The sequence below is a fragment of the Castanea sativa genome, chromosome 2 (genome assembly GCF_040712315.1).
Source record: "Castanea sativa cultivar Marrone di Chiusa Pesio chromosome 2, ASM4071231v1".
In the NCBI taxonomy this organism is placed as follows: Eukaryota; Viridiplantae; Streptophyta; class Magnoliopsida; order Fagales; family Fagaceae; genus Castanea; species Castanea sativa.
The window spans coordinates 9,063,950-9,136,038 of record NC_134014.1 but is presented as its reverse complement, the minus strand read 5'-3'; the positions used below and the strand labels follow the sequence as shown (position 1 = coordinate 9,136,038).

General features: G+C 34.8%; 4 protein-coding genes across 20 annotated transcripts; 2 read left to right on the top strand and 2 right to left on the bottom strand.

Annotated features, from left to right (window-relative positions):
- The first annotated feature begins 15,034 nt into the window (after positions 1–15,034).
- On the top strand, positions 15,035–24,359 carry LOC142624306 (cullin-1-like). Of its 2 annotated transcripts, none has more exons than XM_075797835.1 (20): positions 15,035–15,179; positions 16,348–16,527; positions 16,671–16,770; positions 18,483–18,668; positions 19,009–19,056; positions 19,141–19,344; positions 19,432–19,509; positions 19,715–19,804; positions 19,923–20,042; positions 20,161–20,223; positions 21,678–21,713; positions 21,796–21,870; positions 21,955–22,101; positions 22,184–22,239; positions 22,396–22,516; positions 22,678–22,839; positions 22,934–23,077; positions 23,200–23,418; positions 23,517–23,684; positions 23,779–24,359. In XM_075797835.1, exons 1-20 carry the CDS (start codon positions 15,157–15,159, stop codon positions 23,878–23,880), a joined length of 2,322 nt encoding a protein of 773 aa, XP_075653950.1. In that variant the 5' UTR covers positions 15,035–15,156; the 3' UTR covers positions 23,881–24,359. The 2 variants fall into 2 exon arrangements, with proteins under 2 accessions (XP_075653950.1, XP_075653952.1); XM_075797837.1 differs by lacking the exon at positions 15,035–15,179 and adding an exon at positions 15,613–15,732.
- A 4,951-nt stretch (positions 24,360–29,310) lies between these two features.
- On the bottom strand, positions 29,311–30,973 carry LOC142623597 (protein LATERAL BRANCHING OXIDOREDUCTASE 1). Its single transcript, XM_075797037.1, has 4 exons — positions 30,618–30,973; positions 30,289–30,536; positions 29,881–30,208; positions 29,311–29,795 (listed from the first exon to the last, which is right to left on the bottom strand). Exons 1-4 carry the CDS (start codon positions 30,873–30,875, stop codon positions 29,541–29,543), a joined length of 1,089 nt encoding a protein of 362 aa, XP_075653152.1. The 5' UTR covers positions 30,876–30,973; the 3' UTR covers positions 29,311–29,540.
- A 10,523-nt stretch (positions 30,974–41,496) lies between these two features.
- LOC142625968 (pentatricopeptide repeat-containing protein At4g15720) lies at positions 41,497–43,596 on the top strand. The gene has a single exon (XM_075799727.1). The coding sequence runs from the start codon at positions 41,746–41,748 to the stop codon at positions 43,570–43,572; it is 1,827 nt and encodes a 608-aa protein (XP_075655842.1). The 5' UTR covers positions 41,497–41,745; the 3' UTR covers positions 43,573–43,596.
- A 2,382-nt stretch (positions 43,597–45,978) lies between these two features.
- LOC142623322 (cysteine-tryptophan domain-containing zinc finger protein 7-like) lies at positions 45,979–58,104 on the bottom strand. Of its 16 annotated transcripts, none has more exons than XR_012842110.1 (13): positions 57,487–58,104; positions 56,385–56,457; positions 56,164–56,291; positions 55,649–56,038; positions 54,179–55,542; positions 53,502–53,950; positions 51,415–53,393; positions 51,156–51,313; positions 50,044–50,204; positions 49,543–49,700; positions 47,943–48,040; positions 47,756–47,856; positions 46,632–47,092 (listed from the first exon to the last, which is right to left on the bottom strand). XR_012842110.1 is itself a non-coding variant. In XM_075796720.1 (12 exons), the coding sequence occupies exons 1-11, from the start codon at positions 57,583–57,585 to the stop codon at positions 47,984–47,986; spliced, it is 5,016 nt and encodes a 1,671-aa protein (XP_075652835.1). In that variant the 5' UTR covers positions 57,586–58,103; the 3' UTR covers positions 46,632–47,856; positions 47,943–47,983. The 16 variants fall into 16 exon arrangements, 4 of the variants coding, with proteins under 4 accessions (XP_075652835.1, XP_075652836.1, XP_075652837.1 ...); XR_012842109.1 differs by having other exon boundaries at positions 46,632–47,628; positions 47,749–47,856; positions 47,965–48,040; XR_012842111.1 differs by having other exon boundaries at positions 46,632–46,921; positions 47,965–48,040.
- Positions 58,105–72,089: the final 13,985 nt, after the last annotated feature.

The window sequence follows — 72,089 nt, the reverse complement described above, 5'->3', positions numbered from 1 at the left end:
TTACCCACCGTGGAATAGAAGTTGACCCTAATCAGATTAGAGTGATTAACAACTTGCAGCCTCCTCAAAATCCCAAGGAGGTCCAGAGGTTAACGGGAATGACTACCGCCTTGAACCGATTCATTTCCCAAATAGCCGACACGTGCAAGCTCTTCTTCCAGCCCTTCCATAAGTGGAAGGGGTTTGAGTGGATAGAGGAGTGCTCATCGGCCTTCTGGCAGTTGAAGGAATATCTTTCTCGACCACCTATTATGTCCAAGCCCGAGGAGGAGGAGATTCTGTTTGCCTACATTGTTGAAGCTGCGCATGCAATAAGCCTGGTACTGATATGGGTTGATGACGAGGTGCAAAAACCAGTCTATTATGTGAGCAAATCACTACACGAGGCAGAGGTCCGCTATCTGCCGTTGGAGAAGGCCATCCTGGCAATAGTACATGCTACACGAAAGCTCTCACATTACTTCCAGGCTCACACTATTGTGATTCTAACCCAACTCTCCCTTCGATCACTACTTTGAAAGGTTGATTACACGGGGAGGGTTGCAAAGTGGGGGACGATCCTAGGGGCTTTTAATATTAAATACATGCCTCATACTTCTATAAAGGGCCAAGTCCTCGTGAATCTGGTGGCCGAGTTTGCCGAGCCTTCACTAGAAGAAAATGTTCAGAGGCCAAACATGGATGGAAAATCAATTGGCATAATCTCCCTGAAGGAACCTCTATCGTAGAAGGTGTATGTTGATGGCATGGCAAATCAAAGAGGATCAGGAGTGGGTCTGGTCGTGGTATCTCTTGAAGGGATCACCATTAAGAAATCCTTAAGACTAGACTTCTTGGCCATGAACAATGAGGCCGAGTACGAGGCATTGTTTGTTGGAATGACTATGGTTCACAAAATGGGAAGGAGAACGGTGGAGATATTTTTGGATTCAAGGTTGGTTGTAGGCCAAGTAAAGGGAGAACTGGAAGCCCGGGACATGAGAATGCAAGACTACTTGAATCAAGTTAAGCACTTGCAATCAGGGTTGGAAGCCTTCTCCCTACAACACATCCCGAGGAGTAGAAATACGCATGATGACTCTCTGGCCACGCTGGCAACCTCCTCAGCCCAGATTTTACCTCGAATCATCCTGGTTGAAGATTTGTGTAAACTTGCCGAGGTAAAGAGGGACGCAATGCGGGTTCATCAAGTTAGAGTGTGACCTAGTTGGATGGATCCCATTGTTTTGTTCCTCAAGGATGATATCTTACCTGAGGAGAAAGGTGAGGCCAATAAAGTATGAAGAAAAGCTCCTCGTTTTTAGTTGTCTGAGGACCAAAAGTTGTACAAGCACTCTTTCTCTAGGCCGTACCTACTGTGTGCTCATCCCAAGGTGGTAGAACCCTTCCTAGAAAAGCTACATGAAGGGATTTGTGGTAGCCATACAGGTGGCAAATCTCTATTTCACCGGGCGCTCACTCAAAGGTACTGGTGGCCAGGTATGCAAAGAGAAGCATAGGTGTATGCGAAGAAGTGTGATCAATGTCAAAGATTTACCCCAAACATCCATCAACCTAGGGGCATTCTTAATCCTCTTTCTAGTCCTTGGCCCTTTGCTCAGTGGGGCTTGGACATTGTGGGACCCTTCCCTAAAGTAGCAAGAAACAGAAGATGGCTTTTGGTTGGCACAGACTACTTCACCAAATGGGTGGAAGCTGAGCTACTAGCGAATATCAGAGATGTGGATGCCAAGAGATTTGTGTGGAAAAACATTGTCACTGGGTTTGGGATCCCTCACACCCTCATCTTGAATAATGGGCTTCAGTTTAATAGCAAAGCATTTAGGAGGTATTGTTGTGAAATGGGTATTAAGAACAAATATTCAACCCCATCTTATCCCCAGGGAAATGGGTAGGCAGAGATGGTGAATAAAGTCATTGTTAACGGACTCAAAAAGAGGTTAGATGATGCCAACGGCAAATGGGTGGAAGAGCTGCCTCATGTCCTTTGGACATACAAAACTACCCCTCATAGGTCCACGGGCAAGACTTTTTTCTCTTTGACCTATAAGGCCAAGGCAATAATTCCTCTGGAAACCTAGTTCCCAATGCTAAGAACAAGCTTGTTTACTTTGGACAGCAATGACAGATTATTGGAAAAGAGCTTGGACTTAATTGAAGAATGGAGGGAAAACGTCATGGTTCAATTAGCCTATTATTAGCAAAAGCTCAAATAGGGGTATGACTCAAGCATGAAGTTAAGGAAATTAGCCCCAAGGGACTTGGTATTGAGAAAGGTTGTAGGCATTACAAAAAACCCAACGTGGGGAAAATTAGGACCCAATTAGGAAAGGCCATACTGTATCACCTCAGTAGCTGGGATAGGGGCATATTTCCTAGAGGACTTGGATGAAAAAGTTGTACCATGCCCCTGAAATGTAAATAACCTGAGAAAGTATTACTATTAATAAAAGGAATTTCAGTCATCTTTGACTCATAGTGTTGTTCGTTGCATTAATTGTCTGTCTAAGTGTTAAACAGAACCTTGGTCATGCCTGACTCATCGGACCATATACCTTGGGTAAATTAATACTCCCCACTATTTCACTAAGTGTTAAACAGAACATTGGTCATACTTGGCTCCTCGGACCACATACCTTGGATAAATTAATACTTCTCACTATTTCACTAAGTGTTAAACAGAACATTGGTCATGCCTGACTCCTCGAACCACATACCTTGGGTAAATTAATACTCCCCACTATTTCACTAAGTGTTTAACAGAACTTTGGTCATGCCTAGTTCCTCAAACCACATACCTTGGGTAAATTAATATTTCATACTATTTCACTAAGTGTTAAACAGAATCTTGGTCATACCTGGCTCCTCGAACCACATACCTTAGGTAAATTAATACTCCCCACTATTTCACTAAGTGTTAAACAAAATCTTGGTCATGGCTAGTTCCTCGAACCACATACCTTGGGAAAATTAATACTTCATACTATTTCACTAAGTGTTAAACAGAACCTTGGTCATGCTTAGTTCCTCGGACCACAAACCTTGGGTAAATTAATAATTCCTACTATTTCACTAAGTGTTAAATAGAACCTTGGTCATGCCTGGTTCCTTGGACCACATACCTTGGGTAAATTAATACCTTCTACTATTTCACTAAGTGTTAAACAGAATTTTGGTCATGCCTGGCTCCTCGAACCACATACCTTGGGTAAATTAATACTCCCTACGATTTAACTAAGCATTGAATAGAAAACTTTGAAACCTTGTCAAGAATGGGGCCTCGGCGTATGCATCACCAGGAGAGGCCTGGGGCTTTGGTCAGAAGGCCCTGAAGGCACACTTACAAGGAACTCCCAAAATGAGAGGCCTCAAGCGTTCACTTTTTTTTTTTTACTACTACTAAGTGTTTTTCTTGTTCCTGGGAACTTAAATATTCCTGTTGAATAACCAATTTTTAGTACCAATCCATAGTTATTCTCCTTACTATTTATATGGGTTTGATTGACTTCAATTGGCAACAACGCATTACTGACTAGACTTTTGCCAAGACATTGATTGTTACCCTAAGAAGTCTCATTATAACTACTCGAACGAATATATATATATATATAAAGCTGAAGAAGGACAGAACATCACTTGTAAAAGAACAAAAATCCTTATCTTTTCATTAAGAGAGAGAGGATATACATCTCAGACAAAATCAGGTTACATGTAAAAAAAAAAATACAAAGAGAAGGAAATCCTAAACTAAGCCTTGGCCTTAGGAGGAGGGTCTTCCTTGCTGCCAGGAGGAGGGTCAGTAGCCTTGGGATCAACTTCTTTGGGTTTGGCCTCAGCCTCCTTTGCCTTAGAAGCAGGATCCTTGGCCTTGGGAGCAGCATCCTTGGTCTCAGCCTCTTTCGCCTTGGTCCCTGACAGGGGCTTGACCTCCTAGCCCTTGCCCTTGTCCTTAGCCATCTCAACCCCATGGCCTTGGTCACCAGCTTAGCCAGGCCCCTTGGAGGCCTCGGGAGGAGGAAGAGAGGCCTGGGTGGTAGGGGGCTGCTCGGAGAGAGTTGGCACAAGAGCAGCAGGAGGAGGGAGTGCAACTGGAGCCTCACGAATATCTGAAGGGTAGTAAACATTCTCAGCCTTCCTCCACTCCGAGGTACCACGGACTCCTGCCAGGTTGAGGTCTTCTATCCACGTCACCTGGCAATATTCCCTACAGACCTCGGCCAACTCCTTTGCCAGGCAGACCTCGGTCTCTTGTACTCCGAGGTCATAGGATGCCTGCTTCATGGCCTCCGCGGCTTCCTCAACCACTTGAGCAGTTGCCTTTGCTTGCTCCAACTCTGTTTTTAGCTCTAGGACTTGCTGCTTCGGTGTTGCCAACTCTATCTCGGTGTGATAAAGCTTCTTGCGTTGGTCCTTAGCCTAGTCCTGGGCGTTCTTCAAACCAACCTCAGCACTCTTTCATGCTCTCTCCTCGGTGGTCAACTTGGTGGTGAGGTCTTGGTTCTTCTGCTCAACTACGCCCAAGGCTTTGCTGGTCTCAGCACAGAGGTTGGCCTTTAGCCTAATTTCTAGCATCATTGACCCACTCCTCAGCTACGAAAACCTCCTGGATAGTGTGCACAAAAACAACAGGTGAAAACGCTAAAAAAATGGGAGAGAAAAGACAGAACACCCTTAGTGAGTCATGGCTAGAAACTTACCAGAGCAAAGTCCCTCTTTAGGGATAGAAAGAGGTTTGGCTGCCTCACGTACTTTAGAGCATCCATGTCCCTTGGCAGTAGGAGGGGCTGCTCCAAGGCTTCGGCCAGATAGTGGGCATGCCCTTTCTGAAACTCCCTACTACTGGAGTTCCACAGAATGGCAGACCCATCTAGCTCCACCCTAGGGTCCCACGCCTAGTTTTGAAGGCACACCTCGGCCACTATTTGGTCTTCCCTACTGTTTATCGAGGAGGCCCTCACTTTGCCCTTGGTCACCTTCTGTTGCTTGGAAGAAGGAACCCTGTCTTTTGGAAGGACCAACTCCCCCTTCTCGATCCCCTCCTTATCTTTCTTTCTCTTCTTCAGGAAGACTGGGGCAAATACATTGATGAGAGGAGGAGGAGGGAGGAAGAGTATGAAAGGGCTGGGACCCTGAGGCATCCTTGGGGCCGGACCCCCTAGCCTTGAGGAGGTCACGCAGTCCTTTCTTTTTGTTGTCTAGCGACATCCCGTCCTCCTCCACGGAGCTGCTGTCCGTGCACACGACAATGAGCTTTGGTGAGCAAAAGACGGAAGACCTGTCTAGCTCATCTTCCGAGTCCGATACCTGGACTATAAGCCCTCCCTGTTGCTCTGCGTTCCTCAAAGAAAAATTGGTCTATCTCTGCCTCAAGCGACAAGTGAGAAGACGTTGTTTCCTCTCTCGGAACCACGACCTCACAGTGGGAGGGCAGTTCCACATGGGCGATGTCCTCTCAGACTAAGAAATCGGGTACGAGACGTCTATCCGAGCTAGCCGAGGATCGCCTGCCCTGATCATGTGGTCCATGTCTAGGAAATTTTCGGATAAGAGCTCAAAGTCTAGGATGAGATGGACGGCTCTTAACTATTTGTCCTTACTCACAAATACCTCGGACCTTAGTACTCTGTTGAGGTCTGCGATGTTAATGAGGCTAAGGTTGGCTACTACGCGCCTTTTATCTGCAAAAAAATCTGGGAAGCAAAATCACAGTAAAAAACAATAAAACCCACCTGGGTTAGGCAACAAAAGGAAAGAAAATGGCAGCAAAACTAAGGAACTAGTACCCGCGTTAAAAGACCTAAACCTAAGGTACCCCACCTGGCATTCCCTCTTGGGTTAGGCAGTGAAGATCGTCGTGCCATTCACCAAAGGCGATTAGGTAGTCGACCTTCATGCCCTTGTTGTATTTGGGGAGACACAAGACGAGCCTAACCACCGAAGACCTAGACTTAAGGTACTAGCCCGAGTCTGCCAGCCGATGGCACTCGCACATCCAAACGACATCGTGACAGGTGAGGTTCAAACCCATTTGCATATTAAGGGCGTTTACACTACCCAGAATCCTAAATAGGTTGGGCACACATTGGTGGGGGCACAACCTATGGGTGATTAAGTAGTCCCTAGTTACACTACCCATGGGGAGTGTCATCCCCCCTTCTATAAATGCAATCATATGAATGACAACCTTTCCCTCATTCTTGTGGGTAAGCCACTGCCTCGGAGCCCAATACTGTAGAGATACCCCTGGGGAATGTGATATTTAACCCTAAATCCCTCCATACCGGCGGGAGAATCTACAAGGTGAGCAAATCTACCCATCTAAACAAGCTAAAGAGAGGTGAAGGAAATACTTGTGAAGGAGAAGTATAAAGTAGAAGTCCAAGGAGACTAGCCGAGGAGAGAAGTGACCTAAAAGTGAAAAACTTACGAAAATAAGGGCAGGGGACGCCTCAGGAGCTTCTCGAAGGTTGGAAGATTTGGGAAGTCTTGGTAGCTTAAGAGTATGGGGAGGCTTGAAAGTTTGCAGATTTGTAAAGAAAAAAAAATGAACCCCCCAGGCACCTTTTATATGAGGTAGAATTAGGTGGGAGTTATCCCGCCCAAAATTTGAGGAAAAATGTCAGCCATAGGATCTCCATCTCACAGTAGGACATGGGGAACAGAGCGCCACTGAGAGCATTTAACGCAACGTTACGGGCTCCAAAACGTCAAAAATAATTACAGAACATGCAAAGCGATGTTCTTACATGGGAAGAACAGGGAAGCATATGGAACCAATTATTTAAAATCAAAACCCTACTTTTCCTCCTCAGACAAGAGGGAAAAATCGGGATTTTGAGGGGCTATTATGGGGTGAAGAAATTCATTAAAGAGATCATGCCATGTGTTATAACATAAGCCGAGGAGGCCGCTATAGCTCCGAGGAGATCACGTCCTCAGACGGTAGGACCGTTTCAGTGGCACGATATCAGAGGAAGTCACATTGAGGGAAAGGAACTTCGGGGAAGGTGCCAGCCCTAACTGAAGGGATGGAGGATGCCACCACATTTAATGCCCCCCACCAAACCTCCTAGCCGCATTTATGTGGAGAAGACCTCTAAACAGTGCTGCCTTTGTTGCGACGACTCAGAAAGGGCTGGAGAAGGTGTTTGATGGGACAGACACTCAAGTAGTGACTTGGACGATCAACAAATGTAGGACCAAGATCATCTAGGGGGAGCTATATAATGAAAGGGACCCTCAGGGGAGAAGGAGGGGTGCAAAGAAAAACACTGTAGTAGTAAGGACTATAATAAGACCTGAGTTTAAAAGAAATATAGGCCAGAATCATTCTCCTCAGACGTTGCCAAGGAAGATTCCTCTTGTTTAAAAGCTCGTTCTCCTTACTTTCCTGCTATCTTTCATTCACTGTGTGTACTTGAATCCCTTGAAGCCTAGCTTTTAAGCTCACTCTTAACAAATTCATTGTATTGAGCTCTTTGGACCTTAATCCATTCACCCCTTGGGCTTGAGAACCAAAACCCGCTCTTACAAACCATATAAGCTAAATTATAATCCCAAATACAAAGAAAAGAGGAACACCATACAATCCATACCTATCGATCATAATATTTTGTTTCCTCTTCCAAGTTATCCTAACAACTAAGAAGTTAGAAATTAGCATAGATTTAGATGAGATTAAAAAGAACATTAGCAAGAATTTATGTAGTATTTAATTTAAAAATTACAAAGCCATTTAGAAAATAAAATAAACAAATGGGAGGCAAATGATCATGTACTAAATCAATAAAACGCGCTCTAATTATTTAGACACAAACAATTTTGATGGGTAAAACGCAATTATGTAAAGAAAAAATGTAAACATGAATACAAAAAAATAGACTATCAATTGAAAAAAAAATTATAAAAAAAAAAAAAACATTGTATTTACAACCCTGGAAAAGAAAATCCAGTACAAACCTTTACATCGTAATTTTTCAAAAAAAAAAAATGAAAATAACCATATAAAGCTAAGTTATAATCCTAGATACAAAGAAAAAGAGGATCATATAGTCCATACCTATCAATCATAATATTTTTTTTCCTCTTCCAAGTTATCCTAAGAAGTTAAAAATTAGCATAAATTTAGATGAGATTAAAAGAAAATTAGCAAGAATTTATGTAGTATTTAATTAAAAAAAATTACAAAGCCATTCAAAAAATAAAATAAACAAATGGGAGGAAAATGGTCATGTACTCAAACAAAAAAATGCATTCCAATTCTTTAGATACAAAAAAATTTAATGGGTAAAACGCGATTATTAAAGAAAAATTGTGAACATGAATACAAAGGAATAGATTATCAATTGAAAATTGAAAAAGAGAAAAAAGAAACATGATATTTGCAACCCCGAAATAGAAAATCCAACACAAACTGCAAACCATAAAAATTGCAACAGAAAAGCAAAGAAGTTGAAGGGAAGAAAAAGAGAAACTAACCTCAAATAGACTTTCCAATCTAATTGTAATTTGGTGACTTATGGGGTGGAAAGAAAGCTATACAAACTACAAACCATAAAAATTGCAGCAAAAAAGCAAAGAAGTTCAAGGGAAAAAAAAAAAAAAAAACTAACCTCAAATAAACTTTTCAATTCTAGTTGTAATTTGGTGACTTCAAATAGACTTTCAAAATCTATATATAAAAAAATTGAATCAGTGGGTTTAAATCCACAGGGAGGCAATTGAATGTTTTAATGGGGAGAAAAGCCGTTTTTTTTTATAAGGAGATGATAAGTCGGAGAGAGAGAGAGAGAGAGAGAGAGAGAGAAGGATTGATTGCTGAAATGAAAGCAATTTGGATTCAATGGGAAAGTCAAAAATAGAATAAACATTAGCCGTTTGTTTGATGGGAATATGATGAGTTGAGAGAGAGAAAATGGGATTAATTAAAGAAAACGTATGAAGTAGAAACCCAAAAAAAAAGGAAAAAAAAAAACTTTGTGACATGGTGATGATGTGACTCAACTAGAGCGTAGCAACAATAAATGTTATACTTCAGCTTTTAGATATATATAGATATAGACTGGTTGTAAACCTACGCGATGCATGAGAATAAATAATTATTTTATATTATAATATCATGTATACTTTTTTCTCTAAAATTTGTTGAAAATAATTTGTTCTCCCTAAAACTTAAACTATTTCTATTTAGTCTCATTCGGTCCAATGTGGTCCAATTAGGTCTACGTCGGTCTAATTTGGTCCACTCGGTTATTTTCGGTCCCTTCTGTCCATTTTAGACTAATTGGGTCTTAAATTGATTCTTTTTATAGGTTGCATTTTCAAGTTTAGCTCAAAAATTCATTTTTTTTCTTAATTTTTGGGTTGAAAAGTATGAAATTTTATTATATTTGGGCTAAACTATTTAGTTTTGAATTAAAAAAAATATAGAGAAAATAGACATTAGAAATTAGAAATATGAGCCCTAAAAATGATAAATATTCAGAAGTCTTATTCGGTCCAAATTGGTTCTATTTAGTCAATTTTGTCATCTTCAGTCCAATTTGGTCATATAAGGTCCATTCGGTCCTATTTATAACATTCTGTCCACATCACTTCTATTTAGTCCACTTCAATCCATTCTGTCCATACTAGTCCTATTCCGTCCACTCTGGTCCTCTTCTGTCCGCATTAGTCCTATTCAGTCTACGTTGGTTCAATTTGGTCTACTTTAGTCCTATTCAGTCCATTCTATATACTTTGGTTTCATTTGGTCCACTTTGATCCTATTCGGTCCATTTTGTTCACTTTGGTTCTATTCGGTCCACATTGGTTTAATTTGATCCATTATGTCCACTTCGGTCTTATTCAGTCAACATTGGTCCTATTACGGCCACTTTGATTCAGTCTATCCACTTCAGTCCAATTTGGTTTTTTTCGGTCCATTTTGTCCACTTTGGTCCTAATTTGTCCATTTGTTCTTATTCGGTCCCCTTCAATTCTATTCAGTTTACTTTGGTCATATTTGGTCCATTGGGTCTACCTTGTTTCTTTCGGTCCTATTATGTCCATTTGGTCCACTTTGTTTCATTCAGACCACTTCAATCCATTTTGGTCCACTTCGATCTATTTATGTGTACTTACATAATGGGAAAAAAATGTTTAGGTTAAAAGCACCTATTCTAAATCCAAATTTTTTATAAAAAATATAGATCTCAAACTCATAATATTTAAAATCTTAAGCATAGTATTTATTGTTATTACATTTTGTTGAGCCTCATTAACGTAGCATTTTAGTCCACTTCGAAATGATTAAATTTAAGTGAAAGTCTTTCTAAACATAAGGTTATGAATATACAAATGTAATCTTTAGGGAAGTTGTTCATTTATTTTAGCATCATTACTTTAAAATGAATTGCACGAGGTTGATTATACATTTAAGCAATATATATATATATATATATATATATATATATATATATATATATATATGTATGTATGTATGTATGTATGTATATGTATCTATAGTTTTTATTTAAATAAATTATTCAAATTATTCATTCTCTTAAAAGATATTATCATGATAATCAAAACTCATATCACACTTGTAAGTGCACAATTGCACCTGGACCCAAGAACAGTTATGGGCTCAGGCCCAATGAGCCTTAAACAATACGATTTGTAGAGTGTGGGCTTGAACCTAGGTTAGAAATGGGTGGGACTTAAATGACAAACCAAAGACTGCCAGTACTTGGAAACAACAAGGAATATTGTAAATAGGCTTCCTCGGACGTAAGCCGAGAGCTGTTCTTATATTATATCTCTCTCTTTGTCTTTTTTCTTTTTAGGTTACAAAAAGTTCTGTTCCCTTTTCTGTCTTAAATTGCTCTTTAAATACTACTCTTTCGAATGCTCTGTCCACGTGTTGCCTCACCTCCCCCTTAAACTAGATATTTCTTTTCTCAGTGCCTTTGAATAGTGACCAGAAGTTTCTCTTCCACTGTTCAGGTGTCACTTCCCCATAAATGCGGCCAAGGTGGTAGATGCAGGGTCTTTGATGTGGAGGTAGCAGCCTTTATCTTTGACTTTTCTTCAACACCGGTGCTTCTGGGGCGTTCTAGGGTTCACCCCTTTTTAACCATTGGTCTTGACCGTGTCATTCCCCAACCTTTACTATGAAATCCCGAGTTCTTCAACATTTATCCGAGGATAAGGTCACCCTCGGCTGGATCTTCGGATCCTCGGTGCATGGGCCGACCCATAGTACTAACAATTTCTAAACCCAGGATCAGGTCGGCCTTCCTTAACACGGCCCACAAGGCCCACGTTCCCATCAGGATCCTTTTGCCCCCCACAACACTTATACTAAATATGTATAATTTATTCTCTAAATTTTATTGTAGAGAGAGAGAGAGAGAGAGAGAGACTACTTGTTATGGAGAACTAAAAAATATAACATCAAAACGTACGAACACAAAATAGAGTTTTAAAAATCACAATGATTCATCAATATAAATTAGAGTTGGAAGAAAAAATAAAAAATCAAGAGAAAGAGAATAACCAATTTTTCAAGAGAGGATGTGAGAGAAAATAATAAGAAATTTATAGAAAATAATATAAGAAGAAAAAAAAAGTAAAAATGAAAAAATATAGTAATAAACACCAAATTATCTCAGTCATTTTATGTAATAAAATAACATTATATTTTTATATACTATCTTTATAATGAAATATGATAACATCTATTAAATCAAAGAGAATAAAAATATAACAACCTAAAAATACAAAACTCAATTGCATCAACCCAAAGTAGAGTTCCAAATAATACAAAAATTTATCAACCGTAAGTAGAGATGCAAGAAAAATATTTTTAAAAAATCCACCAAAAATGAAAAATAAAAAATTTGAGAGAGAGAAAGAGAGAGAAATAACATTTTGTGTGGGAAAACTATGTATAGAATGAGAAAGAGAATTGTAAATTTATAGTAAGAAGAGGGGAATAAAAAAAAAGCAAAAAATAAATGAAGATAAAAAGATAGATGAAAAATGATATTAAGGTAGATACTAGTGGGGAGATGAAAAGGTGAAGGGAAAATTACAACTTTTCACCTGTGATTTGGCTAAAATTTAAGTTGTCTACCTGTGACTTGAAATTTGATACTTTACCCACCTGAGGTTAGCTTAATTAAAATTATGTAAACTACTTCTGTTAAAAACATGGCTAAATATGTAATTTTACTCCATTTTTATATATATTTTCTCCAAAAACACAAAAAACATGAAAATACAAGATCAAATAAGATAATAAAAGAAGTCAGCGGAACACTTGCATCATAGGATTTCAAACCACAGGTAGGCAACTTAAATTTCAGTCAAATTACAGGTGGATAAGTTGTAATTTTTTTACCCAAAGGAAAAATGAAGAGAAAAAGTTAGAGAAAGTATAACAATAAGTTGGGAAATTAAATATAAAAAAAAAAAAAGAGTTTAAAACAAGACAAAATGATGAAATGGGTAGATGATGTGGCTCACCATGAGTATAGCAACGATAAGTGATATGCTTCGTCTTTTAAATATATACTAGTCGCAAACTCACGTGATGGGTGAGAATATATAATTATTTTGTAATATGGTATAATGTATAATTTATTCTATAAAAATTATTGAAAATAATTTGTTCTCTTTAAAAATTGAACTATTTTTAGAAGTATTATCTAGTTCAATGATCCTAAACCCTACAAGAACCAAATTCCATATTTAGCATTATCAAAATCAGATAAAAATTAAACCCCCAATCATGTTTTGAGATTTTCTATTTCCTCATAACGGAACTTTTGAGATAGACTTTTTATTGTCTATTAGACTGCAAGATCAAATTATTATGTGCTGCACATAATAAGGAAAAGTGTACTAAACATAATTGTAAGAGCACAAAATCTGGCAACCCAAGCCCACTTAGAATAGTAAAATTAGTATTATCTGACAAGGCCCAAACCAATAGATATTTGTAAAGAGAGTGGGATAAAACAAGTTGGGTTTCGCCTGAGGATACAGATAAAGAAGGAATAATCGAAAGTCAAAGACTAACCATATTGATAGTTCTTTACAAGCTTGCTTAAGGATAATACTCTTGTGCAAATGTATACACTGCTCTCCCTCTTTTCTTTCAGTCATTATTCTAGCTCTAATATTTTTCCCTTGCATCCTAGCCCTCCACCTACAATCCTCTAAACTCTCATTAAAACACTTATCCCATTAGACTTCTAGTAAAGGCGGTAGAAGGAGCTGATTAGCTGTGGATCTGTCGTTCAAGTCACTTCCTCATCAATGCAGCTGATAAAGCTGTTGCCAGTCATTTAATGCAGAGGTGGCAGGTGAAACTTTATAGGGGACTTTCCAAAAATATCTTGTTTCTCCCCTGAGATGCCACTCTCACCTCTTATACTTCCAAAAGACGTTATGTCTCTTCCCATCTTCTCTACAGGTAACCTCATTCCTCGAGTTATAAATGCTTTTTTATGAGGAACGAATGAAGGCTATAGTTGTGCTATTGCCCTAGGGTTCCCACAATAATATTTGTCAAAGCCAAACAAAAATTGAGAAAGGTCCCACAAAAAAAAAAATCATTGAGTCAAAAAATATGAAAGCAGTTTTTGGAGTATAATTATAGTGTATGCTCTAATATTGTTTCGAAACTATCGGAGGTAAATATATTAAACTTTGGTTTTCTTTTCTTCTTATTTTTTACTTAGAGTTAAACAAATGTCAAATGTAAGAAAACTAAAATATCAAAGATAAACAAATTGAACGAGTAAAACACAAATATAAAATAAAATTTGTAAAACATGAATATGAAGTATGAAGTTGTTGTAGAGATTTCTAATTCTTGAAAACCCTTCTCATAACTGACAAACCAATCCTAGCCACCCATAGCCCCAAAGTAATCACATTGTCGGCAACCCACAAAAAAGCATATCATCCACAAACTTTAGAAATCCAATGGAGAAATTGAAGTTGGGGGAAAAGAAAAAATAAAAAGGGAAAGAACATACCTTAAAGGGACTTTCCAAATCTAATGCCACTTTGGCAACTTTTGCGGATGTAGAGAGAGCAACTGGAAATTTATAATGTTAAAAAAAACTTAGTTCACAAGAGTAGCAATTGAAGGGGGAAATGAAGAGTTGAGAATTGGAAGAAGCCCAAATAAATGTGAGTTGGATTTCATGAGTTAAAAGAATGTGTAAGGTTGTTCATAGTGAGTTGGATTTAATGAGTTAAAGAATGTGTAAAGTTGCACTATTTATTTATATATTAATATTGTTTAAAAAATGAAGGGAAAATAAAAAAGGTAACATGAATCATGATCAATGATGTAGCTCAACTGGAGCGTAGTAACAATTAAATCTTAGCTTTAGTTTTTAGATATAAATAAATAGATATAGATATCCAGTCTCATGACTTGGTTTATGCTTGTCTGTTAATTGTCTATTAGATGGATGGTACATCACTCCATCTTCATATGCAAACCTTTATTGCTCTGTTGTTTTGTGCATTAGTCTGTACTTATATAATTTCATTTTCTTAATGTAATTCCCAAGTCACTGAGCTCACGTCGTAAGATGCTTATGCTTTTATTAAAAGGCTTGGAAGAGACACGAGTTGGATTTACAACTGTAAAATGAGTTTCATATTTTCTCATGGTTTTTGAAATCAGTCTGTGTATTCAAATGCTATCTGGATTAATTTCACACTTTATGGGATTTAAAATAACTCCTAATCTCCTTTAAACAGATCATGAGATTTATATGTATGACTTGATTGAAATTACCTGTTCAATCATGCCTCCAATTTTGACATATTCTTTTCATCCCTTATGTGTCTTTTTAAGTCATGAAAGTGTGAGATTGCCGCCTTCAACAATGTATTATAATTAAACATTATAAGCATAACTCAAAATATAACACAAACTTACCAAAAGTCTTAGGGTCTCTATCATAGCCTTAAAATCCTGCAAGAAATTGATGCCTTTGGTCGAAACTCTAGGGATCACTTAGTATTGCATCAACTAGATCTTTTTCTAGAGCATCTTCTTGCTCGCTAAGCTCCATCATGACAACAGCAAAGACAAAGATTCGGGTCCAATTTGAAGGTTTATGGCAGACTTGATTTTGCTCGATTATGGTTATGGGTTATGATACTAGGTTTGCTCGATTTTTACCTCAACTAAATAATTTGCAAGATGCTTGATTTTTGTTGCTGAATTTGTTTATTTGTTTCTGTTTTGGGCATAATTTTTTTTTTTGTTTAAATCTTTTTTTTTAAATTTTAATTAACAATTTTAAAAATTCAAAGAAAACCAAAATTATGTCATTTTCAAAGGCACTAACACCACATTTTTGACAGAGAGGGATGACTCAAATAAAGTTAAAATTTATAGGACTGAATTAAGTAAGGTTTTAAAAATTAAATAATTAAATTGAGTAAAAATAAAGTTAGAGGACTAGATTGAATTTTGTGCAAACTTAAAACGTACAAAAATTGTAATTTAGCAAAACAAAGAAGGAGCCAAATGAAAAATTGAGAGTATATATAACGGCTCCTCCAACTCCAACTTGTAGTTAAAACCCAATTTCACATTGTCTTCCCGCGGGAAAAAAAAAAACAGAAAAAGGAATTTCTTTTTTCGTTCTCAAAAACACAGAGAGGAAGAGAAGAGAAAGAGAAGGATCAAGAAAGCAACACACAGTAGTCAACGTACTCTTTTCTTTTTCCTAGTCTTAGCCATTTCAAGCAAAGAAAGAATTGCCAAACAAAAACTCCTTTTTCTTTTTTTGGGTTCTACAAAGTTACCAACTTGCACTGAACTTTTGGTTGAATTCTTGTGCATTTTTCTTGTTGCATTCTTGATTCTTGTTACTTTCTTTTGATGGGTTTCTCATATAACAGCTTTTTGTGTTCTTTGAGAGAGAGAACACAACTCTTTTGGAGAGGAAGAAGGAAAAAAAAATGTTTGAAATTTCCTCTGTAATCTTCATCCTTTTTTTTGCAAAAATTAACATTTTGATTCGTTTTATGCTATGTTTTTGTATGGAAAGGTGTTTTTTTTTTTTTTCTAGCAAAGATTATCCCAATTTGTATTTTGAGCTCTTTCAGTTGTACTTTAATGCTTCCTCTTCCTCAGCTGAGAAAACAGAGAGCATTAGGGTTTTTGGACTGAGGATTGAGGAAATTTTGTTTAGCTTTCAATTTATGCATCTGGGAAATTCAATTTGGGGGTTTCTTTCTTGTTCAACAAGTTTTGTGTGAAATTTTGTAATTGAAATAATGGGATGTGAGTGAAAGTTTGATATTGGGTGTTTTGTTTGGCAGGTTTTTGTTTTGGGGGTTAAGGAATTATGGCTATAGCAGTATGACAAGGGGTGAGCGAGAGATCATTCTCTTCGAACAAGGATGGGAGCTTATGCAGAAGGCGATCACAAAGCTGAAGAACATTTTAGAAGGGTTGCCTGAGCCGCAGTTCAGCGGCGAGGACTACATGATGCTCTACACGTATTGATTTCTTTGCCATTTTGCTTTATTTGCTTTGTTTTATAATTATTATTATTTTTAATGAATTGTGTGTGTTTTAAAGTTTTAGAGTTTGATGGAAATGATTGTGATATTGTCTGTTATGCTTGATGTTATATACACAGAACCATCTTTAACATGTGTACACAGAGGCCTCCTCATGATTATTCCCAACAGATCTACTATAAGTACAGGGAAACATTTGAAGAGTACATAACTTCAACGGTGAGGAATATTACATGTTTTATTGCGAATTTTTTTTGAAGTGGCTTGAAGAAATGTGTGTGATAAAACTGCTTGCTGTAGATATCATGCTGGGAGGTATAGGATTGAATGGTTATGGAACAGGAAATGCAGTGTGAGTTGTATAAAATCAGGGAAGACGTCAGGCTTCCTTTCATCTTTGGAAGGCAACAAATATTTTTAGTTGAATCTTATTCTTGTGTGACATTGGAGAATTGGAGTTCTCCTTACTAGGTTTTATCCTTTATGTTTTTGGGTTGGTTCAGTTGTGGGTTGCGAAGACAATGGTTTATTGCTCTAATTGAAATCTTGCTAGTCCACAAGGGAAGGTTATTACATAGTGAGGTATTGACAGATCTCTGCTTAGAGATGTTTAGTATGCTATTACTGGATATATTATTTTGAATATGAAGAATTAAACTGAGGTCTCTTGATACCATAGTTAGTGAGGAGTTCTTTTTTATTATTATTAACCTTTGCTTTAGTAAAGAGTTAAACGTATCAGGCTAAACCTTTATTTTACTGTCAGCAGAATTGGCAGTTATTTCTTTTACTTTGAAACACATTTTCTGTTTATAATAAGGGAAGCATTTCTTTAGGGTGTTAGCATTCAACTCTCAAAAACCTAAAATCCATATGCGCTATATGAGCCAATGGGTTGATGATTGAGTAAAGGCACTTTAATGGAAAGCATTGGATTGTTGTGACACATGACACCTAAATTATTACGAAAAAGAATTCCATTTGAAAGGGAGGTTAGTCAGAGTGTTGCTTGATGTGGTGTGATGGAAAGCTTAAATGTTAAGGAGAGATTTGATAGAATAATTACATTTGATACTAACACTATTATCAGAGTAAATATTATCACCTGGTCACCACCAACAGATCGAACCATCAAAATGAGACTTCTTAAGGTGTTATATTTACCCTCACAGATCCAAGATCCCTACATATGGCCTCTCTGTCAAGACAATTGAGCATCCTTCCCATCTCTGAAGTGGCTGTTCTATTTCTTTGACATACCTCATTCTCGGATTGGAGAACAATTTTGTTAATTTTCAGTAGGTTTCACATTTACTTGTTGATCATTTGATGGCCTCTGCTGCATGTTGATTAGATTTTAAGTTCATGCTTTGTTGTCCATTTTTTGCATGCAAAAATGAGATTAAGGAAACATTAAAAGGTAATATTACACATCCACTGTAATTTAATATTGTTACTGCTTGTTATACCATTCTCAGAAGCTTTCTGCCTTTCAAGTTCTCAATGGTTTGTGAGTATGTTGAAAGATGAAGAAAGCATTCTTATTCTTTTCTTTGGAAAAGAAGTATTACCGGTTATTGTTTAGACTTTAGTTATCTATGAGGAGTGAGGAAAACTGTCTGGAAAGTAATTAACAAGATAAGGACATTTGCTGGATCAGTATCTCACTTCTAGCTAAAGCAATGTCATGAATCTTAGCTCCAATTTATTGTTTGTGTGCATGTGTGTGTGTATATATATATATATATATATATATATATATATTTGTGTATGTATTTATAATTCTCTTATGGCACTTCCTTCTCCAATAATAATGGGATTGAGGGTGAGTTTGTGGGTTCAAAACCCACTGGGTGTGTAACTTACCAATAAATAAAATGTATTTATAGTTCTCTTGCAATCAACTTCTAACAGTTTCTTCTTCTGTACAGGTATTACCATCTTTAAAAGAGAAGAATGATGAATTTATGTTGAGAGAGCTTGTGAAAAGGTGGGCAATCTACAGAGTTCTGGGGAGATGGCTTTCTCATTTCTTCAGTTATCTTGATCGATATTTTATTGCTCAGTGGAACCTTCCGCGCCTTAATGAAGTTGGACTTACTTGCTTCCGTGATCTGGTATGTCATGTCTGAATCCCTATTTGATGGTTCCATCTTGATTAATGTTGTAGAGGCCATTCTTATTTTTATTGCCTCTTGATAATGGATTAGTTCACATTCCAAATTAAGGCTTGAAAGTCTTGCATCCAATTTTATGTTCACTTTCCTCCAAATGAAATATAAATCGTGATACAGAATTACCAGATTTGTTAGATAGCTGTGCTTTTCATGCATCCTAGTTTTTTGTTTTGTTTCTAATCATGCTGCCTGTGTGCTTTGGCTTTTTCATTGTACCTTTTCATTGTTTTTGGAATGAAGTATTATTTACCTATCAAAAAAATTTTAATTCTGATTTCAGGTATACGAGGAGTTCAATGGAAAAGTTAGGGATTTTGTAATTTCTCTTGTATGTTTGTACTTTTGCCTGCTTTATATACTGCACTTGTATAGCCCTGAAATAAGTCTACTTAAAACAATTCTTTTCAATCAGATCAATAAAGAACGTGAAGGAGAGCAGGTTGATCGAGCTTTACTGAGGAATGTTTTAGATATATTTGTCGCAATTGGAATGGGGCAAATGGATCAGTATGAAAATGATTTTGAGGCAGCGTTTCTTAAAGATACTGTTGCTTACTATTCACAGAAAGCTTCCAGCTGGATTCTAGAAGATTCTTGTCCAGATTATATGCTGAAAGTAAACTTTATATGCCCTTGTTATTTGATAAAAAGTGATTTCTTATAAATGTAGAATTATTCTCCTAATGTGTGTTGGGAATTCCAGGCTGAGAAGTGTTTAAGACGAGAGAAAGATGGGGTTTCTCTTTACCTGCATTCTAGTACTGAGGCAAAGCTACTGGAGGTTTGTACTTTTTTATATATATATTTTTTAATAATCTAGCTTTTCTGGTGTAGTAGTCCTGTGAATGATGTTTTATTAGGTTGATGAAATATTAAAAAAATTTAGTGATGCTTATTGATTCTTGCAATGCCTTTCAATGTTTTACTACTAAATCTGTAAATCTGGTTGTTACTTTGTTATATGACTTCTTTATTATTCTGTGTAGAAAATTCAACATGAGTTTTTGTCTGTATATGTGACCCAACTGCTTGAAAAAGATAACTCTCAATGCCATGCATTGGTTAGAGATGACAAGGTACTTGGTGATTATATTATTTTTGAAATAGTTTTGCTGAGATTATTTAAAAATTGGCCAATTATTGCTGCTTTCTTATCTTTTTTTTTATTTTTTATTGTGTTTAATGATGTCTAAGGTGGAAGATTTGTCAAGAATGTCCGAGCTTCTTTTTTATTTATCAAAAAATAAAGAAAGGTTCAGGCTTCTTTTTAGAATACCTCGAGGCATAGAACCTGTTTCCAGCTTATTTAAGCAGGTTAGTAGCCTACAGCTTATGCTTTATTCATTTGTCTTCAATTTAAAAGGGATCTTAAGCATGGCACATCTTCCTTCTTTCTCATTAAAGCTGTTTTTTCCACTGTTCTGTAATGCAGTATGTCACTGCTGAAGTAACAGCCTTGGTCAAGCAAGCAGAAGATGCAGCAAGCAACAAGAAGGTCTGTGCCTTGATTTCTCTTCAATGCTTTACCACAGTAGGAATCAAATAAGAAAATACTTTCTTTTCATACCCTTGAGGTGGCATCCATAATACTTCTTCACATAAGTGTTTTATTGTTCTTATATTCACGGAGCCATTCTAAAATCTTGGTGACAACATGCAACACTTTGAATTATTTCAGACATGTTACATTTCCCTATACAAAATGTAAGATTAGATACATTTGGTTTACTTGAATTTTGTGTTTTGTGTGTGAATATGTGTCATCTATGTGGCAATTAATTGTTGCCCTATTGCTGAGTAAACTTTTAGAATGTCTGAAGTATCCAATGGGATCTCTGGCAGAAATTTCAGTAGCCTGAGGCCATAAGCTACATTCTAATTTGTTCCTTTTGAGGGTGAGTTCTAGTTAGCCAATTTGAATATGTTTCAGAGATGTGATAGAAACATATTGAAATATAAAACAAAACTTAGAACAGTATAAAAATAAGCGTGGAAAGATCACTTGTTACAACAAAGTGGAATAATGGAATTAAAAGAGTGAGGCATGAAGACACAGAAAATGTTATATAAAAAAATAATTACATGCAAACGGATTAATTTTAATTTATACAGTCATTATAAGTTCATTATGAATACAGCCGTTATAAGAATGAGTCCATAAAGTGTATGGTCACCATAACCTACATGGGTGAATTGGCTTAGGTGTATGATCTTTCAAAATTAAAATTATTTCTAGGTTCTGAATGACTCATTTTTAATGACCCAATGCTAATCATTTAAGAAAATGTAATGACTAAATAAAAACCCAATTGGATTGATAAATGAAAAGATGCTTCAGCCAATTATTACTGAATTTGTCATCCTACATTTTTTTTTTTAGAATAAGGGTCTATTTGAGATTTGCTTATTTTGCTAAAACTGAAAACTTTTTACTAAAAGTACTATAAATAAAGGTAAAAGTTAGTTGCAATAGTATAATGAGACTCATGAATAGTATCAAAAAGTGCAGTGAGACCTATGAATAATAGCAAAAATAAGCTGAATAGTAAAATAAGTTGGTAAAATTAATCATACCAAACGGACACTAAGTGAGAAATCCTTCAATTTTTTTAATCCAATAGAAAATCAAACCTTGTATGTTCACCTGCAATCTATAAGGCGAGTTCCAATAGGCTTACGATTTGAGTTGCATTTTGAATACCTTCACATCACATATCATCTTAAGGTTAGTGATATATAATATTAGCATTAGTGACTTAGTATAGACTAATGCAACGAAAATGATCATTAGAATGTTAGGTTCAGTGACTTATTCCAGACCATTGTATCTTGACCATTGTGTACTGATCTTTTTTCTTTTTTATTTGATCTTTTTATATGTGCCAGTATTTGAACAGTTCATTGTGCTCATAATTCTCACTATTGTTTTTTCTTATATTATTTTCACAGGCCGAGAAAAAGGACATGGTTGGTTTGCAGGAACAGGTAATTGTATGAAGATTGTACTTGTAGAATTTGTCTGGACTGTTTAATTTTTGGAAACTGTTATAGATTTTGTGCTCTTCAGGTTTTTGTCAGAAAAGTGATTGAGCTACATGAAAAATACCAAGCATATGTGAATGATTATCACACTTTTCATAAGGTTTGTGTTAGAAAATGCCTTCAGGGTTTTCATGATCACACACATATGTTCCTCTACATCTAAATATTCTGTGTTTCATTTTAGGCGCTCAAGGAGGCTTTTGAGGTCTTCAACAAGGGGGTTGCTGGAAGTTCAAGTGCAGAATTGCTTGCTACCTTTTGTGATAACATTCTTAAAAAAGGCAGTAGTTGGAAACTGAGTGATGAAGACATTGAAGAAACACTTGAAAAGGTCTCCTTCACTCCTGATGAGTTATTCTATTTAGCTTCTAATAGAAAATATTTTAGAACATAATTTTCTAATCAACCTGCAGGTAGTAAAGTTGCTTGACTATATCAGCGAAAAGGACCTGTTTGCCGAATTCTATAGGTAAATAGTCATATTTTCAAATAATTGTTGTCTTCAATCGATTCTTTTTAAAATTGAAATTGCATTGATTATAAAATTGCATTGATTATTTCTTTATGCTTACTTTAAGAACAAGAAGTTGTAAATGATTAATTTATGTTGCATAATTTATGGCAGGAAGAAGCTTGCCCGACGGCTTCTTTTTGACAAGAGTGCAAATGATGACCATGAGAGGAGTATTTTGACGAAGATTAAGCGGAAATGTGGTGGTCAGTTCACCTCAAAGATGGAGAGAATGGTTAGTTACCTTAAAATTGTTCAGGAACTAAATTTTAAATGTTAATGAAGTACATTTTTTTGTACTGATGGATCCCAATATATTATCACTATTCAGTATCCAAAATAGTACTCTAGTGGAGACTTATTCCATTGAATTTTTTTTTTTTTTCCTTCTTGTAGGTTACCGACTTAACATTGACCAGGGAAAACCAGACCAGCTTTGAGGAGTATCTGAGTAATAATTCACATGCAAATCCAGGGATTGACTTGACTGTTACTGTTCTGACTACTGGCTTTTGGCCACGTTACAAGTCTTTTGACCTCAACCTTCCACCAGAGTTGGTAATTTGGAATTCTTTTGTTGATAATATAAATTTACAATGTTAATTATTGTGGAAGTCACTAACTTCCTTCTCTTTTACTGCTATTGCTTTAGGTCAAGTGTGTCAAAGTTTTCCGGGAATTCTATCAAACAAAAACAAAGCACAGAAAACTTACATGGATATACTCTTTGGGTACTTGTAATATCAGTGGGAAATTTGAACCCAAAACTATGGAACTGATTATGACCACTTATCAGGTGATATGTTCACAAAGTTTTATTTCTATCATGCAAATGCTTTTATGTAAATGTGAGTGCCCCGTTCGAATGGTTTTATGTCTTGCTAATATAGAGGGATAATTCTTCTTCTTGTGGGACAGGCCTCAGCCCTGTTGCTTTTCAATTCCTCGGATAGATTGAGTTACTCGGACATCATGACAGAATTAAACTTGACCGATAATGACATTGTTAGACTTCTCCACTCCTTGTCATGTGCGAAGTACAAGATTCTGAACAAGGAGCCTAACACGAAAACAATATCTCCTACTGATTACTTTGAGTTCAACTCTAAGTTTACTGACAAAATGAGGAGGATCAAGGTACTGAGTTATTTTCTGAATGTCTTGTTCCAGTTTGCCATTTCAATTTGCTGATTTTTGCTAGGGATGTTTAATCTATTGCTTGGTATGATGTGCAGATTCTTCTCCCTCCAGTGGATGAGAAGAAGAAAGTAATTGAAGATGTTGACAAAGACAGACTGTATGCCATTGATGCCTCAATTGTGCGCGTCATGAAGAGCCGTAAAGTTTTAGGCCACCAGCAGCTGGTCATGGAGTGTGTTGAGCAGTTGGGTCACATGTTCAAGGTTTATGGCACCTCTTTTCCTCATATATAATTTATGTCCTGTTCCTTTTAATCAGCTGTATCTCACTGCTGTTGCTTGAAATGTGATTTTGCAGCCTAATTTGAAGGCAATAAAGAAGCGCATTGATGATCTGATCACTCGAGATTATTTGGAAAGAGACAAGGATAACCCTAATTTGTTCAGATACTTGGCATGAGGTGTCGTAGTTGAATATCACCAAATGAATTGGTGGCTATTAATGCTGCAAATAACAAAGAAAGAGTGTCAGTTCACGGTGGAGAGAGAAAAAAAAAAGGCTTGTACATAAATGCCACTAAGTGAGTGCCTCTTTTGTTGATTGATTAGAAGCTGTAAGCAGAGAATGCTTGTACATTTTGCCTTGAAAGCCAGGTATGGAGAACAACTGTAGATGTAGCACCCAGGTTGGTGAAATTGTAATTGATTCTATAAAGTGGTCCAGTGCACCAGTTGGATCCCGCCCTGTATCTTAATGTTGCAATTTTTTGCAATGTCCGTCTCATGACTTAGTTTCTGCTTGTTTGTTAATTGTTTATCTCCACACCCCCACCCCCACCCCCACCCCCACCCCCGACCCTGCAGAAAATGAAAAGTGTATCTTGATGTTACTTGTCATTGCTTGCAAGCCTTTATTGCTCTGTTGTTTTGTGCATTAGTCTGGACTTTCTATAATTTTATTTGCTTATAAATTTCGAGTCCCTGAACCGGAGTCGTAAGATGCTTATACTTTTATTGCAAGGCTTGGGACGCATGTTGGATTTACAACAGTAAAATGAGTTTCATATTCTCTCATGGTTTTAGAAATCAGTCTGTCTATACAAATGTGATCAGGATGAATTTTACACTTAATGGGATTGAAAATAACCCTTAGCCATTAGCCCCAAGGATTATTGCCAATCAATTGTCAGTCATGGATTGTGATGTCATGTGGGAGCCATTATTCCAGTCAATTGGTGATTAGGTATTGTGATGTATGATTATATAGTATCCAGAAACCACCATATGCAAAGACCCTAATAAATCTGTGGGGAGAGAACTAGTCATTGTTATTTATGTACAGTTTTGTTGAGATCTAAACTCATTTGCATTAATTTTTTAAAGAGTGAATGAGGGGTTCTAACACAGACACCGCAAACTCCACTCATTTGCATGTCTGTGATGTCATTGTATCAAAATGATTTTTTAGACACAAACAAACATAGTAGCTGAGTACTTGCTGTAATTGTTCACTGCCTCTTAATTATGTTGTTTGGTCCTGTCTGATTTTGTCGATGCCCCACTCAGCTGCTACATAGAATCTCTTTACTGTCAGACTGCCCGCTGGCAGATTTAGATGTATCCTAACTTCTTTTCTGTAATGAATGTAACAATTATAAAACATCAATTTTTCATTTCAATCCTAGAGGTGTTGGGGTTCTGATAACAGATAGGAAGGTCATAAAGAGTTTTAAGGCTTTGAATCTTTTAATTTTTCTGTTGTGAGAATAATTTCAAGGCCTTAGTTATGATTAAAAAAACAATCCAAATTGATATTTGTGCAAAGATGGAGGTAGCTCTCAGATTTGCAATTTTGGTCATGATAATGAAATGCATGAGTGGTAATGTGATATTTTAACCAACTTGACACGGCATCAACTCCATAGGCAGGTTGTATTTTCACCCATGTAAACAGCTCGTGAGTAGTCAAATGTGCGAGACAAACTTATTGCAACCCATTTGAGGCCAACTTAAAGACCAATAATGAGAAGAAAATCGTTAAAAAAAATTGCCTCATAGTGCTGGTCTAGGCCTAACTAGGTTCTACTTAGCTTTATGATAGGAAATTCACAACAATTGAGTTTTGTTGGCAAGCTTTTACTGGTCCTTGTTTGAATTCACAATTGACATCACTTTTTTACTTACCACTAACAATCTGTCGCGTCAACCGGGTGTGAAATTTAGAGGCGAAAGTAATTTTCTTTTCTTTTTTTAAATAAAGTTTTTTTGTAAAACTTGTCTGAAACTATTTTTAGGATAATAATCACAAGTTGTCCTGTCCTGCACAATTTGTTTTTCTTGCGCAAGCAAACACCAAAAGAAAATTGCAGAGTTTTCTCCATATTCTAGTGTGAACAATATGAGTGATTTATTTATAATATACCAGGTGCGGCTGCACTTATAATTCAGGGGTACCCCCTGACTTGAAAAAATATAAATATTTATATATAAAAAATACTTTTTTATTAATTTAATTACCCTCAAAAATATTTTTGCACAATTTGACTTAAATCTTGCACACCATAATCACAAATCAATGCCCAAAATCAAACAACATAGATCAGCTCATCCCAAAACTAATTAACAACACAAATCACTCTCCCTTTCTCTCATAAACCTTATCTCATCTTTGTTCTCTATCTGACTTTCTATGTATCTCCGACTCTAAGAGTAGAATGTGAGTGTTTTTGAGTTCTGAATGCCTCTCTTTATTGTAAATTTATATTATATATATGTGAGAGAGCATGCGTGTATGATACTAATTGTGTGCATTATTGTTATTTTTTTATATAATGTTATTTGTGTGAATTGTAAAGCGTGTGGATGTGTACATACATGGTATAAATATAATATAACTTTATATAATTTAATAACCAAGGAATATAGAGGATTTGTTACATGTGTATATTGTTATGATGTTATAATAACTTTCTGTTATAAAATGTGATTCAAAGAAAAAATAATAATAAAGTTAGTGATTGTTACATGTATTATTTATGTATGGATGAGTGTGGTTATGTGGGTCAATAATTAATATAAGGTCAATAATTTATAAAAAACAATAACAAATAAATAATGACAATTACATAAAAATTAAAATAAAAATGTTATACAAACTTAACAAAATAAAATGGTCACATCTACATTGACAATAGATAGTCACAATTGATAATGAACTATCACATGACGATTTCAAAATATGAAAACTCGTAAAAAGAAATTGTAAATTTTTTTTTTGTCAATAACACATTATATTCAAGTTCTTTTTTTATTAAAATTTGCTTTTAATTTAAGTTTTTTAACGACCCTCTCAATAAATTTCCTGGAGGCTCCACTGTAATATTCTATAGACTTCAAACTTCAAAGTTGGACAATACATGCATAAAAGGAAGGGCTGCAATGAGGTTCAATGGACATGAACAAACAAACAATCAAACGTGCCGAATTCACAATTTGCTTATGTAAAACGAAAGCAAAATTAACGGTCCTCTTCACATTCCCCACTCATGAAAAAAGTGACCAAGAAATAAAGAATAACTCCCATGAACAGACACAATCTACTACTAGTACTAACACGCTTGTCTTTTTCTATCTTCCAATGGTTACACTTTTTGGTTTGCTTTTGTCTTCAACAAATTATTTGTTTAATCATGTTAGGCAATCGCAATTTAAGCTTGTGAATTGAACCCATTTGCTGAGATCACCCTCAAACTCTAACCCCAAAGACAAACACAGAGTTATTATTGGAAAAAGATAGTTTGGAGGAAAGGGAGGTGAAGTTTTCTTTCTTCCAACAACTTGAGGTAATGGCATTGACAAGTAGGTACAGCAAGCAAAGCACACCTTTGCGTGAGCACTAGGTTTCTTCTAGTGGGTTGTCATTTCCAAAAGTCATGAAATGGGTCCAGCCCTTGTTTTGTTTTGTATCTCAAACATGGCTACTGGCCTCTCTGCACTCAACCTTCCAAAGTCAAGACTCAAGCAAGGTGTTGATTTGTGATTTGATGAATTTTTTTTTTTTTAATGTTCTATTTCTTGGGATGTGAATTCCTAAAATACCAGTTCAACATTTTGACTTGTAGTTGAAAAAAAAAAAAAAAAACTTGGTCCATGTTTCCATGCCCAAAAAGATTGTTATAGTTACTCTTGTTTTTTTTTTTTTATATTGACATAGGGCTGTTTAATATTCTTGTAATTTCGTCATGTCACTAAGGTGAGAGACTAAATTGATTAAGCCCTCTCTCTCTCTCTCTCTCTCTCTCTCTCTCTCTCTCTTTACTCTTCTTTCCTCTCCTTTAACCCTAGTCTCTCACGTTTTACCACTAAACTTGGTATAAGAGCCAAGTTCCTATCGTAGGACTTTAAATACAAAACATTGACTGAATATCAAATAAATCTTGACTTTAAAGTTTACACACTCTTGAACAATTGATCTTGCTTTTTGAAAAGTGGTAGGCCAAAAAGCAGGATTTGGAATTTCTGCTTAGGAGCTCCATTGCTCAAACACCAAAAATTACCTTTGCTGGACCAAAAAGCACAATTTGAAAATTTTACCAAACACACCCAAAAAAAAATCACCTTTTGAAAATACAATCATTATTTTGACCAAAAATTGCGCTAACCAAACGAGCACTTAATTGACCTTATAAGTACCCAAGTCTTTAATCAGTTTCTCTTCCCTGTTTTTTTTTTTTTTTTAATTCATTTTTGGATAGATCTTTCATGTAAAATCTGTAAAAATCTTTAAACAACTAATTTACTCAAAGGGTCTGATCTTACTTATTACATAATATCTTCAATTACTATTTCAATGACACTGATTTCTCTTTCAAACCCGTCTTCCTTGCCACCACACCCCTACATCAAAGTGAAAAAAGTTTATTTTGATGTTGCAGTATGATTCAATTTTCTTTTTAAGAAAGGTTCTTTTTTTTTTTTTTTTTTTTACGAATATATACTGGAGAAAAAATAATTTAAATTTCCAAGTTTGTGTGTAAAATATCTGAGATTGCAAAGGGTAAGAAGTTTGTTATAATAAAACAAAATAACTCAGTCTACTTGGAAGATGAACTGCATGACTTGGTCATAATACATGCATGTGTATGCCCCTATTATGCATTACAAACATATTCCCATTTTTACACATTACAATCTATCACTGTGTTACCAAAAAATTCCCATAATATTCTACCTTGATACCATAAAATACAAATATTTGTGATACATGTTCCTATGGGTTGGAGTAATGGGGGTAGAGGTAATCATTTAGAGTCATATCACCTTCCTCTGCCTTTAAACCATGTCATCTTTTTTACCACAAGAGTGATTGCATCATCATTTACTTTGCTAATTATGCTTCTTGACTTGGTTCAACCCAAGACATCATTCTAGTTGCATAGGTCATCGTTGACTGTGCTTGGGTCATTTTTTAACCCATATTTCACAAAGCTCATTGCTTCATCAATTACTTTTGCTCATAAATGTTGTAGATCTGCGTTGTGCTCTACTTGTTAGCACTCAAACGTCATTTCAGCTCTTAGTGCTTCCCTCCCTCATACCAATAATATGAATAAACAAACATGCAAATATGTGATTTGTGGGCCTCTCCTCTTTCCCACCACTAAGCAAAAGGTCTCTCCCCTTAACCAATGGAATGCCCCATGAGATTCTTAAATTTCGGTTTGATTCTTTCAAAATATTGGGTGGAGGTATTGTTCATGATTTAATGCTTCTTTCCTTATTAGGAATCTGATAGAGAAAACAGTAAGAATGAAATCTGCTTCTGTTTGATCCTTGTTTTCTTCTCTGCTTACAGCTGCTAATTCATGAAAGTCCCCACAACAAACACAACTTGAAAAGAAAAGATTCCATTAATTGACGGCCAATACAAAGAAGAGATACACATGAACAGTGGAATCCAATGATCCACACTGATTTTGATATAGAATACCACTAACTAATATTTTGGTCTATATTTTTCTACCGGATATAGGGAACTGAAACTTAATCATATTTTACCCTTTATACAAAGTTTAAGAATGGGTATCCCAAGTTAGGGGGGCTAAGTGGGCCTTCCTAGTTCTAGATCTTTGTGTGAATCTTGGCAAAATCCAGGGCTTTTTTACCTTGCAACTTGCTTGTTACATAGTGCTTACTGTACTCTCCATGATTGTACCTTCTATACTTGCATGGGTTGCTTTCATCAACAAATTCTGGCATTGGACCAAGCTCTATTTCATAGCTAGGAGCATAAAATGTGACAAGTGAGAGTCTGTCTTTCTCCTTATGAGTCACTGCTCTGTGCTCCACACTCTTGTATTTACCATTTGAAAGAACCTGAAATTTTTTTAAATTTAGAAAGACCCCAGTTGAGATATTGATTTTGACACAGAAGATACACATAAGATTTCAGATCTCTTACTTCTAGTGTGTCACCAATGTTGATTACTAGAGCATTTGGGATGGGCTGAACAGGCACCCATGTGTTATCTTTAAGGATTTGCAGTCCTACTGAGCTGCCCTTTCCTTGCTGCAGCACTGTGAGGGCACTTCCATCTGAATGTGGGCTTAGACCTAAAACAAGGTCAGGCCTTGAACATGCTGGGTAGTAGTTCATCCTTATGGCCTGCACAGCCACCCCAAACATCTCTTCAAAGGCTTGTTGTCTCAATCCTAGGCTCATGGCTATATATTTCAACAGATTATTGCAGAGTGCCCTCACTTCTTTTGAGTAAAGCTCTACAGTTTCACTGCAGACGCAAAATATGAGTTTCAGTAATTTACCAAAAATATTGGAAATTATTGGAAAAAGGTATAGAACAACTTTTACCTGAACTTGGCTGGCTTTGTTGGCCATAATTTGGGGTTCCTTATGTAGTGGGGCTCAACCCCAAGAGCAAACATGTTGCACCAATCCAGCTTTTGGTCCTCTGAGAACACAAATGCCTGCCCATATCCTTGAAGAGTCCCTGGTATCATTGGGTATTTTTGTTTCTCTTCCAGAGGTAGCATGAAGAATTCCTTGGCCAGCTTCTCTATGCTCTCAAGCAAACTAAGCTCAATGTCATGGTTGATTACCTTAACAAAATAACAAAGTATTAGCTTACACTGTAAAATGACCATTTTTAGCACTAACATTAAGATATGCAATTTGTGTACCTGAAAGAATCCCCACTCCTCACAAGCTATTCCAAGCTTCAAAATTTCACTATGGACTTCATCTTTGTCTCCTTTTATAAGCTTGGAGAAATCAATAACTGGAATGTCACTAGTTGATGATAGAGCTGTGGCTAGTGTTGGCCTCTCTGTCATGTCCCTTACAAATCTTTCTGGAATTGTAGTTGGCTTAGCGTTTCTTAGTTCTTGGACATCATCAATGTGCCCAACCTTGACTGGAGAAAGGGGTACTGGGGCCATAGGAATAGAACTTAAAGGTAAGTGAATGCAAAGAGATTTTACTTGGTAACTCTACTCTTGCACAAATCTCTATTTATAGAGGGAGGAAAATACAGATCTAAGCACATTGTTGAGCATTTTTTTTTAATATAAAATTTGTATCTAATTCTTTGGGGACCCACATTATGCATTTTATAAAATTGAGGTAAATATTTTAAAATCTCATTTTTGCTCGTAACACTAATTGAGTCATACATGTAACCCCTTACATATACCGACTAGATGTCTGGTTGCAATTGGAGAACAAACAAGGCCACTAAATCAACCAAATGATACACATAAGGTACCTCTTGGCTCTTACTGCATCACTCGTGGGGGGAGGAGGGGGTGTCCCTTTATGTATTGATATCATCATTTGTATGAAAACATTATACATACTTACATACATACATACATATATATATGTGTGTGTGTGTGCGCGTTTAAGATCTTGGAATCCAATAGTCCTGGTACTGATTGTCCCTTGTGGCAGACTTATGCGAGTGGTTGTAACTTGGGGCCATTCTCAAATTGTGCAAGTAGTAGATGTCTCCATTTCTGCAGACCAAATCTAGTGTCGTTGTTCCCTTTGTCCATACTAGCTCTTACTTGAGGCTCTATGCTTTCTAAGCCCCTCTATTATGTGTGGTCCAAGATCCTTTTTGGAAAGCATGAAATAAGAAAAGCACCCGTTCAATCTTAAGTGCTAGCAGAGACCCCTACTTAGTCATGCTTTGGGAAGATTGTGTCACCCCCAAGAAAACGTTATTGAGTTCTCAAAACATTTTGGTTTAGTAAATATGAGTTACATCTTAAAGCTTAATAGCTTTTCCCAGTTAGGTACAAGTTTTGGAACACTTAAATGGCTGAATCAGTGAGGAAAATGTTGAGACACAAATCAAGCAATAATTGATTCCAAAAGAGGTTTTAGATATTAACCCAGAAACTTATGTGGTGGAAATGAAATCATCTTTTGGTTCATGTACCATGTGGCTTCTCCCATAAAGTTAATTGCTTTGTGCTGAGAAGGATAGAATAAAAATTTTGTCCCCAAAAAAGAAGTAGAAAAATCGTACTTGAGAATCTTAGAAAGCAAAAGATCATATTCTTTTTAGAAAAGTGAATTGCAACAATGAAAAATGTGTTAGTGAGATTCCAAGGCAACTAAATTTTGTGCAGCACTAGGCAGTGCAGTTTTGTACTGTCTAATATTCACCATGCTCAACCTGTGAGCTACCTAGCATTGCATATAGTCGTATAAACTAAACAATTTATGTGCACATATGTATATATGATCCAAAAAGATCATTCCCACACAAATGATCTAGTGTCAATTAATATTAAGGAGGAAAAAATTTTGAAGTCCCAAAAGTCTGTCACCATTGGACCAATACATTATTTGTAGTTCTAACTTCTAAATAGCAAAAAGAAAGTACAGGGGTTGATACATAGTCCCCCCAAAGCCTTCAAAATTGTAATGACAAGTGTCTTGACCAAAAAAAGGGGAATGGGCTTGAATGAAGGTGGACCACTCAACCTTTTCTCTCTCTCAGTAGTCTTTTACACCTTTATCAGTTTGTTGGGCTTTTTTGCCTAGACCAAGGATATAAAGCATGCTATCAGAAAACACCAATAATTGGACTACCCAACAAGAACAAATTGTTTATGAATAGCACCCACCGTTTGAAGCCATAAAAATCTATGTAGGAAATACTTGGATAATTGCTTCCCCCACCAAAATCTGCAGCAACAAATGATGGAGTTACTAATTTTGAACTAAATATTTGAACAAAAAAATTACACAAATCAATACAGTAGGTGACCAGCTAAAATAAAATAGAAAGTGTAAAGGGACCAGATAAGACCAAACAAAACACCAAATAATAGCAAATCTACATGTACACCTTTATTTTTTCCAGATGAAGTCCCCCCCCCCCCCCACCACATTTTAAGGATAAAATTGCCAACCAAACAAGATAGGAGCTCATCAAAAAGTGAAGTGCTAGCTCTCAACAAAGAATAGAAATCTAATGAAATTTTATAAAACACTTTCACACAATATGAATTGATCAAAATTTGATCATATTCAATAACAATTTGCAACACTATGAAAAAACAAATCCAAAATAAGGAACTCTAAGCCAGTGGCAGAGCCAAGATTTTTGGTTGGGGGGGGGATCAAAAGAGAATAAAATTAATCCGAAAAAGTATTAATTGATATTAATAACAAAATAAATGGACAACTATATGCAAATGTAATTGTCATACACATTTAAAATTTGGGTTTGTAAAAAAACCTTGGGTTTGAGACTGAAAAATGCTAGTGAGGAAAGAAAAAATTGTTGTACGTAACAGAGGTGCTATGAGTAATTATAGACCGTACATTATTTCACAACTTTTTTACCAAAATTCTAACATAACATACTATGAGTGATTAACAAATACTAACGCATAAACTCACAATTTTTTTGTTCAACAATCACACTCTACCACGCACCAATTGTGATAAAAAGTTGTGAAAAATTTTACAGTCGTCAACTTTTTTAAGGTGCTATAATGCCTAGTGAGTGAAAGTGGGTTTTTTTTTTCATAATTCTATTAGGCAAAATAGTGGTAGAGAAGTTGGTTGTACAAGTCGTTTTATTTTATTATAATATTATTATAAGATGAGACCCATTATTTTTAAAAAAAAGAGTTGCAGTGGTCTCGAATGTGAAATGGTTTTCCTATGATGAACTAATACACAGTACAAGTACAATATTTATATAAAAAAGCTGATTGTCCTTGTGTATGCAAATTAAGACTTTGTATTACATTATTACATACAGTAATATTACTTGAGAATTTTCGGGGCATTGGGGGGGGGATCCCCCCCCCCCCCCCCCTCGCTCTAAGAATAAGGTATCCCCTATATATTGTTATCCCAAACCTACCCCACCAAACATACAACTTGAAGATGGACCTGCTTATCAACTAAGTCAGTTCTCTGTAAGAAATATATATATAAGTGGAAAATTGATGGAAAATCTCTATTAAAAATTGTTGGCCGTTGTGCTCTAAAAACCATTACTAAACCCAGGAAATAATAAATCAAAAGCAATATTTAAGAAAATGAACATATAAAAATGGATATAAAAAGCATATTAACAAATGTGGGAAATCAACTTTGTGTTCAAAAGCAAACAATGATAAAAGCAAATTAACTTTGTATTCAAAGTAACAAATATGGGAAATTAATTAAATTAAAATAATAAAAAATAAAGAGTGATTAGAGTATTAGTGCTGGTGGTGCTAAAAAATTACAAAATTGGGGTTACATTGGGTTAAATTGCTATTTTTGGCACCACAAACTACAAAATTATGGTTACTGTGGGGGGCAAAAAGATCCTGATGAGAATGTGGGCCTTTTGGGTCGTGTTAAGGAAGGCCGACCTGCTACTGGGTTTAGAATTTGTTGGTACTATGGGTCGGCCCATACGCCGAGGGTCCGAGGATCCAGCCGAGGGTGAACTTATCCTCGGACGGACACCGGAGAACTCGGGGTTTCGCAATAAAGATTAGGGGATGACACGGTTAAGACCAATGGTTGAAAGGGGTAAACCCTAGAATGCCCCAGAAGCACTGGTGTTGAAGAAATGTCAAAGATAAAGGCTGCTACCTCCACATTAAAGACCCTGCACCTACCACCCTGGCCGCATTGATGGGGAAGTGACACCTGAACAGTGGAAGAGAAACTTCTGGTTACTATTCAAAGGCACTGGGAAAAGAAATATCTAGGTTAAAGGGGAGGTAAAGCAACACGTGTAAAAGGTATTCAAGAGAGTAGTATTTAAGGAGGAATATAAGACAGAAAGGGGGATCTCCCTCTTGGTAACTTAAAAGAAAGAGAAAAAGAAGGAAAGAGAAAGTATATAAGAACAGTTCTCGGCTTACGTCCGAGCAGATTGATTCATAGCATTCTTTGTTGTTTTTAAGTGTTTATCATCTTTAGCTTGCTATTTAATCCTCAAACACTTCTAACCTGGGTTTCAAGCCCACACTCTACAAATTACATTGTTTAAGGCTCGTTGGGCCTGAGCCCGTAACTGTTCTTGGGGTCAGGTGCAATTGTGCACTTACAGTTACATTGATGGAGCTAAAGTGATAATTTTTTGCATTGTAGCTCAATGCACAACTATCTTTATTTATGCATTGTAGCTCAAATGTAAAAAGCAAAAAAAAAACAAAAACAAAAACAAAAAACAAAATTATTTGTGTACACACTGGGACAGATTATCGTGAGTTTGTATTTTTGCTGGCTTTTTAGTTTTTATTCCCATTGGAGTTTCACACTTGTGGTGGTGGTGGTGGTGGTGGTGGTGGTGTCGTGAGTGCTTGAAGATAGTGCTTGAAAAAGTTTCACACTTGTGGTAGTGGTGGCGGCTACGTGAATGGTTGTGGATTGAAAAGATGAAAAAAGAGAGATAGAAAAGAACAAGAAAAATAATAAATAAATATATTATTTATTGTATTAAATATATTATTTTATTTTATTATTATAATATTTTATTATGATGAAAATTAAAATAAAAAATCACAAATATTGGATGTTTTGTGAAAGGAGATAATAAAATAAATAGAGTAGTTTTTGGTTGATACCAAATTGTTAAATTTATGACTCTCTGAACGTGGATGATCAAAATATCCTGTGCTTGAAGGTTTTGACACTTGAAATATAAATATTTGGATTAATAATTTTGGAAAGTATTGAAAATGATGAAGTTCGTAGGAGATAAGATAAAAGGAAAAAGTAAAGGGATTACAACGAGACATGATTACAAATGAGAGCAAGAGTGGAATGTCTTTTTGTGACTCTAAGCTCTAAAGTCTAAAGGCGTGTCCCTGAAAGTCTTTTTATAGTCAATTCTTGGAGGGATAAGCATGTGAGCTTGTAGCCACGTACAAATGAGTGCAAATGGAGTCTGTAGAGTACTTGGACACTTCGACTGTAAACTGACATCTCCATTTTGCCACTGCTTGCATGTAAATGGAGTTTGTAGAGTTTGGTTAATATTTTGCAACTTAATTTTTAAAACTGTACCATTTTACGCATTAACATTCTAATATATATTTTTAAATTAATGCTATAATAAATTATTTTATAACATTTTTATAAACTATTATTGAAGGCAATTTTTTATTGGTTTTCATCCGGGCCCATAACTAACAATATTTTTTTATTTACCAATAATCACTTGTCACATCAATAATTTGTAAAAATGTTGTAAAATATTTTGTGTCTCTAGCATTACTTATATTTTTATTGAGTTCAAATATTATTCTATATATATTTAACCCTAAATTAGAATCACTACAACAAAAAATGTCTATTACATCAAGTGTTAATACAACAAAATATGTATATAGTAGTTTTAGACAACATATCGCATCTACAAGTTAAAATTGTTGCAATAGTAACTTAAAAGTGTTAAATTATTGCATCAACAATAATAAGTTGCAATAACTTATAATTTTCAGCAGCAATAGAAGCTTTAATATATTAGGAAAAATTGTTGCAATAACTTAAAATGAAAGAATCGTTGCAATAAATTGATACCAATTGTTTTTGCAGTCTATTGCAACAAAAATTTCTAATTAATAGTTTATTGCATCGAAGTTACCATTGCAATAATTGGATATTAATTCTTTTACAATCTATTGCAATGACAAACACGTAACTGCAATGAATATATCATTGCAATAACTTGGTATCAATTATTTCATAGTCAATCGCAGTGACAAAATGAATTAATTATCTATTACAATGAAGATATCATTGCAGTAATTTAATCCAATTTATCTTGTTCAATTATTTGCAATGTATTACAACAAGTTTCGTGAAGTAATAGCATATACTTACAAGATATTCAAAATAATAAATTTTTTATTGCAACAATATATATATATATATATATATATATATATATATATATATATATATATATATATATATATATATATCATTGCATCAAAGTTATTATTAAAATATTTGGAGTTTATTGCAACAACAAAATTTGTTGCATAGACCTATTACCTCAAATTTTATTGCAACATCTTATATCAACTATTGCAATGACCCTAATGTTATTGCAATGGTTTTTTTCGTTGCAATAAACATTTTTTCTTGTAGTGAATCTAACCACTTTTTTTTTTTTAAATGATATTCTATCTATCCCAAAATGTTAGTTATTTATTCCATTTTGAGATATCTTAAAACAAAGTCATTTTTTAAAAGTCAATAAATAAATTTCTCAACATACCTTTCACTTAAAAAATAATAATAATAATTAAAAATATTTTATATCTATAATATTTTCACAATACTTTCACAAAAAATCTTGTGTAACAAGTTGTTACTAGTGGGTAAGAAAGTAATTTCAATGGTGGATTCAAATTAAAAACCTATAACAACCTGACAACTAGGATTTATTGTGAAAATGTTGTAAACTTTAAATTTTGAGAGTAATTTTAAGGAAATTGTACATTTTTGTGTAAAAGACAATGTATTAAATGATGTTCCCTAAAAAAGTAGAATTTTCTAACCTAACAGAAGGGATCAATAAATAAATTTCTCAACATACCTTTCACTTAAAAAAATAATAATAATAATTAAAAATATTTTATATCTATAATATTTTCACAACACTTTCACAACAAATCTTGTGTAACAAGTTGTTACTAGTGGGTAAGAAAGTAATTTCAATGGTGGATTCAAATTAAAAACCTATAACAACCTGACAACTAGGATTTATTGTGAAAATGTTGTAAACTTTAAATTTTGAGAGTAATTTTAAGGAAATTGTACATTTTTGTGTAAAAGACAATGTATTAAATGATGTTCCCTAAAAAATTAGAATTTTCTAACCTAACAGAAGTCAATAAATAAATTTCTCAACATACCTTTCACTTAAAAAAAACAATAATAATAATTAAAAATATTTTATATCTATAATATTTTCACAACACTTTCACAACAAATCTTATGTAACAAGTTGTTACTAGTGGGTAAGAAAGTAATTTCAATGGTGAATTCAAATTAAAAACCTATAACAACCTACTAACTAGGATTTATTGTGAAAATGTTGTAAACTTTAAATTTTGAGAGTAATTTTAAGGAAATTGTACATTTTTGTGTAAAAGACAATGTATTAAATGATGTTCCCTAAAAAAGTAGAATTTTCTAACCTAACAGAAGGGATGGAATAAATAAAATAGATAGTTTCATATACAAACACAATCGAATCAACCAACCAACAAATCTATAGCCCATGTGATCCATAACATCAACTGCGCAAGAATGAGGCTCAAGTTGCCCATGTGACCCGTAACATCAACTGCAGAAGAATAAGGCTCAAGTTGATGAATAGGAGAAGGCTGCAATACATCTCCATCACCATTCTCCCTCGGGGGTGATAAATTAGGTTAAGGAAAAAATGAGGTGACCTCATTAAAGAGAACATTCAAGGATACATTGAATCTCTTGGATTTCACGTCATAGCATCTATATCTGGACCGAGCATATCCAAGTCATAATAAATGTCTTTTAATAATTATCATAATTATATACTATTTTAATGATAAATAATATGTCCATAATATTTTCACAACATTTTTTACAACAAATCTTATGTGACAAGTTGTTATTAGTAGGGAAGAAAAGTAATTTAAGTGGTAAAAATATTGTGGACATATCATTTCTCTATATATTTTTTTAATCTTAAAATTTTGTTTAATTTAAATCATATGACACAATACAACTTAATTTGAAACCACCTTTAAAATATATTATTAAAATGTAATTTATTAAAAAATATATAAAGTAGACTCACAATATGTTGTTGAACTTCATAGGCCTACTATAATGTGCATTTGGAGAAGAAGATATGGCTGGTTAAATCTGATGGGTTTTTCTACCAATGTCTAGAAGTTTGTCTTCTTTTTTTTTTAGAAAGTTTCAACTTATAGCGTCCACTCTTGATAACAGTTCTTATTATCAAATCAAGACACCAATCGATTTTTAAAGTAAGTGAAAATTGAATTTCAGATCTCTTATTCAACTATCAGAAACTTTACCAATCTATATATATAATAATAGGTAAAACTGAGAGAAAATCCAATTAGATTTCAAATTGAAATTCAATTAGAATCTAATTTTGTCCCACGTGTCAAATCTAATCTATGTTTTTAAATTTTTGTGTCAAGTGAGCTAATCAATCAATATATATATAAAAGCAGAGACCTCATGCAAAAGTGCATGAGGTTCTGCCATGTGGCATTTTGTATGAGTATTTTTTCGTTTAGCCTTTCATCTCCCATCTTCTTATCAATGATTAGTTTAAGCCATAAATGCAAAAAATTAAAATATTTGGTTCTACTCTCTTTTCCAACTTTTTGAACTCTTCCACTTTTAATTTCATTAATTTAATAAATGAAAGGTTTTCTCCATTCAATATTAGTTTTCGTGTTCTTTTATATATTCCAGTTTCACAAAATATCAAAAGGCCAAAAGAAAAATAGAACTGGAGAGATAGAGAGACAAAGAGTGAGGAATTAGTATAAAAAAGAGTATGAAATTGGCTTTGGTTTCAATTGCATATGATCTAAACTTCTTAACAACACTATCAAAACTTGATACAATGCTTTAACAACATATGGGATTTCTAAAAGATATGAGTTTTTTGTCTTTATTTATATTTTTGGAAAGTGTTTAATTTTTATAAGTGATTAAGGTACTCAGATGTAAGTAAAATTAAACATAATATATGAAATAGTATAAGTTTATATTTCCCTATTCAATTATTGTTTATTTTTAATCTCTTGGCATGTATATTTAGTTTTGCGAATTAGAAATTATAAACCTTAAATTTGAGATGTTTAACCTTCAAAAGTTCACGTGTTTTCTTTTTAAAAAAATACTTAAAAAAAAAAAGAAAAAGAAATAATAAAAAAAATTATAGTGGAAACGGTCAAATGTAAGAATTAAATATACATGTACACCTGATCAATGAAAAAAGAGCATAGAGTGGCATTTTTAGAGTCTAATTAATTATGGTTACTAATGGAAATAGTGTTACAATTTTTTTTCATTCATTATTTTAGTGACGTATACGAAATAATCGAAATTAAATTTTCAAACATTATAATACATATGAGTATCATAAAATAACTAATAACGAACACGTGCATCGCGCGGGACATCCACTAGTTTAATGTAAAAATTGGATTTCAATTAGAGTTTAATTTTGCGACATGTGTCATATCAAATCTAAGTTTTAAATTTTTGTATCAAATGAGTTAATTTAGGGTAAAAAATGAAGAGTCCAATATAAGTAAACCATAAAAAATATATATATAATTTTTGAATGATTTTATATTTATGAGTTTTTTTTTTTGTAGAACTAAAAACAATTCAATTTTATAAGTCATATATATATATATATATTAATAAGTAAAGCTAAAAGAAAATTCAATTAGATTTTAAATTGGAATTCAATTCGAGTCTAATTTTGTGCTACGTATCTCATCTAATAAAAAATTTTAAAATTTTGAACCAAGTTAGTTAGTTCAATGTAAAAATTGAATTTCAATTAGAGTTTAATTTTCCGACACGTGTTCCATCTAATTGAAATTTTTTTAATTTTTGTGCTAAATGAGTTAATTTAGAGTAAAAAACGATGAGTCCAATATAAATAAATCATAAAAAACATAATCATATATCTAATACTATATATAAAATTAGAGAAAGAGAGAGTTTGAATGATTTTATATCTATGAGCCCTTTTTTTATAACTAAAAACAATTCAATTGACACAAAAATTATATATATATATAATAGGTAAAGTTATGAGAAAATCCAATTAGATTTCAAATTAGAATTAAATTAGAGTCTAATTTTACATCATGTATCCCATCTAATCTAAGTTTTTAAATTTTTGTGCTAAGTGAGTTAATTCAATGTAAAAATTAGAGTTCAATTAGAGTTTGATTTTGTGCCATGTGTCCTATCTAATCTAAGTTTTTTAATTTTTATGTCAAATGAGTTAATTTAGTGTAAAAAACAAGGAGTCAAATACAAGTAAACCATAAAAAATATAATTTTTGAATGATTTCATATTTATGAGCCTTTATTTTTGTATAACTAAAAACAATTCAAATTTATAAGTCATATGTATATATATATATATATATATATATATATATATATATATATATATATATATATATATATATAATAGGTGAAGTTGAAAAAAACTCAAATTAGAGTTTCAATTTTGCGTCATATGTCCTAAATTATTTATTCTTAAAGAGTTTTATTTCTTAATTTTATAATCAAATGTAGGACCACATCATAAGTATTCATTTAAGTGAGTTATTAAGTATAAAAATCAAAGAGTTTAGAATAAATGAAACATAAAAAAATTTAAAAAAAAATGCTTCACAAAATTTTTTTTTTTTTTTAAACATGAACAATTTATATTTTATACTTAATAATATCCTTACAAATTTTTTTAAAGAGTTAACCAAATATAAAAATGACTAACAATAGGAATTATATTATGCATCTTATTGTATATTTTTAAGTGTATCCATGCATATGCATAGAGTTACAATCTTTTTTTTCAGGGGCATAGAGTTACAAGCTAGTTGAACTAATGGAGCTCACTTTGTCTAATCTAATCTCTTTAGGATCTTTTTTTTTTCTTCCAAAAAACAAAGAAATAAATAATTCCTTGGACCAAAAGGTAATCATGTTGCTTTGGGTAAAAGTGTAGAACCCAAAACCAAGACCAGTTTGTGAGTGCGTTTGAAAGTAATGAAGAAGAGGCCTTTGAACAAAAGTCTCCTTTTTGCCCTTACCTCCTCATCTCTTTCCCGCCAAACTAAACTGTCAAATTTTCATACAAAAGCTTATCATTGCATTCAACAGCTTCGAAATTGTAACGATTTCATTTCTGCAACCTTAGCACACTCCAACGTTTTAAAGTGTGGTTTCTTAAACGACACCTTCACCACCAACCATCTTATAAACTGCTATGTTAGGCTCCAAGAAATAAGGGATGCACACCAAGTGTTCGATGAAATGCACGAACCAAATGTCGTGTCGTGGACTTCGCTTATGGCGGGTTATGTCAATGTGGGTCAACCCAAAATGGCTCTTTGGCTCTTTTGGAAAATGCCTGGAAGTTTGGTCATGCCCAATGATTTTACATTGGCGACTGTGATTAATGCTTGTTCAATCCTTGCTGATGTCAAAGTAGGGAGAAGAATTCATGCGCAAGTTGAAATATTGGGTTTTCGATCTAATCTTGTTGTTTTTTCTTCACTTGTTGATATGTATGGAAAATGTAATGAGGTTGATGAAGCTCGACGGGTTTTCGACATAATGGATTCTAGGAATGTTGTTTCTTGGACTTCAATGATCACAGCGTACGCCCAAAATGCACAAGGCCACAATGCACTCCAAATTTTTAGAGAATTCAGTAGCTTGATGCTGGACCGTCCAAATCATTTCATGTTGGCTAGCGTAATAAATGCTTGTGCGAGCTTGGGTAGACTGGTTTCCGGGAAAGTCACACATGGGGCAGTGATTCGCCATGGCCATGATTCAAATGATGTGGTTGCAAGTGCACTTGTGGACATGTATGCCAAATGTGGGTCTGTTAGTTATTCAGAAAATGTCTTCATGAGGATTCCAAATCCTTCTGTGATTTCATATACTTCAATGATTGTAGGTGCTGCAAAATATGGGCTTGGGAAGCTATCTCTCAATCTCTTCAAAGAAATGATTGATAGAAGAATAAAACCCAATGATGTCACCTTTGTTGGAGTTTTACATGCTTGTAGTCACTCAGGGCTAATTGATGAAGGCCTTGAACACTTGAAGACCATGTTTGTGAAACATGGGATATTGCCAGGTGCCAAGCATTATACTTGTGTTGTTGATATGCTTGGTCGAACTGGTCGTCTTGACGAAGCCTACCAATTAGCAAAATCTATCCAGGTAGAGTCTGATGAAGGGGCTTTGCTGTGGGGTACACTTCTTTCGGCTAGTAGGCTTCATGGAAGGGTAGATATTGCAGTTGAAGCCAGTAAGCTGCTAATAGAATCCAATCAACAAGTAGCGGGTGCATATGTAACATTATCAAATGCTTATGCATTGGCTGGGGAGTGGGAGAATGTTCATAGTCTACGGACTCAAATGAAGCAGACCGGAATTTACAAGGAACCTGGTTGTAGTTGGGTTGAGATTAAGGATTCAACTTATGTGTTCTATGCTGGAGATGTAGCTTCATGTCCACAGGGGAGAGAAGTGATGAGTTTGTTGAGGGAGTTGGAGGAGAGAATGAAGGAAAGAGGGTACGTTGGAGGAAGTATGGGTTTAGTGTTTGTTGATGTGGAACAGGAAGCCAAAGAAGAAATTGTGGGTCTGCACAGTGAGAGATTGGCATTAGCTTTTGGACTAATAAACATCCCCAAAGCAGTGACAATCAGAGTGATGAAGAACTTAAGAATGTGTAGGGACTGTCATGAGGCTTTCAAGCTTATTAGTGATATTGTTGCAAGGGATTTTGTTGTAAGAGATGTGAACAGATTTCATCATTTTAGAAATGGATCTTGCACTTGCAGAGATTTCTGGTAACGATTAGCGAATCATAAAATTTAGGCAAAAATGCAAAACTGACCCTCTAACTTTTAGTCTTTTTCATTTCAGTCCTCTAACTTTCAATTTTGTCATTTCAATCCTCTAACTTTCAATTGTTATTAATTTGATACCTGTTAAACCCCAGTTATGTACTGTCAGTTATGTACTGCCATTAATTGAGCTAAAATAAATTCGTTTTGGTTTTTTTTTTTTAATAAATTTAGGAATTTAAAAAATTTTAAAAAAAACTAACATTAAAAAAAAAATTCAGAACCATCACATCATAAAATTCAACACAATCAGCTCTAAACTAAACACCATTTCATCAAAAATCATATCCAAATTAACCAAAACCAAAGGGAGAAACATAAACAGTAATATCTTTATCATAACTCAACAGAAAAAAAAAAAAAAGCCAAAGATTCCCAATTTTTTTTTTTTTTTTATTTTTGATGAACAAAGATTCTCAATTTCCACCTAGTAAAACTACAGGATTAATAATCTCAGACACCCATGTAGAAAAATCCCAAAAATCAAAGCCAAGCTACAACTTTAAAATTTTGGGTTATTTCACGAAACAAACCCAAAATAAAAAACCAAGCCCCACCCACCAAAAGATTTGAGATTAGAACATTGCAGAAAAATATCAAATCCCTAAACAAAAGTAAGAATCGAAAACATCAAATATGATAGTTTTTTCTTACTCTTCTCTTCTTCTTCTTCTTCTTGTTGTGCTTAATTTGTCTTCAGCTCTTTAGGTCAGACAAGCTCCCAGGTTTATTAGCCTGCCCTTTTTCTCATCTGATCATCACCACCAGCTCCCGCCGACGATGACGAAGACGATGCAGCCGATGGAGGCGAAGAAGAAGAAGAAGTAGCAGACGATGGAGATTGAGTTAAACCGACCTTCTCTTTGATATCCTTAAGCAATGTAACCCATTTGGGCCATTTCATTGTTTTCTTCCCTTTCGATCTCTGAAACATAAAAGCGCCTCTCTCTTTCATCCGCCGATTCGATTTTCAGATCCGAAACCCTTCCAGAACAATCCAGAAGGATCTCTCTCATCCGTCGTTGTCGTCTCCTTCGAGGTTCCATTCTCTATCCTCTCTCTCTCTCTTTGCCTTTGGATTTGATTTTTGATGAAATGGTGTTTAGTTTAGAGCTGCATTGCGTTGATTGTGTTGAATTTTCTGATGCGCTGGTTCTGAAATGGTTTTTTTTTCTTCTTTTTTTTTTAATTTTCTTTTAATTTCGAATTTTTTTAAAAACAAAATAGCTAAAAACGATGTTATTTTGACTCATTTAACTGCATGCCATAATTTTTAACGGCCTATTAAATTGACAACAATTGAAAGTTAGAGGATTAAAATAACAAAACTGAAAAATAGAGGATTGAAATAAAAAAAAATTGAAAGTTTAGAAAGTAAGTTTTGCATTTTTGCTTAAAATTTAAATTGTTATGATTAAGACTATAAAGTCGACCCCAAAATTGAGACTAAGATTTCGTTTGTTCTTACCATAGTTATATTCTAAAACCCTACAATAACACAGTGGGAAAAGCCTCCCAAAAGTTGACCACTGTCCAAATTTCACAACTAGACGATAAGAATTGTACTAGATATGGAACAGGCAATGCTTGTGAAGTCTTGGTCAAATGGTATCCAAGAGAACGGTTTCCCCAGAAAAATCCTTGTTTAAGAGATTGTGAACTCAATCTGATCCATGGTATCTACTTTTGCGCGCGCGAGTCTGTGACAAGGTTCTGGCCACAAGGCTATATGATGCAAGATAAATTTTGTGCAGTGACCATTTTTTGTTTTATTTATTTTACTTTTGGACCAGCCAGAGTGTTGAAGAATTGGACTAAGAGGATAAGGTTATCTATCAAATACTTCTCCCAAAATTTAGGGTTAGGTTGCCTATCAATTACCTCTCCCAACAACGGCCAAGATCCTTGTACACTGGAGATCTCACAGAAATGGGTGCCTTGTTCATTGGATACAATCATCCACAATGTGATGTGACATATACAAAGAAAATTGATGAGCAACTCAACTACAACAATCATCATCCCAGGAACAGAATGAGATACGCATCAGAATATGAAAACTCTTAATAACCACCTTTTAAACAACAAAGAGTGCCGGAACTCACTTTAAAACGAAACAGCAATGTTGCAAATCAGTATTAATAATGGCTTCTCTAAACAAAGCAATGGCATCCTCTACTCTACATAAACAAAGTTCATTTGCAATGGATATTAGACTAGATTTTATTGATTTGATATTTGAGACATCCAAGATCCATCAAGTTGGCAATAGCAAGGGTTCAATCTGAAAAAATAATGTACATTGTTTTCAGCAAATAATACCTGCTGTCACAATAACACAATCATAGGAACAGATGAAAAAAAAATGTAGTGACCAAAATGCCTGATTCTTTATTATGTAAGCTACAAGATCAACGGTTGTTTGCATATCATTCTGAGAACATCGATGGATATCAACTATGCACTTTTATTACAATTTATACTGAAAAGAATAATACAAAAATTTGGGGGGAGAAGAATAGAATTAGGAATAGAGTCTATGTGAATGCCATTCATCAGTGTCTGCGCTTGCAGCTGCCTGCCATCAAGTCAATGCCCCATTCACCTACCCAAACATCCTGCTTCTTTAACAATCATATTCATTACATAGATTCTGCTGAACTACCAGCTAATACGGAAGCATTAATACTCCCATTGCCACAGGACAGATCTATTCGCAATATTTGAGACAACAATATCATGATCTCCTCCAATTCCAAGACCTTAATCAAAAAATTGGCAATGCTTCACTCGGTTTAGAAAATTATGAATATGAGATACAATGTCCACACTCGTAACAATAAAAGCAAGAAAATGAATGACCACCTCCAAAATATTGCAGCTACTTGCTAGTCCATTTTTTTTTCCTAGGTAAGACCTTTCTAGTCCAAATAAGAGAAAAGAGCAATAACAAAGACAAGCAAAATCTGACTACCACCACAACCAAAATCCCGGAGGTTCTGCTTTTGTACAAGTGGAAGAATCAGTTTAATTTTCTTAACAAAAAACAAGTAAAATGAGAGAGAGAGAGAACCATGTGAGACAAGAATTGGTCACTACAAAGGCAAAAGCTGAAGCACAGTTGTCATGGAAGAAAAATCTAAGCGTAGATATGTTTGCTTTTCTAGTAATACAAAATGAAAATAAAATAGAAATAGTGTAACCCACTTATATCCAGCCACATCAGTTCAAATACTTCCACCATCAGTGTTCCATTTCCTATCTCCTTAATCACAGAACTTGCAATGTAATGACACCTGTCAATATGTAGTTCCTTTGTAAGTGTTGTAATGTCATCTCCAGACATTGAAAATATGCAAGGGAATAAGATCTTCCAAATTCATGCCATCTCATTATGCGCGCACACACAATAGTGAACATTTGTTTGCCGTCACAAAGGACATAAATCGGCAAAATATCACCATCACCTATAGTTGACATACATCCCCACTAATATATATATGATAGTAATAATAGTACAAAACATAAATTTTTTATTATTCAAATGTTACAAGTGGGGGATGGGGGATTCGAACCCTGGTTCTCATAAAGATGACATGAGGCTCTTGGCAATTGTATAAACTAAACTCAAGTGGAAACACATCATTGACATAAAACTGAGGTCAGTGAAAGACTGAGCAGTTATGATCATGGTGAAAAAACAGCCTATAAACTTATTTTCCTTGGGTGGGGGGTGGAAGGCAGTTGCAACCACATAATATTCTGGTAAAATTAAAACTGAATAGTAGGAGGGACAAACACTTGACAGAAGGAAGAATAGATTTCCTTGCATGAAGAGTAAATGGAAAGAAAAAAAATTGCAAGTATTGGAATAATGGAAAAATTAGTGAAAGCAAATCACAAACTATATCCTAACTAAAAAAGACAACTTTTTTTATAGATAATTACACATGCACCCGGTGGGTCTTGAAAGGTGCCATTTGAGCTAGAGTCATTGGACCAACTGAAAAGAACAGATCTATAAGAACAAAGTACCTTTGATCTGTTTCATGGGAAATCCAGTGTTTCAATCCCAAAAAGAAATGTAAATTTTGATACAAAAAGAAAGAAAATATAGATGTACCTCTTACATATCTATGCAGCAAAACTGCTAACAAGAAATGCAAAATTTTGTCTCCTTATCCAAGCATTAATCTACTCAACAGAAGCAATGACAAACCAATACCCCCTCCTGCAATTCATGTACAAGTCAGATAAATAAGCAGAAATTGAACAACCCAATGAGTAATCAAAAGTAGAAGTTCAACTAAATCTTACAAAAAGTTAAAAACTTTGCAACCTTGGTCAAGGTAATTAATTCACATGTGTAACACCCAGATCCCAACAGAAGCAGAAGGAAGCCCTAAAAGTAAGACCTACACAGAATCAAACTTGACATTATAAACTGAAAAGAAGAGGACTAAAACAGGAGCTCCTCTGATATACCATGTTGATGAAATGAAATTTTACATACCTGCAGACTCATACTATTTCTTTAACAGGGAAAGCCGGCAGGGTCAGTTAAAACAAGGTGCATGCATGACAATTCTGCAAACAATATAGGAAACCCTCCACAAAAACTTGGATTTCCATTCCATCAAATTTTGATAAATGATAAAAAGAAAAGGGAAGGTGAGGGGAAGGGGAGTACTTGACAGAAAATTGACCAGTCATCACTATATCAGTATTCAACCTCCTCAAAATGGTTGCTCTTGGAATGGTTGCCTAAACCGTTTCCAATCTCTATAAATATTTTACCCTCAAACTCCGAATCAATGGAGCCAAAAGAATATATATAACTGAACTAATACATAAACTCTGAATTGTGTTGCCGAACAAGAGTTCCATGCCTCTTTTCCCAACCATTGAAACTTAGGGGTGAGCATGCCTTGCCCTTATCCATGTCAAGAACTAGCTGAACATTCAAAAATACATTACAAAATTTGCTAATCAATCTCACTTTGTACACATGTACAGAGGGGTAACGAACTCTCGGGGACCCGCTTCTTTGCAGGTTTCCATGGGCAGGTCTATGTAGGCATCTTTTACCCATTTCTTTTCTTGATGCCTGCTCACTAGGGGAAACAAAACTGGAAGAAAAAATAAACATTATATGTACAGGGTTGACTTAGTCTCTAGCACCACCGAAACCTGAACGACTTATGGCCTCCATTGCAAGTCGAACCAGACGTATTAGTTCCTCTACATCTTGGAAGCTGAAATCAATGACCCTCTTAACAGAAGTAACACAATCCTTATTTTGTGCCTCTTCTAGGATTAAATTGGCAGCCACAAAAGCATTCTGGGATTTTCTAGAGGCCTCCATTGCAAAATTTACATCCTGTGTCTGCAAATGAATCAAGCAGTAATTTTTACCCTCCTATGCCAAATATAGCCACAAAGGACAAGATATGCACACAAAGTTAATATAAGCCTGCTACAAGTTTACAAATAAAAAAGTTATATACCACATTAAATTGGACTGTCAAGAATCAAATGTCCAGATATGGAAAACCAGACTAAAGGACTTAGATGACAAAAATACTCCTGAAATTTCAAAACATGATAGCCTATGCCAAATGCTTTCATGCAATAAAATGTTCACTTTAAATTTAAACCCCCATTAACACAATCCGTTTGGTACAAGACATGTACCACAAGGCAAGTGGTAGACTATTCTTATTCACCTTTCCAACACTTCAATCACAGATCCCTGGTCTTTTCTATGCTTCCCTCTATTAAGATAATCCCTCCAGCATCATATGTTACAGGAAATCAAGACACCAGAACACACAATGACTAAACCCTTGACCAATCAATTGCTTAACAAGTTATATGATATAAGGCAGAGATTGTAAAGAAGATTAAATCAACTTACGAAGTCAAGTAGACGAACAAAATTAGGGCGGTTTCGAGCAACAATGACCTGGTTTCCAGCAACATTAGAACCAGTACCCTTGGATAAATTAACCTTATCCACTGTTGCTTGATTGTTTAAGTTATCGACATCTGAAGCAGAAGATGATGGAGATTCACCTAAATAAATTATTTGAGTAAAAGTGTTACATCGGAGATTTTATTAACCCAAAAAATAATTCCAGAAACACAGTGCATCCTTTTACTTGATCCAGTTACCCACAGACCATAAAAGTTTTCAACATTTTTTTTTATTAGTATAAAAGTTTTCAACATTTAAAAAAAGAAAATTGACATCCTTTGGCAGAAGAAAAGCTACACCACTTCATAGCAGCAAAATGACTAGAAAACATCTAAATAAAGAAATGCACATGACTTCAAAAGAAGTTGACAACTTATTGTCAAAACATAAGAGCAGAAACAAGCCTGAACGTATAGCTGCACCATGACCAACTTCTATTACCTTGAGGAACCACCTGTAAAGTTGCTTGCAACTCATGCCGATCTCTATTTGTACTAGAATGTTTGCAATAAACCACCCTCATGTATGCCACCTCCAAGCATTTGAAGGACAAAGCAGCAGCTGCCATCTCTTGGCGACTTTCATATTCATGAGCACAGTGCCTGTGGAAATATAGGGTTCAGCACATGTTAGACCTTATGAATAGTAGAGTGCAGTAAAATCATACTTATTATGGGGTTGCACCCATTTTGCTTTTGCAAGAAACTTTCTAGCTAAGAAAAATGTTAAAGCAACCACCTCTAAAAGGCAATGACGCCTAACTGAGCTATTATGGTCAGTCAATGGAAATCAATCAAAAACTAATCACCAAAGGCTGAATATTGGCCATAACAGTCATTGTCACACACATGGCCAAGCCAAGACAAAGCCAAATAATAGGCTGCTGGCAGCCGGATTTGTCCAATGTTTTAGACTACAAATGCACTGTCAAAATGTGATCTCCTCAGGCTTGGCTTGAACAATTAACAAGCTCAAGCCAGTCCAAGTAGCTCAGTCCATCTTCCAGTGTCTACAAAGAAGCTTTTGAAATGTGACCTGCTCATGCTTGTCTTGGAAATTTAATAAGGTTTAGCCAGTGCAAGTAGCTCAGTTAGTCTACATTCCAGGTCAGGGAAAAAAAATGTCTACCCCGTCAAAAAAACATTCGCAAGTCATTCAAAATATTTTGGGACAGACTTCTGGACCAAAGAAAAATAGAGAAGAAATAGTCAAATAGATGACTCAAACATCCTGAAGAAGAAGAATCAAGATTGTAAAATGTTTATTTATCATTAAATTTCTTTGCTCCACCATCAAATTCTTGCTTAACAACACCTGATTATAATGGATACCAAAAAGGTAACGCTGTACTTAAGATATACCTCACTTGAATTGATAGCAAATTATCAACAACAATCAACAAGCTAATTCATTACCTATCAAAAAAAAAATCAACAAGCTAATTCATAAGAAAGAAAGGTATTTAAGACAGTCTAATTACATCGGACTCCTATATATAAAAGCGGAGTCCAGAGAAGCAATGTTTTTCTTCAAAATTGAAAATTTTCACCTACTCGCACAGTTTTGCTGCAGTGCCATACGCTTGAATTGGAGTCATCTCCCCATGTCTACCACTATCGCTACCACAAGTTTCTGTAAGTGAAGCTCCATGAAGATACTTTAAGGCAGCTTGGAAATAAGCCTCATTACTTTCAAAAACAAAGCAAGAGCTCTACGAAAGATATCGAATCCATACCAAGAATTAGAATAACAGGAAACACAAAAATATCATAGAAACAGAAGGTAAACAATTAATAAGGGTAACAGATGTACCTTAAGACGATCTGCAGTGTCTCTAAGATCTTTGGCTTCTTTCAGGGTATTGCTAGCAATCTGGCTGGAGGAAATCGTTCTCACAGGACTTGAAGCATTGAGATCTCTGACCCCTTGTCTTTCAGGCACAACATGCCGCAAACTGTTGTTAACTCCATTTGTTTTATCAACATTCCCATTCCCAGAATGTTTTAATGCCTTTGACACATCACTAGGTGCATCAATAGGACGTCCATCTAGCACACCTCCTTTCTGCTGCCCCAGTACAGGTCCACAACCAATGGATACTTTTTCTTGTTTACCTTCACCATCAGAACGTGGGAACTTTAATTTCCCATTTCTTGGCTCTATTTGTTTTAGATTAGCTTTATTTTCACCCACAAAATCTTGAATCAGGCTCTGCTGGGGGGCAAGCTTCCCATTTCTGCTACATGGAGCACCCAATTTCATATCTGAATCATTGTGCTCTTTTTGCTTTAACTTGCTTTCCTTTCGACTCTCACTTGACCATTGTCCTACAGGATCCACCCTACTGGCATGATTCTTCTCTTCCTTGCTGAACCTTATACTAGAATTCTTAGGAAAACCGTGTTTAGCATCAGCCACTGTTTCATGACCAGGAACTCGGAGATTAGGGTCAATATCTGAGTCAGTGCTCTGGCTCTTCTTTGTACACTTATTAACTGGATCAGAAATGTTCATTGTATTTCTATCAAACTCAGACTTGGATCTTCTGCTCTTGTCCCTAGATTCCAAAGAGCTATCCTTACCAGATTTTTGCAGAACAGCATGTTCATGGTGGTTCTTCTTTGCTCTATCTTCATCATAGATATGTTCTGTAACATGCAGATCGCCAGTGAACTGGACATTTTGCTCTACAGTGTCAACATCACCATTAAGCATATCGGTATTCCCAACTTCAGAAGAAGGTTTTAACTTAACACTGAATTTGTGACTAGCATCTCCATCTGTATTATACACTAGTGTAGAAAATTTACGAGATTTAGGATGAATCAGTGTCCCAGACAAATTAACATCAGCATTAATGTCCCCATCCGAGCATCTTCTAGAATCATCCATCACAGGGAGATCACTAGTCATAGTATCACCTTTCTCTACAATGTTTCCTCCCACCGATGTAAACTTGTCTAAATTAGAGGCCTTCAAAGGAGAAGATGAAACAGATTCCACTGGTGAACCTTTCACTTCTTCAATGTTGGCCCTAGTTTTACGGGATCCTGAAACCTTTGAAGAGCTTGAGGTGGCTGTACCAGATACCAAATCTCTTCTCAGTGAATCTACAAAATCCACATTCTGTTTAGATGAAACCTTCTTTTTATGTTTCCTGACTTGCTGCTCATCATTTCTCCTGACTTCTTCCATGCCGTCAACGGGATGATCTCTGCTGGACAAGATAATCTGTGACATCCTACCTCTTTTATTTGACTTATCATCATCATCATCATTAGTGCTGGACTCCTTCAGCTCAGTCTTTGAAACCCTGGGCTTCTTTTGCTTCCTGAATCCACTTTCACTACTTTCCTCTTTCTCATATACCCCGCCATCATGTGCAGAATTTTGAAACATCTCAACCTGATTCTTGTTGTCATCCCAGTTATTTGATTTCCTTTTCTTCAAAGAACCATCCTTTTTACTAGACTTTCTCATATCCAAGGACCCCCCATCTGACATGATCTGAGCTTGGTCTCCCAGTTTCTTAACAGAAACTATTACCTTGTCCTTTGCATCAAATTTTGCGGTCTCAGATAAACAGTATTCATCATATTTTCGCATATCCTTCCCACTTCCCTTAGTTGGCAAAACAGCACTTGAACTGATACGCACCCTCACAAGGTCCATTTCAGAAGTCTGATGCTTATCAGAATAGTACAAATCCTCTGTCTTGGACTTCTTAGAGGTTCCACATCCATGTTCATCAGCCTCTCTCTTGCTTTTCATTTTTATTTGTTTTGCATCACCTGCAGATATTTGATGGCCAACAAGAATGCACAAACAAACACACAATTACCTACTTTCCCAAGAAGTCAATCAGCCACATAAAATTATTTCTCAAGTGAAGTACATACCTCCATTAATTGAGCTTTTTATATTAGGCATGTCCTTTTCCACAACCAAGTTGTTTGATCTACTCACATGTTGAGAACTAGATTTCTTCATTGGAATTGATTCTGCACGACGCTGGTTCATGTCATTTAAGCTCCTGCTTTTTGCAGATTCTTGTAGCTGTTTCTTTGTAGAATTAGAGATCTGAAAGGGGCCACCACTGGTTCCTGCATTTGCTATTTCCTTAGAACTATATTTCTTCTTTCCTCGATTAAAAATGTCATGGGAACTGGAATTCAGGTGATTCTGATCAAGATGTTGGACATAACCTGTGGATACCCCCAATGCAGTTCCACTGACATGATTTTGTGGGTTATTCTGACTCTCGGGAACCGGTAATTGATACAATGCACGAAGGGCGTTTGTTGTCTCGCCCTCGCTGATGTCACAACGATTCATACCACTACCAGGCCTGTTGAAACAATGCAATAGCATAATGAGAAGTCACCAAAATTCATAAATACTCATACTTTATACACACGCAAAGAAAGAGAGAACACAATGAACAAACAGTACGAGCATTGCACTCACAACCTCATTTAGTTTTCAACTGAAGTAATGCCTAAATCCCACATTAATTTAACTGAACATGTTGATTTATTCAGTGATGTGTAACTCAAAAAGGAGAAAGCAAACTTACAGCCAATTTAGCATGCTACACAACCATTTATCAGGGAGTTGCTCTGGCTTTGTACCAATGGGTAGAAGCCTCCATGTCTGACAACGGTCACACTGTACCCAATCTTCTTCTATAACTACAGGAGCTGCCATTGGAGGTGCCATCTCAGAACCGAGTCCATTTTCCATAATAGGAGGACATGCAATAGTAGCATCCTTTAAAAAAGCCCCTGATATTGACTTCTTATCAACTTTCTTACCACTTAATCTTCCCTTTGGTTTATCCAAGAATGCATTCCTTTGCATTTCAACAGCTCCAAGGTTAGCATCCTTCAGCCTATCCTCAGAAGGCCTCCCCACTGGATCCATTTGATTATCTTTCTGTTCCAAGTTTGTTACCAATAATGACTCTCTACGATCATCTCTGCCTTTATTCTCCTTCTGTGGCTTTATTTTTCGAGTTTTACTATTACTGTCAGTAACAACATAACTAGTACTCTTCTTATCATTTGGTTCTGCAGTTGTACCAAACCTCGAGCTTTCATTTGTTGAAACAGCCGCTGCCTTGCCATTACTTTGTGTCCCCTTCGACTTATTTTTGCGCTCAAATGACAGCTTTTCCAGTTTACAAGGAACATTGGTTTCATCATCTTCATGAGATGTAGCTTTCCAACCAACCTTCTCTTTTTGAGGATTTAGATCTTCCTTACATTTGGACTCATCAGAGTAGACTTTTAGGGAGGAAGAAGTTTTCTGACCATTGCCATTGTCCTTACACTCAGTTAAAACATCCTTGTGGGAGTTTACTGCTATGTTTTCACTGACGTTTTCCACTAAAATATTCCTAGGATTTCTCTTATCGCTCTTACCACAGTCTTGGCCTGAGACTGACTCCGAAGACTCCTCTTTCACTATTTCAGAGGAAAGTAATCTACCTTTCCCACCATCGTTGTAGCCTTCCCTGAAAACTTCAGATGCCCCACCAGCATCTTTCATAGAGTAGCGGGCATCACATACCAACTTGGAAACTGGTGTGCATTTCAAGTCACCAGACATAAATTCCTTGCCTTCTGTGGTTTCATTTACTGATATTTTCTTCACTTGTAATGTCAGGTCATTCTCAGAATCTGCACCATTCCCATGCTTCAATTCTACCCGCCTATTCTTTTCCCCCACAAGTTTCATTTTCTTTGCCTTTAACAATTTCCCATTTTCCATCATTGAAGCTGACTCATCTACTAACATGGCAGAGTGCTCTTGATGACCACTGAGGGATGGCAAGGGTTTACTGACACTAGAATGTTTTTCCTTTCTCATCAAACAAAGCAGACTGTCATTAAGAGGTGATATCAGTCTACCGCCAGGGATGGGGAAGGAAGTCATAACCTGCTTTTAACACAGACAAAAAAAAAATCAAATGTAAGAAGGTCATTTTTGTTTCATATAGTGGCAAAGAAACAGATTATTCATAAAATGCCGAACAAACCGTTACCTGAATGATGCTAGTGGGAGACCTATCAGTGGTCTCCTGAGAAATGGGCGATGTCCCTCGACTGTCCACTGGGCTGTCTCCTGGTGATGAAGATGGGGAGTCATCAAGTCCAAGACCACTATAAATTGCTGCATTCTTCCGTTCCGAGTTGTCACAACCCACTTTTATTCGAACCTTCAGTGTTCTTTGGTCAGTCGGATTGCCTGATGGCTCTGATCTGCTTGAAACTTCATCCTTCAAGGTACTCTTAACAGCAACTTGGATTTGCTTGATGGAAGCATCTGCTGAAGGAACTGTTGAATTGTGCAACATGTGGGCACCACAGGAAGAAGTCCCAATTTTTAAAGATGGGGTAGTAGAAGAGGGAGCTTTCAAATTCTGAGAGGCACCCTGTATGGTAACATAACCCACAGAGCTCAAATAAACTAGAATTCCCCAAACTGGCAAGATTTCAGCCAAATATATCTCTTTCCTACCAAATGATCTTTTATGTGAAAAAAAAATTGTCCATATACCTCGATGGGTAAATTGTTAGGAGATCTAGGCTGATTGTGGTTTCTTTGTGGAGTCTTTGGATGAGACCAAACAGAAGGAGAGCGTTCATAGGTAGGTAAAAATGAACCATACCCACCAAATTTTGCCCCTGCCAAATTAAGCAAAGTTTCATATTACTAATTTCAATGCATAAAGAATGCACTTATCTTTGTGTTCCACAACTCGCTACCAGGTCACTTACCCAAATTCTCAGCAGACACCCCGCCTTCAAATTCTTTTTGAAAGTGGCCAAGAACATTTTGAAGCTTCTCATCCTTTATGAAAATAAAGTAAACTCTTACAATTGTCATGTACATACAAACTATAACAAAATATCAAGAAATTTATCTATGAAATATCCATAATGAGTTACTAAAATAGCAGCCATCAAAAAGGCCAACACATTAGAATTGCGGGAAAAGTTAAAGACTGGTCAACAGGTTTTGAAATGGTTTCACTCATTTAAAGGAAATTTGCACTAATGGTCAACTTGGAAGTATAATCAAACTTCTATTAATCATTCTTTCAGTGCACAAAAGATGATATAATCAACTAAAGCAAGTCTTAAAATTTTATTTAGGGGTTTGAATTCTTTCTTTAAAAAGATAAAAGGTCCCTCAAATATATCTCCAACCAGAACAGGTTAATGATGAGCATAATAGCAAAGAAGTTTGGCTTGGTTCTAAACTCTAATCACCAAAATTTCTAGGAATACAACCTACAGGCTCCCCACAATTGGTTATAACAAATTTGCTGCACTCTATCGGCCATATAATGCAAGCAATCCATCAAGGAGCACTTCCTCACTGATTTGACGAATCACGAATTGAATTATCCTCCAAAACATTTTATCCTTATTTGACCCCTCGCAACTACAAGTAACGCATTGAGCTTTCCCATAAACAATAGAAAATAAAAACAAGGTTCCAAAATATGAACCTAAAACCGTCACTAACCAGTGCAATGCAACTAGTTTAGGTTCATATTATTGTTCTTCACATGTGATGCGATTTGAAATCCCTTTGTGTGTGTGTGTTTGATCCCCATGAAACTTAAAAGGTCAAAAATTAAACTCCCTTCATTTTCCTACAGTTTCTGGTGAATTCTAAACCAAATTAAATTTTTTTGTTTTAAAATCACCACTACACAAATAGAAGCTCAAATCAACAATTCACACATAAACTAAATTCAATTTCCTCAACAATAACAATTAAATCAAACCCCCAAAATAATTAAGAAGAAATAAACAAAGAATAATAATAATTAGAACAATTATCTAATGGAAACAGCAAAGAAACCCTTACAATGTAAGACAGAGAGGTGAGATCGACGTCAGGGTTAATGTTGTTGTTGTTGTAATACGAAGCCTCGCCTTCTTCAAGCTCTGTATTATTCTCTTCCATCTCCTCCCACCAAACCCTAACCCTAACCCTAACCCTAACCCTAGCCCCAAAACCCTAGCCCTCCCTCCTCCTCCCTAAAGTCCAACATCACCAAATCTCTTCGCAAACACCACCACCAATAATCAAAGCTCCCAATCCCAACTCTGACTCCGACCCCACCAAATCACAAACCCTCATTGATCGGCGGCAGCGTGATCGATCGGACGGTGCAGATTGATCTGACCCGATCAGCACCGAATCGGGTTGACTCGGACCGGGACAAAAAAAAATCGATTTCTCTCACAAAACAGCAAGAGAAAGAAAAATAAAAACAAAAAAAAAAACAGCTTTTGTGTTTTTCGGTCTTTGGTTTTTATTTTTATTTTCTTAAAAAAAAAATTCTAATTTTTTTCTTCTAATTTTTTCCTTATTTAATTTTTTTTCTGTTTTTAGAGGAAACTTTTATTTCTAATTTTCAAAAAGTCCGTTTTAGGAAGCAAAACTCTCTGTGTGAGCTTTTGCTATAGCCAGATAGAGAGAGATCAGAGCAAAAAAGGTACATTTTATATTTTTTGTGCTTATATTACTGCGTGTTGATGGCGCGTGCAGTTTATGCGCGTGTTTTTTATATTTTATTATTATTTTATCTTTGGGAGTGGAGGAGGAGACAGAGTAGCTAAGAAAACGGCGCCGTCTGGTATGGTAAGTAAAGGTGTTTGGTGGCTTTGTAAAACAACAAGTGTTTTGTTTGCTTTTTTGTCTAACTTTTTGTATTAACGAAACGATGTGGCAACTTCTTCGTGTCCGTTAGAAAAGCTGTGTTTGGACATGTGTAATTCCATATGCGTGACATGGTTTTTTTTCTTTAGAGATACCTAGATTTTCCGTTTGTTTGTCTAGAAAGTCAAAGTGAAAAGCAAAAAAAAAAAACTCAATAAAAGTGATAACGATTGAAGATGAGTTTTGTTGTGGCGGATAACCTGTTGCGATCCTCCCCAGCAAATTTTTTTTTTTTTTGTCTTTCGTGGATTTTGCTGCCTCCCACTAATTTTTCCACTGCTTCTACATATTTGACATGACATATCGAATCGTGAGTTAGTGAATACAATATGAACACGATATGAATACGATATTTTTTTTTGTGGATTAGTGAGTGTTTGGGTAGTGCTTTCCAGCACTTACGCTGCGTTTCACTTTTTCAAATACTACAAAAAACGGGGTCTAAAGCCGCGTTTCAAAAAAGCGGCTAAAGACCCCAAAAAATGTGGATATTGTACACTGTTCATAAAACTCGTAAGTATTTTTTTCACAAAAATAACTTTAAAATTAAGTCTTAGGATATTATTTATATATTTAAAAATTATTTTGTTACAATATTTTCAATTTTCAGTAATAAACGATACCCATTAGTGTAAAAAATGGGTCAACATGTTTAATAAATTAATGAATTTCATGTTGACTTGTTTAGCCTGTAATCAACTCAAAATTACCTGATTAATATAAATAATTGTCATTTTTCTTTTAAATATATTTAAAATTCTAAAGATAATTAAGTAGTTAAAAGAATTTCATTGGTTATATTGATAAAAATCATCATTATAATTCTACAGTTCTTTACTTTTACCCAAAACAACGAAATAAACTCTCTTCTTCTTTTTTTACTTTACTTTTCTTAAATTGCATATTAACTATTAAATAGGTTAAAATGTCTTAGAATACCCATATTTTAACATAACAGAAGGTGACCTCTACTAACACAAATTAACAGTGGTCACCTCCACCCAATAGACATATTTGAATATAAATAGTCCTTTTCTTTCACACACCCATGCCAGGTTGTTATCAGGAGAAGTTCTAGTTGGTAGTTGATTCTTTTTAATTGCCACTACAGTCTCATGCTCAAATTGAAACAGTTCCTGTGGTTTTGGTGATCCCATTAGCCTATTGAAGGTGAGTAGTTGAGTGTCAAATACTTGCTTTTATCTCAACTAGTTTAGTTGAAAATAATGTCCTAATTTCAATTCCGGTCATGACAACTCTCTAAGGAATTCAAACATTATAGTCACATCTAAATAGAATCTTCATGATTGGCTATATATCCCCATTACCTTATCAAGTAGATGATGTAATAATAGTTGGCAACATTTTCTTATCACTTATTGGTTTATGAATAATCACAAGTCACATATTAATTATGAAAATACATTATTAAAATTTTAGAGGAAAAAAAAAAAGTTAAATATACATAATAGTAACATAAAACTTGTGGGAAAGAGAATCTATTGTAGAAACGCATTCTTTTCTTGCGTGAGGGAATAAATATCATAATGGAACATGGAATGCGTTTTCTTCAGAGTACTTATAGTTATATACCTCATTCCTTCCTATTTATGTCGTGTTCAAAGATTTCAAGACAATTCATGTGAATGCAAGCCTTTTTTTTTTCTTTTTTTTCCTTTTGATATTCCACTAGGGTTATGTGATTTTCAATGTTTTCAGCACCAACTACATTTGATGTCGACTGCAAAACTAACAGGCAACCATGCAATAATGTTAATCCGAACAAACTTCTTTAATGTGAAAATTATTTCCCCTCTTGTTTTTTGAGAATCTTTATTTTTATTTTTTATAATCAATTATTTCCCTCTAGTCAATAATTATTTACAAGATCAGAGTGATTGACACGAAATTTACGATGTGAAGAGGATGAAAAACATGAGACGTATCTTTCCTCCGTCCAAGGAGGACGGAGTGGAAGTAGACGGATTAATACCGTGGGAATGCATATAGGACGGTGCCGATCATTGAGTACCCGTCCGATAATTGATTGATTATAAATCCTTAGTTGTTTGTCACACGATGTGTTTGACTTGACTTTGCTTTATCTCCACGCAAACGTGTACACCTGGAGTTTTTGCGTTACACGTTTGACCATAATAAGAAGACTCCTATATGGAAAAGAGCTCAAGAAGGAAGTAGAATCCAAAAAGGAAAGGAAATTCTACGCCAATATAAATACCCCAGAAACCCTAGCATCAAGGTACGCACAATTATCTCAACTCTGACACTCTAGGGTTGAAAAATAAGACTCTAACTTGACTTTCGGAGAGTTTTTGGCCGGCACCACACTGGTGCTCTCTTTTAGGTACTCTTTTTTCCTTTTGCAGGTGTTGCTTTGGTTTGAGGTGTGCTTGCAACTTATTGGTGATTTTTCGGCATCATCACGATGATTATTTTATTTGTAAGTTTGAAAGTGCCGACAGATTAATGGATGCAACAAATCTTGGGTTGCATTGCAAATTTGCAACATCGGTGGCTCTAGCAACAAGTATTCAAGCTTGAGCTGGACTACAAAAAATTTGTACAGTAGGCATGAGCTATAAAGGTCTTTTTTTTCACTACCATAAAAAATAATATACAACTTATAAAATTTTACTTTATATATATATATATATATATATATAATATAACTGCATTTTATAAAAACAATTAAAAATAATCTATATCAAAATATCACTTAGCCTCACATTGAGACCAACATTTTGTAGTTGTTTTATTACATTTTTCAACTTTATTGAAGTATGCAAGAAGTGGTCAAAAATTTTATAGTTCAAATAGTATTTTATGGTGTTTCAAACGAATACACTCAGGGTTCAATTAGTAGAGTGTTGTTGAAGGTATTTTTCCATAAGTGGGGGCTATGAAAATACTTATGGGCAAAGCCCACAAGGCCCAACACCAATCAGTAAAGAATTTTCGGTCCAACTTATTTTTGTATTTCTATTCGTTGTGTACCAAGCCCACACGTGAAAGGAAGAACCCAAATAAAGGGATACTTAGGAGATGTTAATTAGAGGGCAAAGGAGTCAATTTGCATTGGTTCTTTTTGCTCACCGAAAGATCTCTCTATTGTTCTTGCCTTGTCGGAGCACTTGGGGGACCAATGAGCTCATGCTTGATGCAATGTGCAATAAATACTTAATCGTGGAGTCAAACAACCGATGAACACGTATGCATTCTCTCTCCCAATAAATGATTTAATTAGTATTTAATGCTAATTTTCCTAATAACATTGAATTCAATATGATAGAGTAGACCATCGTACACCCTTAGTGCGATGATCACTCCCAATAAAGGATTTAATTAGTATTTAATACTACTTTTCTTAATAACATTGAATTCAATAGGATAGAGTAGACCACCGCACATCCTTAGTGTGATGATCACTCCACAAGTATAAATACTTCTAGAATGTGGGGGTAAGGGCCGGAGTTCAAGTCTCCAGAAAGGAGCTTCACACACATATACACTTAGATTAAGCTAAACTAAAATTTTATCTTATATCAAATAAAATAGGATAGAGTAGAATTTTTATAAGAAGATCAATTTCCTTTCATAAAAACATTTGTCGTGGCCGTGGCCTTGGCCAATAGACTACTTGAAATTTAGGAAAATTTAATAATAGCTACCCTCCTTTTAATTTTTTTTTTTTTTTGTTGAGAATCGCCCTCCTTTTAATTATATTCACTGCTCAAAGAAAACATGTGCTAATACTTAACAAATACAATAGATTTCCCTCCCGTTCAAAAGATTTTTCTAGTAATTCCAAAAAATCTATAACATAAAGGGGGATCTTAAAACAAAAGGGGTCATACCCAGGAGCGGCAGCACTTGAAAGCCAAGGTGGTCATAGGACCACCCTGATCTGAGATTTATATTTGTCTACCTTTCAAAAAAAAATTGAGAACACCCTCAATTTTTTTATGCCAATAAAATTAAACTTTATTCTATAATTTGTTATTCTTAACAATATATTCTGGCTTTCAAGCAAAAAGAAGCCCAAAAAAAATTTTGAACTAAAATCTGAAGAAGAAAAAAAGTATAACATAGCAAGCCCAAATGCCCAATAGACCCTAGGAAAAAAGCCCAAGATCAATCTCTTTTATTAGATTGTATAATTTATACTTCTTAAGGAACATCTTGAGAAAATTTCTTAGAGCCGCCACTGGTCATACCTTTGGAGATCCATATTGATACAAAAAATTACTTTTGCAATCAAGCATTTCTTACATTTAAACATATTTACACTGCCCTACATTTTTTTTCCAACACGTTCAAAAAATGGCTCAATACATTTCCATGAGTTTGCACTAGCAGAAGTTTCTCTTTCTCCTGTATCACACTACTCTTAATTATCCTTTATTTGGAAGCAAAATATGATTTCATAAGCTATTATGAGCTAGTTGCAAAGTTTTTCCTCTCCTTTGCAGGTTTTTCAAGTGGCACACAATCTCAAAACATATCGCTAGCCTTCTTCATCGTCTTCTTCTAATAGAACAAAAAAAGCTTTCTTCATCGTTTGTGTAGATGTGAGTAGAGCATTCAACTAGTGAGGATGAGGAAGTTCAATCAAGTTCAAACCCGTGACGAATTGAAAGTAAAAAGGCCCTAAACAAGTGTTATCTTTAATGTTGCAATTCTTTCTTTTATTGAGATTTGAGACGAGCAAAATGAAAAAAAAAAAAACTATTGGATCTTGGGCAACATATCACTGTATTCAGAACAACGCGAATTTTATGATTTTTAGGGGGCGTGGGGAGAGATGGTGGTGGATTAGCTGAAAACTTAATCAAATCGTATATTGACTCATTCAAAAATGATTATCACTATTTTAAGTTCTGGAAACACTAAAAAACATTGACTTCTAAGTGGGGTTCATATGAATAAAAAATTTCTTTTGCCAAAAGTCTTATAATCATAATTGACAAAGTTAATATAAACAAATGATTAAATCTCTCTCCATTTTGAATATATTGTCAATATATTAACAATTAAAAGTTTATATGTAATTTGTCAGGTGGCAACTAAACTCGTGATATTAAATTTCAAAACAAACTTTTTAAAATGATTCATGCCTCAACTTTATAATATTTTTTGTTTGTTTGTTTAGACCCCTTAAAAACATATTATTTAACATAATGAATTAGTCAAGTAGTCACTTAAGTTAATTATGGGATTTAGGTTAAACAGTAGTATATCATATCATGCAATGTGGAAAACTAAATAAGACAACAATATGATTACCCAGGAAAACCAATAAAACCAATAATACCAACAGTTTCAAAGTAAAAATCTGGGGAGGATTTGACCTATCTATCATTAAGGTAAACCAATCCACTAGAAAGAATTAAAGTTTACAACAAATTTAACTCCTAAACCTAATGCTACCTTCAGTATAACTTACTAACATGACCACGTGCAGCTCCGACTACACAGACCCTTCTCTCTTGGATTTGCAAAATACAAGCTCCCACACTTATGACTTTGAGATCCTACTCAAATGTTTCAGATCATCAGTCGTTGTTGATCTTGTTACATCAACTTGATTTTACTAGTTCTTGATTATAAATCTCTTGATTCTGCGAATGCTTGTTGAGTTAGAAGATACAGAACTTTTCAAATTTCACAGGAATAACTCACAAGACTTCCAAGAACTTTTAAAACGTAGTTAGGATTAACCTTTTATACCAAGAAGTGTTCCACTTAAAACCCTAAATATTTTGGTAGTGTTTGAACTGAAATAGAATTCTGCAAAAAAATCCTGATTGCGATTTTCGATCGGTCGAACATTAATTTTGATCAGTCGAACCTCATTGAAATTAACTTCTATTTTCTGCAGCTTGTAAGTTCTTGAATCCTAATTTGTACTATCATGAATAATGTCTAATACATAATCTAGACATGTTTTGACCTTAGTTTGCCAACAGACATAAAAATAAAAATCTAAATATTTAATCCTAAATATTTAGAACCTAACATTTTTATTTTTAAATATCACCCATATAATCAATCTGAGATGCAGTGCCTGATATGGTATTGGACCAATATACAAAATTCTCAATAAAAATACTAATCACTAGATTCACCGCATTTGATTATAGTTTCATTACTTTTATATAACTTTGTAATAAGTTAAGAGTAGACGTCATAAATTGAAACTCTAAAATAATAAAAATAAAAATAAACTTTGTAATATATAAATGTTCACAAATTAAAGATGACACCTATGCAGAGGTTGAATGATAACTTGAACATTTTTTTTGCCCAAAACCACCATGTTTTCGGGGTTCAATCCATGACTCTCAAGCTTCTACACTTTTAAGCCTCATGGATGGATTGAATTATTATTACTTATTACATGAATTATTAATTTTTTGCTGAATATTCGGTTATTGGAAATTATTTTGTTACAAAGCTTCTATTGCAACTTGTTTAATTATGTAGGATCTATTTTTTGAACTCGATTTTGCTAGAGTCAAGTTCTTCTATGCAATTTAGTTGAATATAGAACACGAGTTTGAGAAGATTGAGTTTCATGTTTGTCACATATAACTGAATTATATAAAATTTGACTCTCAATTTTAAGAAAGTCAAGTTCCAAAAAATGTTACATAACTAAAAAAATTGCAATAAAAGCTTTTTAACAAACTAATTTTTTTTTTTAAATCAAATATTCCCCCCCCCCCCCCCCCCCCCCCCCCAAAAAAAAAAAGACCCAAGAAATGTGTTTAAGTCTAATCTTGTCACTTCATGGAATTGGCTAAAAGTTTGAATCATATTACTTTAAGGACTACCGACATCACATGGTGGACTCATGGTCCATACCTCTCCTCTTCATGGATTGAGATTCAAGCCCATGACTTCTCTCGTGCATTAAGCTCACCACTCCTATTATGTCTCGTCTCTTCACCTGTGAGAGACCATATTTACACAATGAGTTTGAGATGAAAATACTTAGTCACATTTCAGAACTCCTACTCATAAAATGGTTATTTTACTGTAAATTTGAAAACATTTCATCCACACCAAACACCCATATTTTGAAAATATTATTTTGACAATTTTTTATATCAAAACAAACAAACCCTTAATAAAAATACAACTTAAATTTATTTGTAAATGGCAAAATCCATTTTCAAATTCAGTATACAATACATAACTAAAACTAACCTACCTAATCCGCTGAGTCGAAACTGTCCAAATTTTCAACTGACTTACCATTTGTGAGGATGGTGAATTGGCGGCAGTTTGAAAATTTTCCAACATGCCGATAGTGGATTGGTTTAAATTTTTTCCTCCAACACACCCATTTTGACCCACGTTTATAGAAGCAGGTTTGGCTGTGAGATGATGTGGTGGTGTTTTGGGGTTTAGTTGCTATTGTTGGTGTGGATAGAAAATATATTATTAAAGGGAAGAATTGTAAAATAAAGAATGGATGTAAGTGTCTTGCAAAAATTGATTAAGTAAAATAAATTATGTGGCTTTTTGGTAATTCAAATTTTCTTTTTTGGGGTATAACTGGATGAGAATGTTCTTCTCCAAAACTCATAGTTTCATGTCACTTAAAAAACTAGGCCAGCTTATTATATTATTAGCTTCTTCTTTTTTTTTCTAAACTATTTTTTAACAAATTAGCAAATAAGCCAATCCGTATGAAAGAAAATATCTTTAATTGGTTTGAATGAAATCGACCTAACAATAAACCAATTGGGCACTTGATCGATGGGAATTTAATCCAAGTGGAAAGATCAAGATTTCTTGAAATCATCTTTAAGATAATAAAAACCTGCATAGTAGCAAGTATTGATATTTTTTTGTGTGGATGGAAAGTATTGATAAATTGATATAAAACTAAAAACTAAATTTTAAAGGGTTTAAATGTCTTGAAATTAATTTTTCTAAACTTGTTGTTTATTATCCCACCAAAAAATAGTGGTATTGTTGGAGAAAATATTAAAATAGCATTAATTTTCAAACAATATAGTTAGTAGTTAAGTTTTACAAACTATATTTTTTACTAGCATCTCGAGTTTAAAAGACTCGATTTTGGGGCTATAAATCGAGTCTTTAATGCTCGATTTTTATGGTCTGATTCTGTCTGATGTGGCATTTTTTCCACGTAGCGAATACTTGGAAATCGAGTCTCTAAGACTCGATTTACCACCAAAAAAAAAAAAAAAAAAACGCAGTCAGCCCACCTGGGTCGCGCGGCCTGGGCGCGCAACCCAGGCCACCGCGCGCCCAGGTCGCGGCGCCGCGCGCTGAGACCCAGGCCACCGCGCGCCCAGGTCGCGCGGCCTGGGCGCACGACCCAGGCCAGCCCAGGTCGCGCGGACCTGGGCGCGCGCGCTGCCTGGTCCGTTTTTTTTTTTTTTTTTTGTGGGGTTCAAATTTCATCTGGCTTGTAAATCGAGTCTTAGAGACTCGATTTCCAAGTAGTCGCCACGTGGAAAAATGTCATATCAGATAGAATCAGACTATAAAAATCGAGCATTAAAGACTCGATTTATAGCCCCAAAATCGAGTCTTTTAGACTCGAGATGCTAGTAAAAAATATAGTTTGTAAAACTTAACTACTAATTATATTGTTTGAAAATTAATGCTATTTTAATATTTTCTCCGGTATTGTTCTAAACTTTTAATAATAACCACTGCACACCCTTGGTTTGATGGTCACTCTATAAGTATAAGTGTTTGTGGGATGTGGGGGGTAAGGGCCTGAGTTCAAGTCTCTAGAAGGGAGTTTCACACACATATACACTTAGATTAGGGTATAGTAGAATTCTATCTTGTATTAAAACAATAATAATAATAATAATATACACACTTGGAATGAGACAATTTTGATGGTTCACATATTAGCAGGGTCCACGTGATGGAATCAACGTCTACAAAGTCACTCTCAGATTGCACATCAAATGAATTTACAGAATCTAGGGTTGAAGCTTCCCTCTTGTTTATTTTCATATAGAAAATACAATTTCAAAGAATAATGGTAAAAATTGTTTTTTTTTTAAAGTATTTTTTTAAGAGAAAACAAAATTAAGAGCTCATTTGGTACATGTGTTTAAAAATTGAAAATTGTTATTTGAAAACATTTGTGAAAATACGTGTAAGTGATAAAGTGTGTAGAAATACGTATAATATTGTTTAAAAACTGAAAATAGTTGTTTAAAAACACAAACACCCCCTAAGCATCCCTCATAACTCTAAAATGGTATATGTGAATTTTTATACTATATTGCTTATTTGCATTACATAAAATACCTATAACTTTTTTGATAAAATAAATTATTGCTTCACCTTACCTCCATAAAAAATAAAAAATAAACTTTACCATTCTCATGCATTTCGTATTTGGTCTGGAAAAGTGTATAAATTCATGCTAGGCACGATGATTATTGTGCTTTGCTTTGATCTTAAAATAAAGATAAAAATGAAGAGACCTTATTTGTCATGAGGTCATGCCTTTTAGTGAAACATTGGGATCATCCCACTCCTCCGAGTCATGCTTACGAGTAGGGGTGGCAAAATTTGACACGATCCGTGAACCCGACACGACCCGACACGAAATTAGCAGGTTATGGCTTGAGGCTTAGCGGGTTCGTGTCATATTTGGGTTGACACGGCTAACCCGTTTAATAAACGGGTTGGGTTAGTGTTGAACACATAGAACCTGTTTGACCCGTTTAATTAAATGACATTTTACCAATATACCCTTCAAACTCTAGGTATATAAACTTATTAGTTGTTGTGATTTATTTTCTTTGACATATTGTGATTGATTATTTGCGATATTGGGATATGCTTTAGTTTTGAATGATTATTTTTGATGCAGTTACTTGTTAATTTTAAATTTTATGTTAAAAATATTTATTTGTTTGTTTTTTCATTAATTTTTATTTTTCATTTTAATAAAATCTGATAAACAGGTCGACACGATTTACCCGTTTAATAAATGGGTCGTGTTAGGGTTGAGAAATCTTGACCCGTTTAATAAACATGTCGGGTTAGTGTTGACATATGCAGTCGAATACTCATGACTTGACACGACACGAACCCGACACGCGAACACGAATTGCCACCCCTACTTACGAGTGCGTTAGCATTTCCTTAAATATATTAACTAACACAATTGTTGATATGACTTTCAAGTAACATATAGTCATGTTTGTGTTTTTTCAATACATTATTTTTTACTTAGTGTGTAATAGTGTAAGTTAGCTTAATTGATAATTTTTTTTTCAAATAAGAGATATGAGGTTTGATCCTCATCTACATTAAAAAATCAATTGGCGTTTTAGTTTAATGATAAAGAGATATCATCACGAGTGCATTAGTATTTCCCTAAATAAATTAACTAACACAATTGTTGGTATGACTTTCAAGTAACATATAGTCATGTTTGTGCTTTTTTCAATATATTATTTTTTACTTAGCGTGTAAGTTAGCTTAATTGATTAAGTTTTTTATTTTCAAATAAGAGATATGAGGTTTAATCCCCATCTACACTAAAAAATCATTTGGTGTCTTATTTTAATAATAAAAAGATATCATCACGAGCGAACGCTATAAGTTGAAATTTTCTTTGAAAAAAAAAAATCATTTTTTCCCATCCATTTTTATTCTTGGAATCCTAAATATCGTTTTAGCAAAAAAAGAAAAAAAAAGAAAAAAGAAAAAAAAGAGAAGAAATCCCAAATTGAGGCTCATCAACATATTTAGTTATTAAAGTAAGTGAATATATATAAATCTTATCTCTATGTGTTAAGAGGATTTAGAAAGTTAGTTATGGCTTCATAAATGTCAAAAATATGTATAATCTAATTAGATAATCCTTATTATTAAAAATAAAAAAAAGTTAAAATTGTAATTCAATAAAAAAAAAACAATATAATTTTTTGTTTCTAAACATTAGCACTCTCTATTTAAATATATTTCACTCATGTTCAATACATTTTTTTCCTAAAAACTAGCAGACACTAAATCTAGCAGTTTACTTCATTTCAAAATCTAAAATTTAGTTTTTTAAAAATAGTAAAATTCAAATTGAAAAATTACATTAAAATCGTGCTGCAAGGCTAGTTATCATAATTGTTTTGGTTCTTGATCAATATTGATTATTGTAAGAACACAATTCAAATTCCCAAACCACGACTGGGAGGAAATGGGCTTGAAAGGCCTTTCTTCACAATGAATTTGTAGAGGATGGGTTTGTAATCTAGATTTCAAGGATGGCTTAGACAATTACAAAAAGAACGGGCTTTGGGCCCAATGGAAGAAAACAAAGAATCGTTTGCAAAGAGTAAGACTGAGAATTCATCCTCGGACTGTTTCCGAGGATAGTTTCTAATAGTATTTCTCAAGTTTGGATACAAATATTGATTATCATACACTTCTTCTTTCTCAAAAAGCCTCATTTTCTTCGTATGCCTTCCCTTCTATTTATATTCCTCTTCTTCTCTTCAATATCTTCCACTTTATGGTTGCAATCCTGATTTTTGGATACTTGTCCCATCCATTCTTCCTTAAAGCCCGCTGGGATTAGGGACCAAGTTCCAAGCTCTATGCTCAGGTCCCATCCTTCCCTCTATCAGTCAGCGTATCAATTACAGAGCTTTTAATGCATGGGCGGTGGTAGCAGCTTTACTTTAGACATTCCACCGCTCTTTTTATTGTCCTCCACGTATACTGTGTGTCCTCGGCTTAATATTCTGAGGACAAATCTACTCCTCGGACGTTTTGGGACATTTAAATACTCCATGATCATTTGACGTCTTCGGATTTGGGTTTCTGGCCCAAAAGACTTCGTTGGGCCGCCCTTCATAAATTGCTGGGCCCAATACCCCTACAATTATTGATTGTTAGGCTAAACAATGAAAGTATTTGTGTGGGCAATTTTTGTATTCCAGGGAAACTTATTGTGTACTCCCTGGAAACTTGTTGTTGTCTCACATCGCAAAGATTCTCTCCCACTTGTTGCCTTATAAGCCTGAAACTGAAGGAGTAGTGTACCATCAGTTATTAATAACTGATGGTATACTCCTCTCTTCGGCGCAAGCTTATAAGTGAGAAAGTGGGGGAGCAACTGATGAGGTAGGAACAAGTTTTTCAGGGAGTACAAAAAATAGTTTCCCTGGGAGTACAAAATCCTACTCAAAAGAAGTTTCATTTTAATGTGTGGGCAATTTTTGTACTCCAAGAAAACTTATTGTGTACTCCCTGGAAACTTGTTGTTGTTCCACATCGCAAAGATCCTTCCCCACTTACTGCCTTATAAGCCTGAAGCTGAAGGATCTTTGCAATATGGGACAATAACAAGTTTTGCGATATGGGACAATAACAAGTTTTTAGGGAATACGCAATAAGTTTTCCTGGAGTACAAAAATTGCCCACACAATATTGATCTTTTTTTCTCATTCGTTTCTATCATTGTACTAATTGTACTTCAAAATCCTGTACAAAATGAAATTGTACCTCAAAGTTTCTTTGTTCTTTTTTGACTTCGCAAAGTTACTTTATTTCTAAAATAAGGGATATGTGGAAGAGTTGAATTGAGTGTAAGTTTGTGGCTCGTGGGGGTTGAAATAAAATGTCAATGATATTTTTAAACTAACTGATGAAATATAATTTGTTCCGACAATCTCAAATTCGTTGTCCCCAAAATCCTCATATAATATAAAGATTTGATGATTTACTTCATACAAAATTTGATATGGACAACGAAAATTATTTGCGTCAAACAATAGGGATTTAAAGCCAAGTCGTGCACTTCATTGCGACAACCGTTGTAATATGCTTAGGATCATGTAAGAATATTCCTTATTAGAAAAGGAAAACCCCCAAAAAAAATATTAACTATATGAAAAAATTCTACAATAATTTTTTTGTATTGTTTAAAAATATTGTACATTTTCTAATTGTAGTCATTTACTAAGTGTTTGTAATCACTACCATTAATTTTTTTTAAATAGAAAGTAAAAAATATTAAAGTGATGTGGAGATAAAAGTATAGAATAAAAGAAATAATTAAGATGATTCAGTCTGACGAATTATACCTATCACAGAAAGCAACAAATACGGCTTTGTTATTTTTTTCCTAAAAAAAATCTTTGTTATTTTAAATTAGATGTTACTTCTATGTTATTTATTTTATATAAAAAAGAAGAAGTTACAATTAAGTAATTTTAACCCTATGCAAGGAAAGTGCATTTAAGTTCAGCATGATGATCTAAAACCGCAAAATCCATGGTATTACATAATCATGTTAACATGTCATTATTACAAAACTATGATAATCCTTGATATTTTGTAAAAACATGGTCTATATATTAAATACTTAAAATAACCAATTTGGATCATGAATATTAGTTAGTGTGTTTGGAAAGTGAGGGAAGACGTAGGGCCCGTTTGTAACTTGTCATCACCTATTACTCATCACTTAAAATACTCCCATTTTTCAATCCCCTTTTTGGCTCTTAACTCAGACCCAGTTTTCAACTTTGGCTGGTTTCACCAAAAAAAAAAAAAACAAAAAAATCTGGGAGTTTGTCAAACATTGCGGCTGGGTTTCACCAAAAAAAAAAAAAAAAATTCAAGTCCATGGGTCAAACATTGCAGGTGGGTATGTGGGTTTAATTACGAAAATACCATCATAACTCTGTTTTCATGACTTGAAAACA

What these genes read in the sequence shown, in the direction of transcription:
- LOC142625968 (XM_075799727.1), top strand. Translation starts at nt 41,746, where the DNA reads ATGAAGAAGAGGCCTTTGAACAAAAGTCTCCTTTTTGCCCTTACCTCC.
- LOC142624306 (XM_075797835.1), top strand. Translation starts at nt 15,157, where the DNA reads ATGGTTATGGGTTATGATACTAG. An exon ending in GTCCAGATTATATGCTGAAA is followed by an intron (nt 19,345 to 19,431) that starts GTAAACTTTATA and finishes TGGGAATTCCAG; the next exon opens with GCTGAGAAGTGTTTAAGACG. An exon ending in CTGTTTGCCGAATTCTATAG is followed by an intron (nt 22,240 to 22,395) that starts GTAAATAGTCAT and finishes AATTTATGGCAG; the next exon opens with GAAGAAGCTTGCCCGACGGC.
- LOC142623597 (XM_075797037.1), bottom strand. Translation starts at nt 30,875, where the DNA reads ATGGCCCCAGTACCCCTTTCTCCAGTCAAGGTTGGGCACATTGATGAT. An exon ending in AGGAGTGGGGATTCTTTCAG is followed by an intron (nt 30,537 to 30,617) that starts GTACACAAATTG and finishes TATTTTGTTAAG; the next exon opens with GTAATCAACCATGACATTGA. An exon ending in ACAAAGCCAGCCAAGTTCAG is followed by an intron (nt 30,209 to 30,288) that starts GTAAAAGTTGTT and finishes TTGCGTCTGCAG; the next exon opens with TGAAACTGTAGAGCTTTACT.
- LOC142623322 (XM_075796719.1), bottom strand. Translation starts at nt 57,585, where the DNA reads ATGGAAGAGAATAATACAGAGCTTGAAGAAGGCGAGGCTTCGTATTAC. An exon ending in GGTGTCTGCTGAGAATTTGG is followed by an intron (nt 56,292 to 56,384) that starts GTAAGTGACCTG and finishes TTAATTTGGCAG; the next exon opens with GGGCAAAATTTGGTGGGTAT. An exon ending in TTGTTCGTCTACTTGACTTC is followed by an intron (nt 49,012 to 49,542) that starts GTAAGTTGATTT and finishes ATTCATTTGCAG; the next exon opens with ACACAGGATGTAAATTTTGC.